The 72,089-nt window shown below is 36.8% G+C and overlaps 1 protein-coding gene across 1 annotated transcript; it reads left to right on the top strand.

Annotated features, from left to right (window-relative positions):
* Positions 1-18,896: 18,896 nt before the first annotated feature.
* On the top strand, positions 18,897-68,654 carry LOC149532368 (uncharacterized). Its single transcript, XM_089805701.1, has 2 exons — positions 18,897-18,946; positions 66,746-68,654. The coding sequence occupies exons 1-2, from the start codon at positions 18,897-18,899 to the stop codon at positions 68,652-68,654; spliced, it is 1,959 nt and encodes a 652-aa protein (XP_089661827.1).
* The last annotated feature ends 3,435 nt before the right edge of the window (positions 68,655-72,089 follow it).

The raw sequence follows: 72,089 nt of genomic DNA, 5'->3' as shown, positions 1-72,089 counted from the left end.
TCAATTTGGTGCAAGAGGTAGAAGCTAAGGATGAGGTGATAACGAAAGATATGGATTTGACAAGATGAATCCAATGATGATGAGAGATTTTGTGACCAAGGATAGCTAGAGGAGCAAGATGAGATGGCTGGATAGGATGGTAGATAACTAGGATTATGATGGATATAAGGAGATAACATTGGTTTTGCATGAGGATAGCCTAGAGCTAGATACCAATGAAAAGGGAGGATGGACAAGACAAGATCTCCAAGGAATATAGTGCCCCCAATTAGAAGATAACATGCGGAAGGAGGTCTTATGATGGATGTGATAGGATTGAAGCTAGGATGGAAAAAGTTGAAGGGGCTAGGGAGATGGATGATAGCATAGATGATTGGCTGAAGCTACATAAGATTAGTGGATGGTGTGAGATGGAAGCTAGAGGATGGAGGATAGGTGGATAGATTGGAAGAAGGAGTTGGATGTCAAGAGATGACCAAAAGCATAAGGGTGATAGGCTAAGCTGGGGATGGCAGGATTACGCATGATGCTTGTTTGCCAAGTTTTCATCATGGTACTTGTCCAAGGCGCTTGAATTGCCAAGTTTTTACCAGTGGACGCTTTATTTTTCTTTTCTTTTTTGACTTTTTGACTTTGGACTTAGCTGGAATGATTTTGGCTTTCTTCAGCTATTTTGGCTTTTTTGGAATTTTTCACTGGCTATTGGAATGTTCAATTTTGTTGCTAGCTATTGGTACACCGGATGTGTGATTTATGCAATAGATCGGATTAGATGGGATTGATGGTAGGAGATGGAGGGATGAAAATGCTGGAAAGGAGCATGAGATGGGGATGCTTGAAAGAGAAACATTAGCACATGTTGGAACGGGTGTGAAAAGAGGATATGGGGGATAGATGGTAGATGCAGGCGTGATGGAGGATTTGTGAAAGCATGCTTGGGGATATAGGCACCCAAGATGGAGTTAGGAGATGGGGGACATGAGTCACTAGATGGGGGATTAGCAATGGTGGATGCCATTATGCATTGGGTTTCAACTTTTTTCTTGGGGATCCACATGGTTTTGGATTTTATTTTCATAGGATTTTGCATTGTTTTGCATTCTTTGATTGGATTTTTCCTTTTTGGAGTATGTCTTTTAGAATAGACATATGATTGCCTAGGATGTGGATTTTTAGCTTTATGCATTTTGAAGTTGGCATTCACATTGCTGTGGTAAGCTTTGGGAAGATGGTTAGGAGAAGCTTTGTGAGATGGAGAGGATATGAAAGAGCATGTAGGGGGATGATGATGGATGATGTGCCTTGATATGTGCCTTTGTTGATCTTGCATAGAAATGGATGGAATAGGATTTTTATGATGGCTGATAGGAGGATGGAGGATGGTAGATTTTGGGACATAGGGACCCAAAATGGATTTAGCGAATGAAGGGGGGATATGGTAGGTTGTTTTGGGTTGCAAAGATGGTGGAGGGGGGATGACATAAGATTTCTTGAAGGAGTGATGGGAGGCTGGCATGGTGGGCTTGGAGATAGGCTTGGTTTGGGGGTGTGGTGTACCAACACCTTTAGATGGTGAGCCTTTGGATACATATCCAAGACCATGAAATCCTAGATTTTTTTGTGCAATAATAGGCTCTCTGATTCCTTGCTCTTGTGGTCCTAAACCTTGACCTTGATAATGCCATTGATTGAGCATTTGAACAAGCTGAGGAAACTTTTTGCTTGCAAAAAATGGTAGAAGTGATTTATTACGTGTATTGCAATGGGGAGATACTATTCTTAATTCTTCTGCTGAGAGAGGGCCACTATGGATGAATGTAAGTGAACCAAGAGGGTAGATTATAGATGGTGGAATAGCTTGGATAGGTGGTAAGATGGAAGCATGGAGTGGGGGAGATGGAAGGATAGGATCTTGATGTAGCTAGTGGGATGACAAGATATCTTGTAGTGGAGGAGATATGGCTTGAGGTTTTGGAGATGGAGGAGATGGTGACTGCACTATGGATGGAAGACATGGTATGATGATATCTTCCTTTATGCTTTGGGGGATGTCAACATGCTTTTGGGCAGGATCTTGATAGGATTGGTTTGGAGTGGATGGTGCAATAGGAGGTGAAGGGATGGATTCTTCAAAGGCAGTGGATGGATAGATGGGGGATTTAGTAGTGGAGATGGGTGAGTAGAAGATGGATGCATAAGGGTCATTACGAGAGATTTGGGAAATGCTTGGAGGCGATGTGGATATGATTTGGAGGGATTTGATAGGTGGTGGGATTTTGATGCTTGTGGGAAGTGGAAGGATTTTAAGAAATTTGATGGATGGTATGGGGATGATAGCTATGGGAGATGGAGGTGATATTATAGATGGGGAAGCTTCATTACTGACTACTTCACATGGTTGGATTAGATGACATGGCTTATCGACTATTGGAGGCAACTTTTCTTGTATTTCCTCTAGGAGATTCCTTGGAGACTCGTGTGTCAAAGGTGGAGGTGGATTGACAGGAATAGCTAGTGTGATGGGGGTGGAAGATTGGAAGCTTGGTTGATGGGGTGATGGAGGGGAAGCTGGAATATCAGATGGCATGACTAGATAGTTTGGAATAACTCTTGGATTTTGGGGGATGCTTGGGGGAATGTTTCTAAGGCTTTCGATATACCCGTCATAGTCAACAAGATTTTCATCATCATTGGAATAGGAGATGGCGGGAGCAAGGACAATGCGACCAAACACATCATGATAGGATTGGCACTTCATGCTTTGATGGTGAGTTTGATGGGGATGGGGTCTTGCATATGGATGAACACGAAAGCTCATGGTTGGATTTGGGTTAAGCACAGATTTTGGATTGGCTGATGAAAGATTTCCTAGGGAGAGTCAAAGCTGCATGATAGACCTAAGGAGGATTGGCTGGAGATTTTTGGCTTTCCTGTGGATGGAAGACTTCAAGGGCATGCTGTCAAAAAGTGAGAGTTTTTCTTTCCTATGCGCTGGATTTGGTGGTGGCTGTGTGAACTTGAGGATAGACTAATGATCCTATGGGCATGACACGAGATTGACCACTTGTGGATCCCAACCTTTAGCTCAAGGTGATGAGGGATACAAGTGACAAAGCTGGATTACCCTAGCTAATGCTCTGTCAAAGGGATAACCTTGGTGAGATTGGTTGATGGGTAGGATTGATTGGATAGCAAAATCTAGCAAAGTGATAACAACTCTTTAAAGGCTTGGGTGATTTTGGATTGGGTTGCTAGCTGGCTAGGGGGATGATTTGGAGAGACTTTGGATTTGGGATTTTTCTAAAGCAAGGAACTAGATAGATTTGGTTGCACCGGGGGAGCTTGGATGATTTTTTGATAAGGCAGTGACTACGCTAAGTATGCCTTGAGTTGGGAGATTTTTTCTTTTCTGGGATTTTGACCAAAATTGGCAAACATTCATTCAAAAGCTATGAACAAACAAGCAAACAAAATTTTTGAGCAAGCACGCCAAACACACCAACATCTGAGGAAGCTTTCTACAAGGATGAAATTTGGTTTAGCTAGGGAGTCCTCGATATACACAAGGTACGTGAGGCCCAAATCTATAGATGAAACCAAAAATATGTCACACAACCGAGAGGAGCGGTAACCCACTTCTCCTCTTTCACTTCTCAAGGGTATAAAGTTCCTTGAGGCTTAGCCCGAGTGACAAAATTTTGATCCCAAGAGAGGTGTCTTTGGATTCACCTCCCGATCTTTATACTCCACCAGAACGCTGGAGTTGAGGTCATCCCAAGGGGTGATGAAATCTCCAAGCAGGCCTCCTAAAAAGCTAAGATAAGATTTTGGATCCTAATCTTATGCACCCAAGATGGCCTCAAAAGACGACAAGGGGAGAGAAGACTTGGATGATCTTGGGCTAAAAAACACGCTTGTTCTTTTACCAACTGATGCTTAAGTTTTTTGATCTAGACTTTGCAAGCACTCATGTTTAAGATACAATGTTTATTCCAACTTTGAAGCATCGACAAAAATAAAATTGATCGAAGAATGCGAACAAGAAGAAGAGTTAGGGTCAACAAGAAGGTAAACCCGTGCGCCCAGAGGCCCTCCATGTCAAGTATCGATTGATTTTTCTTTAAGGCATTCAAGATTGAGTGTGAGTTTATTTTAAGCCCAAAACAAAGGTGTGTGAGATTCGATTTCAAGCGCATGCTCGGACGCCCTCCACATCAAGATTTGTCCAATTTTTATGCACAAATGAAGTGTGAGCGAGATTAATGCGCATTCAAGGAATTTTCTAACTTAGAAAACCCACTAAAAACCCAAGTGAGTGGAGTTTGATTTGCGTGGAGCACTTAACACCCTCTTAGGTGGACCCATCCCCATAGATGGCACTAAGATTGCAACCAATGGTTAAATTTATGGGTGATTAAAGAGGGTGAGTCCAACGACAAACTCACTCAAAGCATTTTTATTTGTTTTTATAACTTAAAAGATTACAAAAATGTAGATTCTTTTTATGCTCCAAAAGATGATTATTTGATCTATGGAATTCAAGATTGGATTTTTTGTTTTAATCATGCATTCATTAAAAAAAAAAACTTTGATTTTAATCCATGGCACTCAAGAGTGATTTTAGCAACATGCATTCAAAGACAAGTGATTAAACATTCAAGTTTTTTCCTTTGAGCATTCAAGATTGAGATTTTGTGTGTTGTTTTAAGAACTTTGAAGTGCTTTGTTTTAACCTTAGATCATTCAAGATTGTTTTTGGACTCAAAAGTGAAAATGACTCTTTGGACTTTGCTTTTCATTCAAGATTTTGTGTTCTAGTTTGCATGTTTTAAGCCCAAAAATGATATTCCTAGATTGTTTTGATGCATGAAAAACCTAAGAAACATTCAAGATTTTGCAACAAGACATTTGTTTGGAACAAATAACAAAGCTTTTTAGGACAATTTTGGCAACCATTTAGGACTCTTAGTTTTCATGAGATTTTTAAAAGAACTTTAACATATTTTCAAATGAGGTTCATTTTATCCTTGATTGATGCTTTGAGTTTGATTTAGATTTTAGTGTGCACTTAGTGTTGATTCTGAACTTTTTGAAATGGAAACTTGAAGTTCTTTTTAAATTCTAAAAAATGAAGTGTTCCTAACTTTGCATGAATGCATCTAAAACCTTGATGTTGCAAGGATGCAAATGATTAGATTGGTTTAGTTTCACTTGTTAAAATATTTTTTCTTTTTTGCAAATTTTTAATTTTTTAATGGATTTAAGTATGATTTGGGGGTTCATTTTAAACACTAAAAAGAAGTGTGTATGATTTTTCTTCCTTAAAAAAAAAAATGGCCAAGATCTCCCACAAGAAGAAGAAGAAGAAGTAGATGGAATAAGAAGAATATAGACAAGAAGAGGAAGAAGAATTCCAAGTGCTTTGTCCACCTATAAGCTTGAAAAATCTGCAAAAACTATGAGATAGACTATGAGTTCCTTTGTATTCTTCATGCTCATGTGGACCTACAAAACCAATTTATACAATCCTACCAATCACAAAAATAAGCAAAATTAGCAAATGACATACAAAACTTGACTAAAAAAGCTAATGAAGATGACCCATGCGATGTCCCACTGGGCGTGCCAAAATGTATATGAGCAATGTTAGTATGCTAATAGAAACTAAATTTAAATAAAGATTCTACAAACTAAACAAAATTCATAAACTTCAAGATAGACTAAGATGAACTCTCAATTGAGAATATGAGCCATTAATGGACTCTCTCAATGAGAAGCTCTCTTGTTGAGTAGCTTTGTCTAAATAGATAGGATGTATGCTCAAGCTTTATGCTTCAAAAAGTGCTTCAAATGGAGTTGGAATTTGGGTGTGAGTGTATGGTTTTGATGTAAAATGGCTTCTCAAAATGGCATTATGACTTTACTTCATGGATTGTGTTATTTTGCAAAGGGGAAGGATCCAATTTATAGGCAAGAGGCTTGAGGGATTGAGGGCTAAGATGCAAGGATGGGAAAAAGCTCACAGAGGGCTCAGATTGCATGAGAAGAGAGCACATGGATTGTGATTTCTTATAGCCAATCAAAGAGTGACACAAGTCACATGGTGAGAGGATGGAGGAAAGGGGAAGGATGAGTCAACAAAGGAGGCTCAAGGGATAAAATCTTCATAAAGACCCTCATAATGACTTGTAAGAGCAATACAAGGGCTTGTAAGAGTCATTTATGACCTAGTGGACTTCATAAAGTTTTATGGTTGAGATATTTTGAGGGTGATGAGAGCAATTTCGACTTGGGCTTGATTAGGAGGGTTTTAAGCTTGCTTAGGATTGTGAAAATGACTAGAGGATGGATTAGGATGGTTTAGGATTAGCTTAGGGATAGGCAAGTGGATGGCATTTAATGAGGGTGGGTGAAGGAGGAGATATTTGTTAACTTTGGCTTGGGTTAGTAATTCTTAACTCATGTTTAGGGAATGTGACAAGGTTAGGAGGGGATTAGGATTAGGTTTAAAGACATCTTCTAGAAGAGTCTAGACTTTGGATGAGGATAAAGACTTTCTAGAATAGTCTAGAATTTCCTAGGATGAGGATGAAGACTTTCTAGAAGAGTCTAGAACTTCTTAGGATGAGGATAAATTAGATTTTTAGGAAATAAATAAAGTTTTATTTATTTCAAGGGTTTGGGTTGAGGAGATATTTATTAAAACTTTTTTAATAAACATGAGGATTAATATTTAATCTTAATTAAATATTTTGAGTTGGGATTAGGGGTAGGAAATGATGGGATTAGCCTTTAATTAAAATTAAAGAAGGATTAGAAGATTTTGGAAGAGGTTAGTGGTCTTAAAGAAATTGGCTAAGTTTTGGGCAAAAAATAATTTTTTTATTTATTTTATGATTTTTGGTCAATTTATTAATTAAATAATTAATAAATAAGGAAATAATGTTTAAATAAGATTTAAACATTTTTGGGAGGGATTTCTTAATTAAATATTTTTAATTAAGATAAAGGGATTTAATGGCATAAAAATTAATTAATTAATTAAATAATTAATTAATTAATAAATGATGATGTCATCAGGACTTTTTTAGAAAATAAAAATACTTTATTTTCTAATGGTTTTTTAGGTGTCTAGCACCCACTAGTCTACCATGAAAGCCAAACTAATCAAAAGAAAGAAAACATAATAAAAAACTCCCTTTTCTATTTGTAGCTCCCATGTCCTTCTTTCTTCTCCAAATGATTCTAGCTCCAATTTTCCTATAGTGCACACAAGATTGAAGCAAAAGTGTATAATAGGGATAAAGCCATGAGAATACTTTAAGTGTGATTTTATTATGAGAGCGAGAATACAAAATGAAAATTAGTAGAGACTCAAAAACTCAAAGATTCAAGGACTCAAGACTTAAGCATTCTAGCTTCAAAAATGAGAGGAAGGGTGTCCATTTTATAATTTTCATGTAGGGTGAGAGCATTGGATTTTTCACCCACAGACATGCGATGTGGCAAGAGATTCCTATGATGCATATGACAGAATATGCCAAAAGTAGGATTCTATGACACATGAGAGTCAAATTTGGAAGAGAATCTATGAAGTGTCATAAGATTCCTCAACCCACTTAAAGCCAAGAATCTATGACGAATAAGCCAAATAGGGACATGCGTAAGAGGTAATGATATTTGATTATGACAAGTCTCAGCCAAGTGTCAAAGGAGGATCCACAAGGTGTCACATCCAACTGTCATGATGATGCAATATTTTATGGAATATTTGAATTAAAAATCCTCTTATTCCACAAAATAAGAATTAGTAGAAAATGGATTTAATGATGAAAAACGGAACTTAGGAAATTAAGAATTTCTATGGTTTGAAGATAATGAATCAATTAATTAATAAAATTAATTAATTGAGGATGATAATTGGGAAGAATAATTAGAAATAATAGGATTAAATTATGGGTTATTTAATCCTATAGAGAAAATTAGCAGATGATTGGCCAAATTGATTAAATGAATGCGACTGTATCCTTTGATGAAAATGTGATGATGATGGATATCGAATAAGATGATGAAAAGGTAGACCAAAACCATGGTCAAATTAATTGATAGATCAAAATTGATAACATGCCAAGGAAACATGACATGAATAAATTGATATGTAACATTTAACCGACATTGTAAATGCTACAGGATTGAAATTGATTGATAAGGTTCGATCATAATAACACTGACGAACATTGTCAATATTATTAAAATGTTTGATGATGCCATGATCTGACATTGAAAGCCTTAACAACATCAAAGATTGAATGACATGAATGATATTTTGACATAGCACTGAGAGCCATGACAGTACTAAGGTCAGACTGATAAGATTGATAAGTTGATAGGTTTCCAAGGCACTGAAAGCCACAACAATACCTAAGATAAGATAAATGATGATTGATTTGGGATGTTTGATATGTTTCAGGTTGATTAGGACTGATTTCAAGTGATTTTGAGTTGATTTGGGGTGATTTCAAGTTGATTTGATATGATTCTGAGTTGATATGAAATTGATACGAAAGGGGATACAAATGACAAAATATGGTCAATCTGGCCAAAATATTGAAGTTAGTAGAATGAGAAAATGGGACAAATTAGTATGAAGAAGTGATGAGGTTGTAGATGCGAACCATTTTTTAGCATCTACATTTTGCCCTTGTTTGATACAATGTGATTTAGAGCGTTGTATCAAAGAATAAGTGATGAGAAAGCCACAACATGCCCCAGTAGGGATGATATATATGGGTGCCCCCCTCAAGAAATTGACTAAGATAAGCATATGATAATTCAATTTATTGAAAACAAGAAGAAAAAACCATAGCAACTGACGGAATGAAAATCAGAGCTAAGATGTGAAAGTTATGAGGTCTAGAGTGTAAAACAGGGTCTCTCTAGAGCCCGAGAATGATTGCATGAGTTACCACTCAAGAAAGACACAAAATAATGAAAATGATATTTCATTTTTTCCACAACAAAGATACAAATCCAACACAACTGATGGATTACAATTTTGAGTTAAAATGCAAAAGTTATGGGCTCTAGAGTGCAACATAGGGGCTTCGAGAGTAGTTCTGGGTATCCTAGGTCCCCAACTATGCCCAAAACTCAACCAAGTGTGTCATTGACACACTTGGTAAGCCCAAGTGTACCCTAAAAGTGCAGATTGTGCCCTAAAAGGCTCTAGGGCCTAAAATCAGCCCGATTAGACTCAAAATGACTCAAAACTGTGCGTGCATGTCCAAAATGATGGAAAGATGTCATAACATGAGGGAAATCATCAAAAATGGTCATATTTGGTCAAATATGATGAGACAAATGTCAAACTGAGGTTAAACCAGGTGGAAAGCCATAGAAAGTTGATTGACAGTGTAGGATGATGGAAGAATGCATGAATGCAAGATGAAGATGATTTGGTGAATCGGAAGACATGTTTATGGTGATGGAGAATGAGATGAAGAAGAAAGATGAGATGAGGCGATGTTAGTATGATGGAAAGAATTTTTCTTGTAGAAAGTGCACTATATGTCAAATGGAGCTTTATTTTGATATGGCAAAGGGAATGCAACACATCATGGCAACAAGGGCCAAAGCGCAAATGCAAGTCTTTTGTGTAAACAAGCATGATGTAGACAAAAAATGACCTTGTCCTACCTAAGGCATATGTACATGCCCCAGACTCTCAAAGGTACATTGTAATAGATAGAAATGGAAAAAGATGACCATGAACCATCCCAAGCAGTCTCATAGATTAGTTTTATATCATCGAGTGGCATAGGAACATGATCAAAGAAAAAAAAAGCAAAAAATAAATCACTCACTAAATAGCATGAGCCAACAGCTATCCTTGTCCATTATTACTTGCTTTTTAGTGTTTTAGGTTTTGAGATGGTATTTGACAAGTTGATGATGTGATAATTCTGGTTGTGGATTCAGTTGATAAGTTCATAGTGACTGGTTGGATTGATTGTTGGTTCACATTGCTCAAATATTGTGATTGGCATTGAAGTGTAGTGCTTTGAGTTTCAATCTGCAAAGTGCAAGTGTGAATGCAAAAGGGATGGTTATCCACAGTGAATATGTAAAAGGTTTATTGCAAATTTTTGATGGGTTTTGTGATTTTTAGGGTTTTTTTAGATATTTGATGTTTTTGCGTGACTAGTTTCTTTAGGACATTTTATGATTTTTAGGGTTTGTTTCAGGACATTTTATGATTTTTAGTGACTTTTTCAGGACATTATGTGATTTTTAGTGATTTTTTTCAAGATCATTTTATGATTTTTAGAGATATTTTCAGGATCGTATAAGCATATACAAGTGTTAGCTCCAATCTATTATGCGATAGATCCAATGGATAAAAAGCACTTAGGGGTATGCCCCTAGTTCAAATTCAAACTTATGCACCATGTAGGCAATATGCCCCCAAACAAGATGCAAACTATGTACAAAGTCCAATGACAAAGTGTGTGTGCAGACTGGTGATGCTTAGGCAAGGTAACAAAGGACATTAACCAATTCATGAGCCATGATAAGGGACCAAGGATGTCTTGCAATATGAAGGATATGATCAAGGAATGACAGAGGGGGAAAAGACAAAATGGAATCCTAATAGATGGAGGAGCAATAACTGATTACACCCAGGTTTTCACCATGGTACTTGCCTAAAGTGCCTATTTGCCAGGTTTTCATCAAGGCATCTTTTTTTTTTCATGAAATTTTTCAATTTTTTTGGTATTTTTTTAGGACTTTTAGATAGAATCAAGAATGTCACTGACAAATGCTAAGAAGATATCTATTGTTGGTGCTGCTAGCTGATAAGCTCTAGATCCATGACTGACCATAACTATGGAGGATTTGTTCCAAGTCTGTAGCTAAAATCAAACCACTAGAAAGGCCTTAAGAGATACCATCATGTAACATATGTAAGACAATGTCTATCTCTTGTGAATGAAGGCATTTGAGGATAATTGGGTCAATAGATGTATCATGTGGGATGTCACTAATGATGACATATGCAAAGGCTTGTTGGATAAAGGATTGATTTTGGTTATTGGACAAAGTAGGTAGCTGGATTGGGGGATAAACAAAGGGATATACGGGAGGGTTGGGAGGGTTGAGACCAATGACCTTCTGCATGAATGCTGATTGAGAGAGCTCCAAAAGACTTTGTGGCATGTTGAACACTAGAACACTAATATTGATGGTATCATATTTTTCATTTTGTATCAATGGGAGCTACTTAGCTTTTGATTTTGTATAGTCTAATGGCATCTTTTGATTTTCACAAAGAGACCTATGCTTTCTCTCTTTTTCTCTTTTTGCTTTGTAACTAGAAAGTGGAGTTGGCTCCCCAAAATATGCCAATGTTTTCTCTTTAGGAGAAACTACTTCTTTATGATCTTTAGTCATAATGCCTTCAAAGTCTATTATGAGAGTGTCATCATCGTTGAATTGATCAAAAATTGGTGGTCCACGTTTGTCCCAATCCAAGGGTTTAGGATAACTTGAGGGGATTTCATCATCATTGTTGAATGGGCTTTGGTTGAAGGTAGATATATGGGTAACTGATTCAACTAGGTCATTGGGGTTATTCTTAGAGGCTAGCGGATTGTTGGTTTCAAGTGGGCTATCCTTAGATGCCTTTTCATCATTCAAAACATCCATAGTCTTAAACATAGGTACCATAGTACTAGGAGAACCTATTCGTAATGGTTTAAATCCAAGCCCCAAACTAGGAGGTTGTCCTTCTGTAGTGATAGGTTCAATGATTCCTTGTTTCTAAGATCCAAGACCACTATAGCCATCATAACCTTGTTTCTACATGATGGTAAACCCAAGTCCATACTTTCTAGGAGATATCAAAGTGGGTTCTCATTCTACTTTTGCTTTTTCAATACATACGGATGTATTCTAATTGATAGAAGTATCATTCTTTGTACTGATGGGAGAAAGTGGTGACTCCCTAATGTTAGAGACATGAGACATTAAGTACTCTCCACACCCATTGTCTTCAATCTTCATCTTTTCCTTGGCTTTACTGAGCATTATATCAGCATCCACATACTTAGAGGGATTTGTGGGTTGTGCTTCATTGTTTGTTGGGATTTGGAATGTAGTAGCATCTCTTAGATTAGCACAAAATTGGAAAGGATCTGGATCACCAGGGATGGTAACCTCTATGTTGTGATAGGAAAACTTGAAACATTGATGATATGTAGAAGGAACTACTTTCATAGCATGAAGCCAAGGGTGTCCTAGTATCATGTTGCAATTCATTTCAATGTCTAGGACATGGAACAATGTGTCTTCAGTAGCTAGACCAACTCTAACAGGTAATGTGATGATGCCCCTAGAGAAGCATTCACTGTCATGATAATCTTTTATTGTGATTCTTTGAGATGGATCCACATGATCTTCAAAATAACCCAAATTTTTGACAACCTTAAGAGTACAAATGTTTAGTCCTGCTCCTCCATCTATTAAGACATGTTTGACTTTGGCATTATGGATGAAGACTTTGAGATAAAGGGGATCATTATGATTAGGTTTGTCCTTAGGGATATCTCAGGGTGAAAAAGTAATATGTTGTGATGTAGATAGGTTCCCAACCATGGCTTTGAACTGGGCAACATCAATGTTATTTGGGATGACTGACTCTTTGAGGGCTTGCTTCAAGATCTTCTGGTGTTGGGGGGATGCACGCAGTAGGTCCAAAATGGATATTTGTGCAGGGGTTTTTCTGAGTTGTTCAATAAGGCTATAATCAGATGAAGTAGGAACAATAGGTCTACTTGGGGGTACAAGTCTAGTAGAAGTAGTAGGTCTAGATGCGGCTCTAGGTAGGGTGATCTTGCTACAGTGTGTAGTGATAGCACAATGAGGGTCTTCAACCTTTAATGTGAATGTGGATATGCGAAAGTCAAACTCATTAAAGAAATTGATGGTGTAGTCATAGCCAGTACATGTGTAGTTCACATTACCTTGAGAGTTTGAGTTTGAATTTGAGGGTTTCTCTTTTTCATGATTACCCAAAGGATCTTTGAAAATAGTATGATCAGAGTTGGATGCTAATAGTGATGGATCAACTATGATTACACCATCATCAATAAGGTCTTGTATTGCATGTTTCAATTGGAAGCATGATGAAATCTTGTGTCCTTTGGTGCAATGGTAATCACAATACTTTTTGTCATCCCACCAATCTGCTTTAGTTAATGGTTCATCTTTGATTGGGGGTAGCTGCAGGAAGTTATTACTCAGTAACTGTTGTAATGCAGTCTCAAGTGGTATTCCCAATGGTCTGAATTTTCTATCCTTGATTCTAGGATGTCTTTTGTCTTGCGTGGAAGTATCAGTTTTCTATTGTTGAGGTGTTGTTTGATTAGGAGTTTGTGAATTTGTATGGTTTACACCTTTCAAAATCAATTGAGGTTGTGTCATGCTAATTGTTCAAGCATCCACAATGCCATCATTAGTCACGTTCTTGTTTTTGGAGAAAAATTTTGGCTTGTCATTAGATGAGTTGGTATTGGTATTGTCCTTGTTTGTCTTGAGGATTCCCTTACGGATAAGAGCATCTTCAATACTAGCACCTTTTTTCATCAGTTTAGAAATGGTGCTTGGGCTCTTGATTTTAAGTTCATACATTAACTCGGGGACTAATTTTTCAATGCACAAGTTTACTTGTTGTCCTTCAGGAATGTCTAGTGAGCATTGACTAATTAGGCTTCTCCAACATAGTAAGAATGTGACGAATGATTCTCCCATCTTTTTTTTAGTTGAGCACAAATCAAAAAGTGTCACCTCATTTGTGATGTTAAAGGCAAAGTGGGAGATAAATTTTTTTGCTAGCTTTGACCAAGATTTGATATTACTAGGAAGTTTGGAGTACCATTCAAGTGTAGGCCCACCTAGAGAACAAGGGAACAATCTCATAAGGTAAGTGGGTTCATCACTGAGTTCAATACATGAAGCACAAAATTCTTGGATGTGATCAACAGGGTTTACTTTTCCTCAGTATTTTTCAAACCTTGGAGCCTCAAAGTGTCTTGGGAATGGAGGCATATACAAACTTTTATTGAATGGGTTAGGACGTAGGTCCCTTTCTGTATATAGATCTTGTTTCTTTTGGACTCCCAATGCCTCAACTTGTTTGGAATGTTGTTTGAATTGTTGTAATAATTCTTCATTGGGGTTTTGCATGATGGTCTTTCCTTCAAGTCTTTTGTGTCTATGAGTAGACTGTTTGTTGTGGTGAGAACTATGTCTACTTGATTCTGACATTTTTGTGTCTGATGAATCTGATGAAGTGTTGCTAGGTGGTGGAGGTATGTTGGCACCTTGAAGACAAAAAGGTCCCTATTGTTGGGGAACTTGTTGTGGTATTTGATGTGGCACTTGTTGTGGGATTGACTGTGATTGTTGTTCCATGTGTTGTTGTTGTGCCATGTGTTGTGGTTGTTGTTGGGATAACTCTATTGGTTTTATGTGAGACCATGTGTTTTCTTGTTGTTCTAGAGGTATTTGTTGAGGTTGTTGTGGCACATGTTGTTGTTGTAACAAATGTTGCTGGTATGCGATTTGTTGCTCAAGGCACCTTTGGTATTCCAACTGTTGCTTGAGTTTCTCTTGTTGTTTAGCAAACATCATTTGTTGTTGTTGGAATTTCTGCTGAAATATTTGTTGATAAATTGTGTGTAAGTCAAGTGGGTCCACATGGGATTGCGTGTTAGGAATGTTGGATGTTTGCCCCACTTGTGGTTGTTGTTGTTTTGTTTGATGTTGTTGTTGATATGTGGGATGTATGTCTGATAGAGGGCCACACCACCCTTACTCACTCACAATCAAGAAAGCAACAATATGGAGACCAAAAAAATGCTTCACAAGAAATTTTATTATACTTGAAGATCCTTACAACACCCACAAGATGATATCAAGCTTCTCCTTGAGCTTCTCCTTCCACAACTTCTACTTCTCAAGTTTCTACTCCTTGAGCTTGATTACAAATGATAATAAGCCTTGCTTAAATAGGCACTTCTAACCCAAGACATTACAAAGACAACCAATGTGAGATAAAAGGTAAATACAACTATCTTTAAATAAATATTAAATTCCCACCCAAATACAACTAAGCACCCAACAAATATTAAATACATGATTTATCCAAAACCTTCTAGAATTTCCACCTACATCAACAACTAGTGAATCCACACCAGCAGCAACAAACCCCGCATCAGCAACAAAAAACTTCATATCAGCACCAACATGTAGATCTCCATCAATACATGCCAAACTCTCAACACCAACAACCTCATTGCTCACAACAAGATGCTCTGCAATACATAACTCACCCCCAACAACTTTATCATCCACCTCCAAGTGCTTCATAATCTCCATGTCAGATTCAACCAATTGATCATGAAAACCAACCTCCATCCCAACATTAGCAAGGTTAGGAATATCCTCAGCAACAACCTCTATTTGCTCTAAAGGTTCTGCATTAGACTCCACAGACTGATCAGCAAAACCAACCTCTTCCACCTCAACCTTGTGATGCCATCTTCTCTCACGAACCTCCTTAACTTGATCAGCCAATCTATCATCCAACCGAGAAATCATCTTAGAAAAATTCCTCTCCACTATATCATGGATTTTGGCAATCATCTTAGGGTCCAATCCTCTTGGAGCCATCTTCCAAGATCTTCGTAAACCCTCTGCAACAAATCCTTCCCATGCTCCTTATGACAACCAAATTGTTTTTAAGTCAGATCGCAACCTACCACCTCGCACGAACAATCAGGAACCACATCACAAGTCTAGGACAATAGATTTGCAATCCACCAGCTCTGATAAACTTCACCCAACCAGGGTCCTGGTACAAACTGCCTCACACTTCGGCAATCTGCTTGTACACTCAGGATAACCTCGCTCTGATACCACTGATAGAGGGCCACACCACCCTTACTCACTCACAATCAAGAAAGCAACAATATGAAGGCCAAAAAAATGCTTCACAAGAAATTTTATTATACTTGAAGATCCTTACAACACCCACAAGATGATATCAAGCTTCTCCTTGAGCTTCTCCTTCCACAACTTCTACTTCTCAAGTTTCTACTCCTTGAGCTTGATTACAAATGATAATAAGCCTTGCTTAAATTGGCACTTCTAACCCAAGACATTACAAACACAACCAATGTGGGATAAAAGGTAAATACAACTATCTTTAAATAAATATTAAATTCCCACCCAAATACAACTAAGCACCCAACAAATATTAAATACATGATTTATCCAAAACCTTCTAGAATTTCCACCTACACACCTCGATTAATGGAATGACAACTATTTTTCTTATTTTTCTATTTTATGCCACCTATGCACCTCGAAAATAGAAATTCCTCTTTTTTTTATTTTTCTCCTTTTTATTTTTTTATTATTTCTCCTCTAATTTTCGTCACTTTCTCTCTCCTCCAATTTTTTTTTTTTTTTTTTCCAATAATTTTCCAATGCAAGATGCTCCTGCATCAATGTCAAGTAGATGTAGACTTGGTTGTGCCTTGGAAGTGTTGAGTCCTTGTACCATTGTAGGTTGTTGTTGTCATGGGGGTTGACTAAGTCCTTGAGGATTGAATGTCATGTTTGTATTGTTTTTTTGGTACCTTTGTGTTTTAGATGCTCCTGCTTGTGACATCATATTGACTTAACTATGAGATGTGTCCCTGTTGGGAATGGGCGTAATGTCAATAAGAATTTTCCTTTGTGAATCCATAGGGATGGTTGTACTTAGCATTTCACATGTTGTATTAATGATAGGCTCCATAACATTTGATGCCATAACACTTGGTAAAGTTAGGAGCAAAGGTGTACTTTGTTGATTTGCCTCCAAAGAAGGTATGTCTGGCATCCCTAGAGCATGGGTCCCTTTAGGTGTATCTTTTTGTTGCATCATGTGACTAAAATCAAGTCTTAATGTCCTTTTGGGGTGTTTAGGGATTGGTGGTATTTCATCAAACAAGGGGTTGAAATTGATGTGTTCAAATGTACTTCGGAGGATTTCAATGGTTGACTCTTGATGGGACCTTATAGGTGCCATTATCATTTTTGAAAACTCCAAAGGTTGTTTTCCCTTTTCTAAGTCCAAATTGATCATGGGTTGTATTTTTTCAATAGTTGTGTTGGTTTGATTTTTGGACTTAGGACCTTCCAAGTTTGGGTTAAATTTAACAATTTCTTGGGCTGCCAAACGTTTGAAGTTCTTGCAAAAACTTTTTTCTATACATGCCCTAGCCATTTCTTCATCAGTGATGCCATAATCAATGTCAAAGTCATCACTTAGGTGTACATTACCTTGTTGTATGTTTGATGTGTTAGGTTGGCTGAATTCAAAGGAATGTGATTGTTCATCTTCAGGTGAGGTTGGTACACTTCCTCCTCCTGGTGGCATTAGCACGAATATAGGTTCAAAGTTAGGACTCCATTAAACCATCCCATATGTGGGGGAAGTGTTTGGAGGAAATCTCATGGTAGGTGCATTGTTCAAGGTTTGTTGTGCCATAGCTTGATTATGAGGATCTTGCGGATACATGTTCAAGGGGTCTACTAGTAATGGTTGTGATGCCTCAATTTGGTCTTCGTCAAAGGTTTGCTTATTTTTCTTTCTCTTTCTTTGTCTCGGATGAGGTTTTGGTTGTGTTTGTGCCTCAAAAAACAAAGGTTGATAAAGTTCCTCAGGTCTCTGAGCTGATTGTGTCCTAGTAAGTGTTGGCATGATACCTAAGAGTGCAAATACAATGGAATTTTTGAGTGTTTTGGGTGATTTAGAGTGCTGGGTATGCAAGATATGAGTGTTTTTGGGATTTTTAAGTGTTGAGAAATGTTATGAAATGTGAGGAAATGCTAGATGAATTATGCTTTTGATGTGCAAAGTGAAAATGTCCTAGGGATTTTATGCAAATGCAAATGCAAGGTGATGTTTTGAAGTTTTACTAGGATGAAAATGACTCTAAGGTATGCAAAATGACAACTAGGGTTATGTTATAGACTTGTTAAGGATAATAAATGTTGATGTACACAAGGTATATCATGAAAAGGATGATGTTATAGGGTTTTTAATGACATTTGGGACATGCAAAATGAGGGTAAATGCTCAAGAAGGTCATTTGGTTGATGGACAATTTGATAGGGTTTCGTAGTGAAAATGATGCTATGGATTTTGATCAATGCAATATGAAGGGGATATACCACTAGGGTAAGTCAAAATGAAATTTGGGGATGCTAGGGATATGATTATGCTATGAAAAATGTATATGAAAAGTTTTGAACTTAGATAAAACCTTTTGAAAGTATTTTGCCTAAGAGTTTAACCTTGTGATAAAGGACTTTGGATCTTGACCAAAAACTGATAAAAGACAAAAAGATCAAATTGATAAAAGATGAAAAGGTCAAATATATCAAGACATAGATAAATTTTGACCAAAGAAAATGATAAGAAAAGATAAAAGGACTAGTCAAGATCCATTATCCGTCAACACTAGGAGATACTCTAAGACTTATACTTTGTCTAGATTTTTGACTAAATCCAAAGGTTTTGGGGGTTCAAAATGACATTTTGAGGACTCAAAATGATGGTGATGCTAAGAGGATATGTGATACAGACAATTCCTATGATGCAAAAGGAGATTTTGGGTGTAGGATACAGTTTTGGGTCAAGTGCAGAATGGGTAGGTCTAGAGGCTCCTAGATGCAGTTTTGGGGTCCTAAAGTGCAGTTCAGAGGCCCAAAATGGTCATGCAGGTAGACAAGTGCACCCTAATAGTTCCAAGTGCACCATAACAGTACCAACTAAATCATTGATGCACTTGGAGCCAGTTTGGGCGCAGTTTGTAGTTTCTGGGCGCAGTTGGTAAGCTAGGAAGAATGTTTGCTGATTTCGAGGGGTATGGTTACCAAACTGACATGCCAGGAAGCCAGGATTCTAGGGTTGATGTTAGGATGGGTTGGGAGATGAAAAATGAAGGTTATTATGTATATAATGATTTCTTAAGTGAAGATGATGATGATTAGGTGCTGTAGAATGTAGATCTAGGCAAGCTAGTGCAAGGGGAGCTAACGAGGTACCTAAGGACACTGTTGAAGCCCCAAAATGTTATTTGGAACCCAAAACTAGATCTCAGGACCACCAAGTGCACCCAAATAGTGAAAATTTCATCAATGATGTAGTTGGGGCCCAGTTGGGTGCTGTTGGTAGTTTTTGGGCACAGTTGGTAAGCTGGGTTGAAACTAAGGCAATTCTGGAAGCTATGGTTTCAAGATTGATGTCACAGAGAGGTAAATGGTAGAGGATAGTGTTAGGGCCAGTATGGATGCTCAAAATGATGGTTAGGACACCAAAAATGATGGATAAAGTGGTCAAGATGATGAATAGGTATGCAAAGATGCAAGGTGGTGAATGCAAAGTGTTGATTCTGAGATGGGAATGCAAAACCTAAGGAAAGTAAAATTGAACCTAAATGAATGCAATATGAAAAGTAATAGATAATAAATGAGGACTAAAAGGTACAATATGAAGTCTATATGATTTAAGGATGAAGCTTGGACTAGGGTGAATGCAAGTGAAATCTATGCAAGTGTGAGATCTACGTTTTGCCAAGCACATTTAAGAGCACAAGTCGCCATGTTTTCCAAGGTTCGAGTGTGTTGAATCAATGTTTGTAAAGTTTGATAAAGGTTGAAATTTTTTGGCAATGTGTGAGGTTTTGACAAGTTCAAATGATATCCAAGGTGTAAATTTAACAATTTGGCTTTTACCTTGATTATGTTTTACACACATGCAAGACACATTAAGACAAGAATAGCTATTGTAAAAAGTTAACAAACACACCACAACCTAGGCTTTTAGGACTATATCCACTGAATTCCTACTTGAACCAAAGTTTAGCTACACTTATCCAGAGTAGAAAACCTAGGACTTGGCACCACAGGCTCCCCCTTACAATGCACTCACTTCTAGGGGCTACCAAGATCCGCTTCCCAAGGGGCATGACTTCCCAAGGGATTGTTACCTCTACTAAGGACCATGAGAATGTAGGATGTCTTCACGGGCATGGTTGACCCCTTGAGCTAGTGGATAGAAAGGATTTTGGCCACTAAAACATAGTTTTTGGTAAGGGCATTCCGTTTGGCAAGTGAATGATAAACTTTCATAGAAGGTCTCCCAACCTCAATAGCCAGGGTTTGACGCACCACAAGGGTACTAGAGGAGAGCTATCACACAACAATACCACCAACATAGCTTTCACTATAATCAAATTTTATATAGCGGCTAGAACATTGACCTAGCTTTGGACCGTTACCACTCTGAGGTCATCCCCTGGCATACCCAATATTGAGTATCTTGGTCCAAGGTAGGCCTCCTATAGAAGTTACATGGATTTCTCTTACACCCAAGATCCATGAATGGCGAGGGGAGAGGATACATCCAATGAAACTCCTAGGGATCTAACACCATAGACACACCAGACAGAAATGAAAAAGGTTCTTTTTAAGCAGCAAACGAAATGTTATCTAATCTAGGAAATCCACACACATAGTTTTGGAAGACACACAAAGTCTTCGACAACGTCCTGCAAAGCACACACATCAGTAGTTTGTTATGATGATATCTTCATCCAATGATCACCACATGCTGCAAATAGATCATCAGTAACACAAAATCACCTAATCTATGTCCTAGAGAGTGATAGGAGCTTGAAATATAGATTTTGATTGGTGCATGTGCTTATTATGAACCTAGGTGTTCTCCGACAGTGCAAATTGCTCCCTAGAAGGCCAAAATGGCTCTGAACATCCCCAAGTGTGCCTAAATAGTGCAAACTACATCAATGATGTAGTTGGGGCCCAGTTGGGTGTAGTTGGTAGTTTTAGCACGCAGTTGGGAAGTCAGGTGTAGGGTGTGGGGAAATGGGTGCCTAGTCAAGACCCAGAAACTAAAATTTTCAAAGCTACACTCCCAAGTGCGCCCAAATAGTACAGACTACATCAATGATGTAGTTGGGACCCAGATGGGTGCAATTGGTAAGTTGGAAACAATAAAAAGAGGCTTTGGTGTCTTTTGGGCTCCTAAAACTGCTCCTAGGGGTCCCAAGTGCACCTTGACAGAGCAGAGTGCACCCTAGGACAGCAAGCTAACCGAATGTATGAAACAATAGCATATAAGCATTTTACTGGACCCCCTAATTAATCTAGGTGTGGAAAGGAAGAGCAGATAGTTGTTATACCCTTCCAAGTGAGCTCCTTCCTTGCACTTGCACAAAACAAGAAAACCCAAGTTAGATATGCATGTTTATGTCGGGTTCACCAAATGTAGGACCAAAAAAATGGGTTAGTAGCATAACACACTATGAGAAAATCACAAACTCAATCAACAAGTATTAGCACCCACTAGTCTACCATGAAAGCCAAACTAATCAAAAGAAAGCAAACATAATCAAAAACTCCCTTTTTCGTTTGTAGCTCCCATGTCCTTCTTTCTTCTCCAAATGATTGTAGCTCCAATTTTCCTATAGTGCACACAAGATTGAAGCAAAAGAATATGATAGGGATAAAGCCATGAGAATACTTGAAGTGTGATTTTATTGTGAGAGCGAGAATGCAAAATGCAAATTAGTAGAGACTCAAAAACTCAAAGATTCAAGGACTCAAGACTTAAGCATTCTAGCTCCAAAAATGAGAGGAAGGGTGTCCATTTTATAATTTTCATGTAGGGTGAGAGCATTGGATTTTTCACCCATAGACATGCGATGTGGCAAGAGATTCCTATGATGCATATGAAAAAATATGCCAAAAGTAGGATTCTATGACACATGAGAGTCAAATTTGGAAGAGAATCTATGACGTGTCATAAGATTTCTCAACCCACTTAAAGCCAAGAATCTATGATGAATAAGCCAAATAGGGACATGCGTAAGAGGTAATAATATTTGATTATGACAAGTCTCAACCAAGTGTCAAAGGAGGATCCACGAGGTGTCACATCCAAGTGTCATGATGATGCAATATTTTATGGAATATTTGAATTAAAAATCCTCTTATTCCACAAAATAAGAATTAGTAGAAAATGGATTTAATGATGAAAAATAGAACTTAGGAAATTAAGAATTTCCATGGTTTGTAGATAATGAATCAATTAATTAATAAAATTAATTAATTGAGGATGATAATTGGGAAGAATAATTAGAAATAATAGGATTAAATTATGGGTTATTTAATCCTATAGAGAAAATTAGCAGATGATTGGCCAAATTGATTAAATGAATGCGACCGTATCCTTGGATGAAAATGTGATGATGATGGATATCAAATAAGAGGATGAAATGGTAGACCAAAACCATGGTCAAATTAATTGATAGATCAAAATTGATAACATGCCAAGGAAACATGACATGAATAAATTGATATGTAACTTTTAACTGACATTGTAAATGCTACAGGATTGAAATTGATTGATAAGGTTCGATCATAATAACATTGACAAACATTATCAATATTATTAAAATAGTTGATGATGCCATGATCTAACATTGAAACCCTCAATGACATCAAATATTGAATGTCATGAATGATATTTTGACCTAGCACTGAGAGCCATGACAGTACTAAGGTCAAACTGATAAGATTGATAAGTTGATAGGTTTCCAAGGCACTGAAAGCCACAACAATACCTAGGATAAGATAAATGATGATTGATTTGGGATGTTTGATACATTTTGGGTTGATTAGGACTGATTTCAAGTGATTTTGAGTTGATTTGGGGTGATTCCAAGTTGATTTGATATGATTCTGAGTTGATATGAAATTGATACGAAAGGGGATACGAATGACAAAATATGGTCAATCTGGCCAAAAGATTGAAGTTAGTAAAATGAGAAAATGGGAAAAATTAGTATGAAGAAGTGATGAGGTTGTAGATGGGAACCATTTTTGAGCATCTACAATACCAAAAACACAGGCACCCTCTAGGGGGTGACACAACTATGTGAGGTACACACATGCACATAAGATGTGGGACAAAGGTTTTTCCTTGTCTACGAATTTTTGTTTTTAGGGATAAAAGTGTATTTGTTCTTGAGTCATAAAAACATCCAAAACTATCTACAACAAAAAAAGGTCAAGACTCCCCTATCCTATAGAGTTGGTTTGCCCTCGGTAGGACTATTTTTGACTACTACTTGCTTCCCACTATCTTGTTCAGACACATTGCCTTGATTGAATCTTGAAACATTGTCCAAATGTCTTCCTAAGTTAACCCCATTGTTTGTCCAATCAAATTTTTCTGATCAATCTGTCCAATCTGTCTAAATAGTCTAAAAATCTTGTTGAAATCAAATGTTTTTGTTAAACTGGTCTGCCTTCTCACATGAAAACTTTTCAAGTCTCGTGCGAGATCATTTTTTCTTGCAACTTTTTCGCACAGTTCATCCCAAGTCCTTATGTAGTCTGTAAAATTTTCTCATGTGAAATTAAAACATTGTCATTGGTTTTCATGCGGTCTAGAGTATTTTCTTGTGTGACACTAAATATTTCCTTGCGTGGCCTATTAAGGTTTCTCAGGCAAGATCTTGTGTCAGCATTACTACTTTTGGATTGATTTAGCTATTTGCCTCCTGCACACTATAGACGCTCAAAAATAGTTCGCATCTATGAATTCATCACTTCTTCATACTAATTTGTCCCATTTTCTCATTCTACTAACTTCGATCTTTTGGCCAGATTGACCATATTTTGTCATTTGTATCCCCTTTTGCATCAATTTCATATCACTCAAAATCAGTCCTAATCAACTCGAAGCATATCAAACATCCCAAATCAATCATCATTTATCTGTTCCTAGGCATTGTTGTGGCTTTCAGTGCCTTGGAAACCTATCAACCTATCAATCTTATCAATTCAACCTTAGTACCGTCATGGCTCTCAGTGCTAGGTCGAACTATCATTCATGTCATCCAATCTTTGACATTGTTGAGGCTTTCAATGTCAGATCATGGCATCATCAACCATTTTAATAATATTGACAATGTCTATCAGTGTTATTATGATCAAAACTTATCAATCAATTTCAATCCTGTAGCATTTACAATGTCGGTTAAATGTTACATATCAATTACTTCATGTCATGTGTCCTTGGCATGTTATCAATTTCGATCTATCAATTAATTTGACCATGGCTTTGGTCTACCTTTTCATCATCTTATTCGATATCCATCGTTGTCACATTTTCATCAAAGGATACAGTCGCATTCATTTAATCAATTTGGCCAATCATCTACTAATTTTCTCTATAGGATTAAATAACCCATAATTTAATTCTATTAGTCTCACTAATTATTCTTCTTGATTATCATCCTCAATTAATTAATTTTATTAATTAATTGATTCATCATTTGCAAACCATGGAAATTTACAATTTCCTAAGTTCTATTTTCCATCATTAATTCCATTTTCTACTAATTCTTATTTTGTGGAATAAAAGGATTTTTAATTCAAATATTCCATAAAATATTGCGTCATCATGACACTTGGATGTGACACCTTGTGGAATCTCCTTTGACACTTGGCTGAGATTTTTCATAATCAAATATGCTTATCTCTTATGCATGTCCCTATTTGGCTTATTCGTCATAGATTCTTGGCTTTAAGTGGGTTAAGGAATCTTATGACGCATCATAGATTCTCTTCCAAATTTGGCTCTCATGTGTCATAGAATCTTACTTTTGGCATATTCTATCATATGCATCATAGGAATTATTATTACCTCTTACGCATGTCCCTATTTGGCTTATTCGTCATAGATTCTTGGCTTTAAGTGGGTTGAGGAATCTTATGACGCGTCATAGATTCTCTTCCACATTTAGCTAAGTTTGACTTGCATGTGTCATAGAATCTCACAATTGGCATATTTTGTCATATGTGTCATGGATTCTCAAAGGAATCTCTTGCCACATTGCATATCTATGGGTGAAAAATCCAATGCTCTCATCCTCCATGTCAATTATAAATTGGACACTCTTCCTCTCATTTTTGGATCCCGGAGTCTCTTGGAGGAGAATACTTAAGTCTTGAGTCCTTGAATCTTTGAGTTTTGGAGTCTCTACTTCTTTGCATGTTGCATCCTTGCTATCACATAAAATCACACTTCAAGTATTCTCATGGCATTATCTACATCATAGACTTTTCTTCAATCTTGTGTGCACTATAGGCAAATTGGAGCTACAATCATTGGAGAAGAAAGAAGAACATGGGAGCTACAAATGAAAAAGGGGGTTTCTATTACTTTCTTAATTAGTTTGGCTTTCATGGTAGACTAGTGGGTGCTAACGCATGATTATTGAGTTTTGTGATTTTCTCATAGTGTGTTATGCATTTTAGCCCATTTTTTTGGTCTTACATTTGGTGAACCTGACGTGAACATGCATATCTAACTTGGGTTTTCTTGTTTGTGCTTGTAGGTGCAAGGAAGGAGCTCACTTGGAAGGGTATAATGACTATCTACTCTTCCTTTTCACACCTAGATCTGTACTATCAGAGCACACCTAGGTTCATAGTAAGCACATGCACCAATCAAAATCTGCATTTCAAGATCCTATTACTCTCTAGGACATAGATTAGGTGATTTTGTGTTACTGATGGTCTATTTGCAGCATGTGGCAATCGTGGGATGAAGACATGATCATAAACTACTAATGCTTTGTTTGCAAGATGTTGTCGAAGACTTTGTGTGTCTTTCAAAACTATGTGTGTGAATTTCCTAGATTAGATAACATTTCGTTTGGTGCTTAAAAAGAACCTTTTTCTTTTCTGTCTGGCGTGTCTACGGTGTTAGATCCCTAGGAGTTGCATTGGATGTATCCTCTCCCCTCACCATTCATGGATCTTGGGTGTAAGAGAAATCCATGTAACTTCTATAGGAGGCCTACCTTGGACCAAGATACTTGATATTGGGTATGCCAGGGGACGACCTTAGAGCGGTAACAGGCCAAAGCCAGGTCAACATTCCAGCCGCTATATAAAACTCTATTATAGTGAAAGCTGTGTCGATAGTATTGCTGCGTGATAGCTCTCCTCTAGTACCCTTGTGGTGCATCAAACCTTGGTTCTCGAGGCTAGGAGACCTTCTGCGGAAGTTTATCATTCACTTTCCGAACATAATGCCCTTACTAAAAACCATGTTTTAGTGGCCAAAATCCTTTCTATCCACTGGCTCAAGGGGTCACCCATGCCCGTGAAGACATCCTACATTCTCGTGGTCCTTAGTATAGGCAACAGTCCCTTGGGAAGTCATGCCCCTTGGGAAGCGGATCTTGGTAGCCCTGAGAAGTGAGTGCGCTGTAAGGGGGAGCCTGTGGTGCCAAGATCCTAGGTTGTCTGCTCTGGATAAGCACAACTGAACTTTGGTTCAAGTAGGAATTCAGTGGATACAGTCCTAAAGCCTAGGTTGTGGTGTGTTTGTTAACTTTTACAACAGCTATTCTTGTCTTAATGTGTCTTGCGTGTGTGTAAAACATAATCAAGATAAAAGCCAAACTTTTAAATTTACACCTTGGATATCATTTGAACTTGTCAAAACCTCACACATTTCCAAAACATTTCAACCTTTATCAAACTTTTCAAACATTGATTCAACACACTCAAACCTTGGAAAACATGGCGACTTGTACTCTTAAATGTGCTTGGAAAAATGTAGATCTCACACTTGCATAGATTTCACTTGCATTCACCCTAGTCTATGCTTCATTCTTACATCATATAGACTTCATATTGCACCTTTTAGTCCTCATTACTTTTCATATTGCATCCATTTAGGTTCAATTTTACTTTCCTTAGTTTTTGCATTCCCATCTCAGAATCAAAACTTTGCATTCACCACCTTGCATCTTTACATACCTATTCATCATCTTGACCACTTTATCCATCATTCTGGGTGTCCTAATCATCATTTTGAGCATCCAAACTAGCCCTAACACTATCGTCTACCATTTACCTCTCTGTGACATCCCGCTTAGCATCACCATCATTTTGAGTCCTCAAAACGTCATTTTGAACCCCCATAACCTTTGAATTTAGTCAAAAATCTAAAAAAAGTATGAGTCTTAGAGTATCTCCTAGTGTTGACGGATAATGGATCTTGACTAGTCTTTTTATCTTTTCTTATCATTTTCTTTGGTCAAAATTTCTCTATGTCTTGATAGATTTGACCTTGTCATCTTTTATCAATTTGATCTTTTCGTCTTTTATCAGTTTTTTGGTCAAGATCCAAGGTCCTTTATCACAAGGTTAAACTCTTAGGAAAAATACTTTCAAAAGGTTTTACCTAAGTTCAAAAATTTCCATATACCCTTGTCATAGCATAATCATATCCATAGCATCCCCAAATGTCATTTTGACTTACCCTAGTGGTATATACCCTTCATATTGTATTGATCAAATTCCTTAGCATCATTTTCACCACCAAACCCTATCAAATTGTCCATCAACCAAATTAACTTCTTAAGCATTTACCCTCATTTTGCATGTTCCAAACGTCATTACGAACCATAGAACACCATCCTTTGCATAGCCTACCTTGCATACACCTACCTTTAGTATCATTACCAAGTCCAAAACATAACCCAAATTGTCATTTTGCATACCTTAGAGTCATTTTCATCCCCTCTAGTCAAACTTCAAAACATCATCTTGCATTTTGCATTTGCATAATATCCCTAGGACATTTTCACTTTGCACATCAAAACTATAATTCATCTAGCATTTGCTCACATTTCATAATATTCCTAAACAATTAAAAATCCCAAAAAACACTCATATCTTGCATACCCACCACTCTTTGCACTCTTAGGTATCATGCCAGCACTTACTAGGAGACAAGCAGCTCAGAGACTAGAGGAACTCTATCAACCTTTATATTCTGAGGCACAAGAACAACCAAAAACTCATCCAAGACAAAGAAAGAGCAAGAAAATCCAACAAACCTTTGACGAAGACAAAATCAAGACATCGCAACCATTACTATCAGACCCTTTGAATATGTATCTGCAAGATCCTCATAATCAAGCTATGGCACAAAAAACCTTGAAAAATACACCTATCATGAGATTTCCTCCAAACACTTCCCCCACACATGAGATGGTTCAATGGAGTCCTAACTTTGAACCTATATTCGTGCCAATGCCACCAGGAGAAGGAAGTGTACCAACCTCACGTGAAGATGAACAATCACATTCATTTGAATTCAGCCAACCTAACACATCAAACATACAACAAGGTATTGTACACCTAAGTGATGACTCTGACACTGATTATGACATCACTGATGAGGAAATGGCTAGGGCATGTCAAGACAAAAGTTTTCGCAAGAACTTCAAACGTTTGGTAGCTCAAGAAATTGTTAGATTTAACCCAAACTTGGAAGGTCCTAAGTCCAAAAATCAAACTAACACAACAATTGAAAACATCCAACCCATGATAAATTTGGACTTATACAAGGGAAAACAACCTTTGGAGTTTTCAAACACAATAATGGCACCTATAAGATCCCATCAAGAATCAACAATTGAAATCCTCCAAAGTACATTTGAACACATCAATGTTAACCCCTTGTTTGATGAAATACCACCAATCCCTAAACACCCCAAAAGGACATTAAGACTTGATTTTAGTCACATGATGCAACAACAAGATGCACCTAAAGGGACCCGTGCTCTAGGGATGCCAAACATACCTCCTTTGGAGGCAAATCAACAAAGTACACCTTTGCTTCTAACTTTACCTCGTGCTACAACATCAAACACTATGGAGCCTCTCATAAATACAACATGTGAAACATCAAGTACCACCATCCCTATAGATGCACAAAGGAAAAGTATTATTGACATTACACCCATTCCTAATAGGGACACATCTCATAGTCAAGTCAATATGATGTCACAAGAAGGAACATCTAAAACACAAAGGTACCAAATCAAAAATACAAACATGACGTTTAATTCTCAAGGACTTAGTCAACCCCCACCACAACAACAACCTACAATGGTACAAGGACTCAACACTTCCAAGGCATAACCAAGTCTACATCCGCTTGACACACATCCCACATATCAACAACAACAACCACAAGTGGGGCAAACATCCAACATTCCTAACACGCAATCCCATGTGGACTCACTTGACTTACACACAATTTATCAAAAACAATTCCAACAACAACAAATGGTGTTTGCTAAACAACAAGAGCAACTCAAGCAACAATTGAAATACCAAAGATGCCTTAAACAAAAAATTGCATACCAGAAACATTTGTTACAACAACAACATGTGCCACAACAACCCCAAAAAATACCTCTAGAACAAAAAAGAATGCACATGGTCTCACATACAACCAATAGAGGTATCCCAACAACAACCACAATACACGACACAACAAAAACACATGGTACAACAATCACAGTCAATCCCAAAACAAGTGCCACATCAAATACCACAACAAGTACCCCAACAACAAGGACCTTTCTGTCTTCGAGGTGCCAACTTACCTCCACCACCCAGTGATACTTCATCAGACTCATCAGACATAGAAATGTCAGAACCAAGTAGACATAGTTCTCACCATAGCAAACAGTCTACTCATAGACAAAAAAGACTTGAAGGAAAGACCATCATGCAAAACCCCAATGAAGAACTATTACAACAATTTAAACAACTTTCCAAACAAGTTGAGGCATTGCGAGTCCAAAAGAAACAGGCTCTATATACGGAAAGGGACCTACGTCCTAACCCATTCGATAAAAGTCTATATATGCCTCCATTCCCAAAACACTTTGAAGCTCAAAGGTTTGAAAAATACCGAGGAAAAGGAAACCCTATTGACCACATTCGAGAATTTTTTGCTTCATGTACTAAACTTAGTGATGAGCCCACTTACCTTATGAGATTGTTCCCTCGTTCTTTAGGTGGGCCTGCACTTGAATGGTACTCCAAACTTCCTGGTAATATCAAATCTTGGTCAGAACTAACAGACAAGTTTATCTCCCACTTCACCTTTAACATCGCAAATGAGGTGACACTTTCTAATTTGTGTTCAACTAAACAGAAGGCAGGAGAATCATTCATCACATTCTTACTGCATTGGAGAAGCTTAGTTAGTCAATGCTCACTAGACATTCTTGAAGAACAACAAGTAAACTTGTGCATTGAAAACTTAGTCCCTGACTTAATGTATGAACTCAAAATCAAGAGTCCAAGCACCATTTCTAAACTAATGAAAAAAGGGGCTAGTATTGAAGATGCTCTTATCCGTAAGGGAGTCCTTAAGATAAACAAAGAAAACACAAACACAAACTCATCTAATGACAAGGCAAATTTTTTCTCCAAAAACAAGAATGTGACTAATGATTGTATTGTGGATGCTTGCACAATTAGCACATCACAACCTCAATTGACTTTGAAAGGTGTAAACCCTACAAATTCACAAACCTATAATCAAACATCAGCTCCACAACAAAAAATTGAGACTCCCATGCAAGATAAACCTCGAAGACATCCTAGAACCAAAGATAGGAAATTCACACCATTGGGGATACCACTTGAGACTGCATTACAATAGTTACTGAGTAATAACATCCTGCAATTACCCCCAATCAAAGATGAACCATTGACTAAAGCTGATTGGTGGGATGACAAAAAGTATTGTGATTACCATTGCACCAAAGGACACAAAACTTCATCATGCTTCCAATTGAAACATGCAATACAAGACCTTATTGATGATGGTGTCATCACAGTTGATCCATCATTGTTAGCATCCAACTCTGATCACACTATTTTCAAAGATCCTTTTTGTAATCATGACAAAGAGAAACCCCCTAGTTCAAACTCAAACTCATAAGGTAATGTGAATTACACACGCACCGGCTATGACTACACCATCAATTGCTTTAATGAGTCTAACTTCTGCATATCCACATTCACATTGAAGGCTAAAGACCATCGTTGTGCTGTCACTACATGCCGTAGCAAGATCACCCTACCTGGAGCCCTAGCTAGACCTACTGCTTCTACTAGACCTGTACCCCCATCTAGACCTATTGCTCCTACTTCAGCTGATTATAGCCTTGTTGAACAACTCGAAAAAACCCCTGCACAAATATCCATTTTGGACCTACTACGTGCATCCCCCCAACACCAAAAGATCTTGGAGCAAGCCCTTAAAGAGTCAATAGTCCCAGATAACATGGATGTTCTCCAGTTCCAAGCCATGGTTGGGAACCTATCCGTGTCACAGCATATCACCTTTTCCCCTCGAGATATTCCTAAGGACAAACCTAACCATAATGATCCCCTTTATCTCGAAGTCTTTATCCATAATGCCAAAGTCAGATGTGTCTTAATAGATGGAGGACCAAGACTGAACATCTGTACTCTTAAGGTTGTCAAAAATTTGGGTTATTCTGAAGATGATGTAGATCCCTCTCGAAGAATCACAATAAAAGCTTATGATGATGATGAACGCTTCTCTAGGGGCATCATCACATTACCTGTCAGAGTTGGTCCAGCTACTGAAGACACATTGTTCCATGTCCTAGACATTGAAATGAATTGCAACATGATACTAGGACGCCCTTGGCTTCATGCTATTAAAGTAGTTCCTTCTACATATCATCAATGTTTGAAGTTTTCTTATAATAACATGGAGGTTACCATCCCTGGTGATCCATATCCTTTCCAATTATGTGCTAATCTAAGAGATGCTACTGCATACCAAATCCCAACAAACAATGAAGCACAACTCACAAATTCCTCTAAGTATGTGGATGTTGATATACTGCTCAGTAAAGCCAGGGAAAAGATGAAGATTGAAGACAATGGGTATGGAGAGTACTTTATGTCTCAAGTCTCTCACATTAGGGAGTCACCACTTTCTCCCATCAATACAAAGAATGATACTTCTATCAATGAGAATACATCTGTATGTATTGAGAAAAGAAAAAGCAGAATGATAACCCACTTTGATATCTCCTAGCAAGTATGGACTTGGGTTTACCATCATACAGAAACAAGGCTATGATGGCTATAGTGGTCTTGTATCTCAAAAACAAGGAATCATTGAACCTATCACTATAGAAGGACAACCTCCTAGTTTGGGGCTTGGATTTAAACCATTACGAATAGGTCCTCCTAGTACCATGGTACCTACATGTAAGACTATGGATGTTTTGAACAATGAAAAGGCATCTGAGGATATCCCACTTGAAACCAACAATCCCCTAGCCTCTGAGCATAACCCCAATGACCTAGTTGAATCAATTACCTTCAACCAAAGCCCATTCAACACTGATGATGACATCTCCTCAAGTTATCCTGAACCTTTGGATTGGGACCAACGTGGACCACCAATTTTTGATCAATTTGACGATGATGACACTCTCATAATAGACTTTGAAGGCATTATGATTGAAGATCATAAAGAAGCAGTTTCTCCTAAAGAGGACACATTGGCATACTTTGGGGAGCCTACTCCACCTTCTAGTTACAAAGCAAAAAGAGAAAGAAATAACAAGCATAGGTCTCTTGGTAAAAACCAAAAGGCACTATTAGACCATAAAAAATCAAAAGCTAAGCAGCTCCCAATGATACAAAATGAAAAATATGATGCCATGAATATCACTGTTCTAGTATTCAACATGCCACAAAGTCTTTTGGAGCTCTCTCAATCAGCATTCATGCAGAAGGTCATTGGTCTCAACCCTCCCAACCCTCCTTTATATCCCTTTGTTTATCCCCCAATCCAGCTACCTAATTTGTCCTATAACCAAAATCAGTCCTTTATCCAACAAGCCTTTGCCTATGTCATCATCAGTGACATCCCACATGACATTTCTATTGACCCAATTATCCTTAGATGCCTTGATTCGCAAGAGATAGACATTGTCTTACATATGGTACACAATGGCATCTCTCGAGGCCTTTCTAGTGGTTTGATTCTAGCTACAGACTCGAAACAAATCCTATGTAATTATGGTCAGTCATGGATCTAGAGCTTATTAGCTAGTAGCACCAACAACAGATATCTTCTCAGCATTTGGCAGTGACATTCTTGATTTCATCTAAAAGTCCTGAAAAAAAAAATATAAAAAAAAATAGCAAAAAGTTATGAAAATATCAAAAAAAAGAAAAGGAGATGCGTTGATGAAAACCTGGCAAACACGCATCTTGGCACGAAAATTTGAGTCAAGAGAAAAATTTTGTCCAAAAGTGAAAACCTGGCAAACAGGCACTTTGGGAAAGTACCATGGTGAAAACCTGGCAAACAGGCACCATGTGTAATCAGTTATTGCTCCTCCATCTATCAAGATTCCATCTGGTCTTTCCCCCTCCATCATTCCTTGATCATATCCTTCATATTACAAGACATCCTTGGTCCCTTATCATGGCTCATGAACTGGTTAATGTCCTTTGTTACCTTGCCTAAGCATCACCAGTCTGCACAAACACTCTGTCATTGGCCTTCGTACATAGTTTGCGTCTTGTCTGTGGGCATATTACCTACATGGTGCATGAGTTTGAATTTGAACTGGGGGCATATCCCTAAGTGCTTTTTATCCATTAGACCTATCGCATAACAGATTGGAGCTAACACTTTTTTATGCTTATACGATCCTAAAAAAATCCCTAAAAATCATAAAATGTCCTGAAAAAATCCCTAAAAATTATAAAATGTCCTGAAAAATCCCTAAAAATCATAAAATGTCCTGAGAAAATCTGTAAAAATCACATAATGTCCTGAAAAAATCCTAAAAATTCAAATATGATCTTGAAAACATCACTAAAAATCATAAAATGTCCTGGAAAAATCACTAAAAATCATAAAATGTCCTGAAAAAAACCTAAAAATTGTAAAATGACCTGAAGAAATCAGTCACACAAAAAAATCAAATATTCCCAAAAACCCTAAAAATCAAAACTTTTCAAAAATTTGCAATAAACCTTTTACATATTCACTGTGGATAACCACCCCTTTTGCGTTCACACTTACACTTTGCAGACTGAAAATCAAAGCACTACGCTTCAATGCCAATCCCAATATCTGAGCAACAGGAACCAACAATCAATCCAACGTGTCATTATGAACTTATCAACTCAATCCACAACTAGAACTATCACATTATCAACATGTCGAACACTATCTACACACCTAAAACATTAACAAGAATGTAATAATGGACAAGAATAGCTGCTGGCTCACACTATTTAGTCAGTGATTTATTTTTTCTTTGTTTTTTCTTTGATCATGTCTCTATGCTACTTGATGATATAAATTAATCTATGAGAGTGGCCAGGATGGTTCATGGTCATCTTTTTTCCATTTCTGTCTATTACAATGTACCTTTTGAGAGTCTGGGGCATGTACATATGCCTTAGGAAGGACAAGGTCATTCTCTATTTGCATCGTGCTTGTTTACGCAAAAGGCTTGCATTTGCACTCTGGCCCTTTATGCCATGATGTGTTGCATTCCATTTGCCATCTCAAAATAAAGCTCCATTTGACATATAGTGCACTTTCTAGAAGCAAAAGTCTTTCCATCCTACTAACATCTCCTCATCTCATCTTTCTTCATCATCTCATTCTCCATCACCATGATCATGTCTTCTGATTCACCAACTCATCTTCCTCTTGCATTCATGCATTCTTGCATCATCCTGCACTGTCAATCAACTTTCTATGGCTTTCCACCTGGTTCAACCTTAGTCTGACATTTGTCTCATCATCTTCAACCAAATACGACCATTTTTGATGATTTCCCTCATGTTATGACATCTTTCCATCATTTTGGGCATGCACATAAAGTTTTGGGTCATTCTGTTAGTTGCTATGGTTTTGTCTTCTTGTTGTCGATAAATTGACTTATCATATGCTTATCTTAGTCAATTTCTCGAGGGGTCACCCATATATATCATCCCTACTGGGGCATGTTGTAGCTTTCTCATCAGTTATTCTTTGATACAATGCTCTAAATCACATTGTATCAAAGAGGGGAAAAATGTAGACGCTCAAAAATGGTTCGCATCTATGAATTCATCACTTCTTCATACTAATTTGTCCCATTTTCTCATTCTACTAACTTCGATCTTTTGGCCTGATTGACCATATTTTGTCATTTGTATCCCCTTTTGCATCAATTTCATATCACTCAAAATCAGTCCTAATCAACTCGAAGCATATCAAACATCCCAAATCAATCATTATTTATCCGTTCCTAGGCATTGTTGTGGCTTTCAGTGCCTTGGAAACCTATCAACCTATCAATCTTATCAATTCAACCTTAGTACTGTCATGGCTCTCAGTGCTAGGTCAAACTATCATTCATGTCATCCAATCTTTGACATTGTTGAGGCTTTCAATGTCAGATCATGGCATCATCAACCATTTTAATAATATTGACAGTGCCTATCAGTGTTATTATGATCAAAACTTATCAATCAATTTCAATCCTGTAGCATTTACAATGTCGGTTAAATGTTACATATCAATTAATTCATGTCATGTGTCCTTGGCATGTTATCAATTTCGATCTATCAATTAATTTGACCATGGCTTTGGTCTACCTTTTCATCATCTTATTCGATATCCATCGTCGTCACATTTTCATCAAAGGATACGGTCGCATTCATCTAATCAATTTGGCCAATCATCTACTAATTTTCTCTAAAGGATTAAATAACCCATAATTTAATTCTATTAGTCTCACTAATTATTCTTCTTGATTATCATCCTCAATTAATTAATTTTATTAATTAATTGATTCATCATTTGCAAACCATGGAAATTTACAATTTCCTAAGTTCTATTTTCCATCATTAATTCCATTTTCTACTAATTCTTATTTTGTGGAATAAAAGGATTTTTAATTCAAATATTCCATAAAATATTGCGTCATCATGACACTTGTATGTGACACCTCGTGGATTCTCCTTTGACACTTGGCTGAGATTTGTCATAATCAAATATGCTTATCTCTTATTCATGTCCCTATTTGGCTTATTCATCATAGATTCTTGGCTTTAAGTGGGTTAAGTAATCTTATGACGCGCCATAGATTCTCTTCCGAATTTGACTCTCATGTGTCGTAGAATCTTACTTTTGGCATATTCTATCATATGCATCATAGGAATTATTATTACCTCTTACGCATGTCCCTATTTGGCTTATTCGTCATAGATTCTTGGCTTTAAGTGGGTTGAGGAATCTTATGACGCGTCATAGATTCTCTTCCACATTTAGCTAAGTTTGACTTGCATGTGTCATAGAATCTCACAATTGGCATATTTTTTCATATGTGTCATGGATTCTTAAAGGAATCTCTTGCCACATCACATATCTATGGGTGAAAAATCCAATGCTCTCATCCTCCATGTCAATTATAAATTGGACACTCTTCCTCTCATTTTTGGATCCCGGAGTCTCTTGGAGGAGAATGCTTAAGTCTTGAGTCCCTGAATCTTTGAGTTTTGGAGTCTCTACTTCTTTGCATGTTGCATCCTTGCTATCACATAAAATCACACTTCAAGTATTCTCATGGCATTATCTACATCATAGACTTTGCTTCAATCTTGTGTGCACTATAGGCAAATTGGAGCTACAATCATTGGAGAAGAAAGAAGAACATGGGAGCTACAAATGAAAAAAGGGGGTTTCTATTAATTTCTTAATTAGTTTGGCTTTCATGGTAGACTAGTGGGTGCTAACGCATGATTATTGAGTTTTGTGATTTTCTCATAGTGTGTTATGCATTTTAGCCCATTTTTTTGGTCTTACACACACTATCTTTTTCTGCATTTGTTTATTGCTCTCTATCTGAAAACAATCCTGAATAGTGGCACTTTGCTTAGCTAAAGACTTGTGTCCCACACTTTGACTGGTCTTATCTCTTTAGTTATCTTTTGTCTTCGTCTCTTAATGTTTTTCATGCTTTGTGTCACATTGGTCATAATCTCTAGCTATTCTAGCCTTTAAATTAGACCACTTGTGCCTTGGTGAACAACATTCTTACTATTATTTTGTCCTTTTTGAGACTCAGTCTTAATGCAGTCCTTATCCAGGTTCTTGCTTCTTGTCCTTGTTTATGACTGATGCAACTAGGAGTGACAACGTGTTTTATCCTCTTAGACTTAGGCAAGGTTGTGCTAGGGGTCATAATCATGACAGAGGTCACTTACCTTTCGTTACACGACCTATCTCAGTGTCCTCTTGGTATAAAGGATTCCTAATTTTTTGTAAGTTTATGGAAAATATTTGCTAAATTCAAGGTGGCTTGGTAGGTGAGGGAGACTGTGAAGATGCCTCACTAGCCAAACTAGATATAGATTGTGTAACAAAACTCTTTACACACATACACTTCATCCTAGAATGAACATGAGATTGTTCACCCAAGATTTACCCCATAAGCTGACCTGTTGCCTTCCATCTAAACGGATTTTTCTTGTTAATATCCTCAAAATTGAGGTGCAGGCAACCAGACCCTCTAAGAATGAAGGATTTGGGATGCAACTAATTTATATGAAAATGCAAAGTAATCTAGAATGAGATATGCATTTTAATCTAAGAACATGTAAAGCAAATTACGCTAAATGTATGCATTTCTAAAACTATATGGAATTAAGCAAAGAAATGTATGAAAGATAGCAATGAGCTATGTGAGTGCAAAATGCAACAGCAATTTCAGATCTATTCAAATTCCCCCTCCCAAAATGAAAAAATGAGGGCCTCTTAAATAGATTTTCCTGAAGTGAATCAATGGTTGAGATCGATTTTAATCAACGATCAAGATTGAAGATGAGGTTCAGTTAAGGTGGAAGATTCTCAAATTAGAGGGAGTTAACTGATTTCTTTTGAGTGGAATAAGAAGTTAACTCTTTTAATTCCTTTTATAATTTCAGTCAACTCAGAGTTTCCATTTTTGAACCAAAGAGAGAATTAGGAGAGATATTTAATCTAATAAAATGAGATATGCTCTCATAAATATATTTTCTATTTAATTAAATAATTTGATTTAATTAATTAGAGACACTTTTCTGTTTAATCAAATAACTTTATTTAATTAAGTAGGAATAACTTCCTATTTAATTAAATAACTTTGCATAACTAATTAGAAGTAGCTTCTTCATTTAATTTTATAATTTCATTTAATTAATCAGAAATACCTTCCCCATTTAATTAAATAATTCTTTTTAATTAATTGAGATAGGTGTATTTATTAAATTAAATAAATTTAATCCCATAGTACATTAGCCTTAGGAGATAATTTAATTTAATAAATTATGAATACTTTACATTAAATTAAATTGAAATAAAATAGGTTTAATGTGGCTAATATGAGTGTGTACTATAAGGATTAAATAATGAGTATGATGAATGTAGATTAGGGTTTTATGCATCTACCAATTAAGTCAAGTAGCGAGTAGCAGAATGAGAATTATCTATTAGAATAGTTCATAGAATTGATCCAAATAGACCAGAATTGGTATAATGGCAATGGGCCAATTTTGGGGTATTACATTTTGCCCCTCTTTGAATGAATGTGGGAGCAACACATTCGATTCAAATAGAATAAAAAAGCATGATGTGAAGACCAAAAGATAAGATTGGTTCCAAAGTTGATGATATGGAGACCAATTGATAAGTTTTTAAGGACCATCTCTAGAATAGAGCTTAATCCCAAGGAATCCAAGCAGAATACCTAGATATGCAAAATTGATAAGCATTATAAAGGTTTCCTTCAGAACAAAGTTTAACCTTTAAGGATCCAAATAGAATGTCTAGATACCTAAAAATGATAAGCATTTAAAAGATCATCTCCAGAATAGAGCTTAACCTTTAAGGATCTAGATAGAACACCTAGATACTTGAGAGTGGTAAGAATTTAAAAGATTATCTCCTGAATCGAGCTTAACCTTTAAGGATCCAAATAGAATGCCTAGATACCTGTGATCAATAGCATTTAAAAGATTATCTCTAGAATGGAGCTTAATCTTTAAGGATCCAAATAGAATGTCTAGATACCTAAATTGATAAGAATTTAAAAGATTATCTCTAGAATAGAGCTTAATCTTTAAGGATCCAGATAGAACACCTAGATACCTAAATTAAGAAGCTTTTAAAAGATTATCTCTAGAACGAAGATTAACCTTATTGTCTATAGATAATAAAGTGGCTAATGCCATGGTCACTTTGGTTGCCCTACTACAAATGCTTAAAAATGATCTCTAACATGAGTTCTTGGTGGAAGTGTTACACTACCCAGCCTATGACACCCCTGATTCTAAGATGATCTATTCTATTATAGGACAAGAATCATCTTGCTACCATCACATTTATTCCTACCTTCATAATCAAACCATTACAAAAGGTCTGACCCAGAATGATAAATGTTACCTAATCCGTAATGCTTCACACTATGTCATTATTACTGATGATTTGTATAGGAGAGGTCTCGACAGAACACTCCTTAGGTGTTTAGAACCTGAAGAGTCTAAACACACACTAATTGACGTTCATGGGGGCATTTGTGGAGCTCATTCCAATGGCCTGATACTAGCTCAAAAAATCCTTAGAGCTAGTTATTATTGGCCCAAAATGGAGCAAGAAACTATCAAGTATGCTAGGTCCTACAAGCAGTGTCATCTACATGGGAATCTCATCCATGCTCCAGCCAGAGAACTGATTCCCTCTACTACAACATGGGCATTCCAACAATGGGCCTTCAACTTGGTGGGATAGATCCACCCAACCTCTTCTAATGGGAATAAGTTCATCATCATGGCTACATATTACTTTGTGAAGTGGGTAGATGTAGTACCTCTCGCAGTTGCCAATGGAAAAACTATAGCACTTTTTATCACAAACTACAACATTCGCAATTATGGTGTACTATCCTCAATCATTATTGATAATGGAGGGAAATTCAAGAACAAAGACCTCAAGGAATTATGCAAGAAATTCAAAATCACACAACATTGGTCTTCCATTTATTACCCCTAGGGTAATGGCCAAGCTAAGGCATCCAATAAGGTGATCCTCAAAATTCTTCATTGCACAATCAACAAATTAAGGAGAGATTGGAATCTCTAGATCAATCTAGCCTTGTGGGCATATAGGACAAGCATCAGAACTCCAATGGGGACAACTCCCTTTGCATTGGTGTATGGGGTGAATGTTGTGCTTCCAATAGAGGTCAAGTTTCCTACCTTGAGAATCTTTATGAAGGGCCTTATCACTGATGATGACTACAAGATAGCTCAGCTTCAAGATCTTGTGCTATTGGATGAATGTCAACAAGTGGCATGTGATCATCTACGAGCATATCAACATTGAATGGCATGAAACTACAATCAGAGGGTCAAGCCACATGACTTCCAACTAAGTGACCTCGTCTTGAGAGAGAACACTAAGAATCAATAATAGCGAGTCCAAAAAGGAAAGTTTGAACTAAATTGGCTTGGTCCTTACATCATTACTATAGTATATGGATCTAGTGCCTATTAGCTTTCCACAATTGAAGGAGAAGTGCTTAAAGAACCTATCAACACTCTCCACCTGAAGCAGTTTTACAATTGATTTGATATCGATAAGCTCTTTGTACATATCTATATGTCTTGAAAAAAATCATAAAAATTAGAGAAAGTCCTAAAAAAATTGTTACCCTAGTGAAAACCTAGCAATAGGCACCTTGTTAACACTAAAAAAAGTGAAAAAAATAAAAAAACAATTTTTTTTTTTGAAAATTCCAAAAAATGCAAAGAAAAATACAAAAAAATTGAAAACTAAGAAAAGTGTCATTGGTGAAAACTTGGAAACAGGCATAATGGTAGCAAAAAAAAGATAAATTTCTGCCAAGAAGGTGAAAACTTGGTAAATAGGTGCCCCTTGTTCCCAATGCTCCATTTTGTAGCACATCTTTTGGCTATTCTATATAGTGGCTTTCATGCTTCTGCTTTCCTACTTTGGTTTCCTACTTTGGCTATTGTATCCATGGATTGAGTCTTCTCATAGCTCGAGGGCATTCCCTTTAAGTGTCACTCCTTTTGAGATTGTCCTCATAGAATCTCTTTTGTGATAGTCATCAGTCATTCTGGCTATGTCTACCTACTGTCTCTAGTGTCACTCCTTTTGTGATTCTCCTCATAGAATCTCTTTCACAATAGTCACCATTCGTTCTAGCTGTGTCTCCCTACTATTTTCAGTATCACTCTTTTCAAGATTCTCCTCATAGAATGTCTTTCGCAATAGTCACCAGTTGTTTCAACTATGTCTGCCTATTGTTGCTCATGTCATGTCTCCAGATTCCTTTATGGAAGATCTTTTTTGTGTCAATCACCAATCATCCTGGTTGTGTCTGTCTACTGTCGCTCAGTCCTCCTAGGTTCTTCACCTTGAAGTTTCCTCTTTGACCTCAATCACTAGTCATTCTAACTGTGTTTGCCTACTGTTGTCACCATATTGAAGAGATTTCTTTTAAACATGTTATGGACACTGAAACTTGACATCAATCCCAAAAACATTGAACTTAAAAATGATATACTTGTTTGGATATGTTGAGCATTTTCTTTGTTTTCTTTGTTTTGATTTATCATATCTCCTCGAGCAACTTGATGATGTCATCTTCAACTAGAGAAGTAATGACTGGGGGCATGATCTTTTCTTTGCTTTCTGTCTGTGGTTTAGTTCCAATAAGTTGATCTATTCCTATAAAAGGGGTGTCCACTATAAGAGCCTCCATCTCAGATTGGATGGTTGTGTGTACCTCGACTCCTTTTATATAGATACGTCAATAATGTTGGTTCTTCTGCTTGTTTGTTGGAACGAACTCTTCATGCTATGGTAAATATTGATACTCGTCCTGCTAAGTGAATGTAAGGGTTATTGTGAGTATACCTAGTACACTTATGTCTCAAGTTACGAACACAAGGCTTGTTGCGGATAGAATAAATACTAAATACTTAGCATAAGATGGATCTCTCATGTGTTTGGTGTGTCTGTCATGCAAGCAACATTCTGGTCATCTTAGTGTTTATGCTTTGATGCTTATGTTAACTTTCTATATTAAAAGGGACAAATGTTCTGTCATTTTGGCTACTTGTGCCTCGAATGCTTACATTTAACTCCGGAAAACCTGTGACATATGTCCTATTAATATTTCCATGATTGCAAAGTCAGTGGTAATTGTAGGACCTATAAGCTTTCTTTAAGTCCAATGATGATAAATTGTTGAGGCTCAGTAACAAGACCTAGGGTTATGTTTAATATAGTCTTGCATTACATAATTCACTTGCATAAGCATGCTATTCAATTGCATCTATGTTTCATCCTTTGTGATGGAGGACTACAGATCTCTTCAAAGCATCATGTTCTTCACGACTGCACAAATGATTGATTAATCACTCTCTTGGCTACTTTAGCTACTTTGAACCCATTTTCGGGATCAAATTCAAAATTTGACACACTTAAGTCACTCAAAAATGTGTTTTAAAATTTTGGGACCTACGTGATCGAATGCTTGTACAGTCTAAATTTTTCTAATACTTTGCAATTCTTGGAATATTTTCAATTCAAAAATTTTCAAATTTTTGAAATAAATTTTGGAAAAAATCCACTTAAGTCAACTGTGCTCAATTTTTGTTTTGGTCAAACTTGGTCTTCTAGACCTCAAAACCATGCCAAATTAACTCTGAATCTTCTTTTGATTTCTTCTACATTCTGTTGAATCTCATATTTTTCTACTGGTTTACATCATATTTCTGGTGTGTCATCTTTTGATTTTTCTCTTGAGGGGGCAGGATGATTACATCATTGAACTTGAATTTTGAATCAATTTGAATCTTCATCACTTGGGGCATCTTATTCCCATCTTATGTCCTCATCATTCGAGGCATCTCACCACTAGGGGTATCTTGTTTCCCTCTTTTTGGCATCTTTTTATCTTGTCATCATTTGATTATAGGTATCAAGACAATCTAAACCTCGACTCCTAAGGATCAAGCCTCATTCTGGGGATGATTCTATGACTCATAATTTGATCTTGCTATCTTTTATCAATTTTAGGTATCTAGGTGTTCTATTTGGATCCTTAAAGATTAAGCTCTATTCTAGAGATAATCTTTTAAATGCTTATCAATTTCAGGTATCTAGATGTTCTATCTAGATCCTTAAAGGTTAAGCTTCATTTTGGAGACAATCTTTTAAAAGCTTATCAATTTCAAGTATCTAGGTGTTCTATCTGGATCCTTAAAGATTAAGCTCTGTTCTAGAGATAATCTTTTAAATGTTATTAATCTCAGGTATCTAGATGTTCTATTTGGATCCTTAAAGATTAAGCTCTATTATGGAGATAATCTTTTAAATGCTATTGATCTTAGGTATCTAGACATTCTATTTGGATCCTTAAAGGTTAAGCTCTGTTTAGGAGATAATCTTTTAAATGCTTATCACTCTCAGGTATCTAGGTGTTCTATCTAGATCCTTAAAGGTTAAGCTCCATTCTGGAGATGATCTTTTAAATGCTATCAATCTCGGGTATCTAAATGTTATGTTTGGATCCTTAAAGGTTAAACTTTGTTCTAAAGGAAACCTTTAAAATGCTTATCAATTTTGGGTATCTAGGTATTCTACTTGGATTCCTTGGGATTAAGCTCTGTTCTATAGATATTTCTTAAAAAGCTTATCAATTGGTCTTCATATCATCAATTTTAGAACCAATCTCATTTCTTGATCTTCGCATCATGCTTTCTAATTTTCTTTGAATTGAATGTGCTACTCACACATTCATTCAAAGAGGGGCAAAATGTAATACCCCAAAATTGGCTCATTGCCATTATACCAATTCTTCTCTATTTGGATCAATTCTAAGACCTATTCTAATAGGAAATTCTCATTCTACTACTCACTATTTGAGTTAATTGGTAGATGTAGAAAACCCTAATCTGCATTCATCATACTCATTATTTAATCCATATAGTACGCACTGATATTAGCCACATTAAACCTATTTGATTTCAATTTAATTTAATCTAAAGTATTCATCCTTTATTAAATTAAATTATCTCCTAAGGCTAATGTACTAGGGGATTAAATTTATTCAATTTAATAAATACGCCTATCTCAATTAATTAAAAAGTATTATTTAATTAAATGGGGAAGGTATTTCTAATTAATTAAATGAAATTATTTAATTAAATGGAGAAGCTACTTCTAATCAATTAAGCAATGTTATTTAATTAAATACGAAGTTATTCCTAATTAGTTAAATAAAGTTATTTTAGTAAATAGAAAAGTGTCTCTAATTAATTAAATCAAATTATTTAATTAAATAGAAAATATATTTATGAGAGCATATCTCATTTTATTAAATTAAATATCTCTCCTAATTCTCTCTTTAGTTCAAAAATGGAAACTCTCAGTTGACTGAAATCATAAAAGGACTTAAAGCAATTAAATTCTTATTCCACTCAAAAGAAATTAGTTAACTCCCTCTAGTTTGGGAATCTTCTACCCTAACTGAAACCTCATCTTCAATCCTGACCATTGATTGAAATCGATCTCAACCATTGATTCATTTCAGGAAAATCTATTTAAGAGACCCTCATTTCTTCATTTTGGGAGGGAGAATTTGAATAGATGTCGAATTGCTACTACATTTTGCACTCACATAGCTCGTTGCTATCTTTCATACATTTCTTAGCTTAATTCCATATAGTTTTAGAAATGCATACATTTAGCATAATTTTCTTTACATGTTCTTAGATTAAATGCATATCTCATTCTAGATTACTTTGTATTTTCATATAAATTAGTTGCATCTCAAATCCTTCATTCTTAGAGGGTCTGGTTGCCTACACCTTGATTCTAAGGATATTAACAAGAAAAATTCCTTTAGATAGAAGGCAACAGGTCAACTTGTAGGGAAAATCTTGGGTGAACAAACTCATGTTCATTCTAGGATGAATCTGCAAATAATGACTGTGTTGAAGTGTGTGTGTTAGTATAGGCCACAATTCATGCATACATGGTGTAGGTTTTATTCTTCTCAATCTGATCTATCTCCTCTTCCATAGCTTTATACTAGTAATCATCTTGTAGTGCATCTTTTACTATTTTGGGTTCAACCTTGCTCAGCAGACATGATTCATTCCTTAGTCTGTTCCTTCTCATTGGTCTTGAATCCTTGTCACCAATAATTTGATCTACAGGGTGAGGTCTTCTCAGATATTTGGCTAGTCTTGGTTCTATCCTTCTTTCCATGTTTGATCCTTCAGCTTTAGAGTTATTTTGCACATGATCATCTAGTATTTCATTGTCTCTTTCATGTGTATTGATTTTAGAGTCAGAATGTGCATTTTGTCCATTCTTCAACTTGGCTTCCAAATGTAGCTCAACATTCATTGGCTATGACTCAGCTGATATTGAAATTTGTTGTCGATTCCCAAGTTTATTGATAGTGTCATCTTCAGTAGGCATTCCTTCATAGAAGTATACAAAAGATCTATAATCTTCTCATTTCTTGGATTCATTAGCTTGGATTTCTACATGTTCATCAAAATTTATATTTTTGCTTTCCACAATCTTGTTAGTGTTAGTGTTCAAACACTTATATGCTTTGGTTTTAGTGGAGTATCCAAAGAATATGCTTTCATCACTCTTTGCATCAAACTTGTCATTTTTAGTATCTTTAAGAATATAGCATTTGCATACTTTGAAATGTTTTACATTGGGTGAGTGACCATACGATAGTTTAAAAGGTGTTGCATTAGTTCCTTTCTTGACTTGTACTTGATTCAGGGTGTAAATAGCAGTACTTATAGCTTCTCTCTAGCACTTTAGAGCAACATTTTTCTCCATCATTAATGTTTTGGCACAGTCTATCACTGATCTATTGCTTCTTTCTACAATGCCATTATTTGGTGAAGTTCTTGGTGCTAATGTTTGCTTCTTAATTCCCTTATCATTGATAAATTTCTCAAATTCTTTTGATGTAAACTCTCCTCCTCTATCTAATCTTAGGCACTTTAGAATCTTTCTTATTTCCTTCTCTACCCTATCCAAATACCACTTAAACATTTGAAATGCATTAGATTTTTTCTTTAAGAACATGCTAGTCATCATCCTAGAGTAGTCATCCACAAACAACATTATGTATCTATCTCCTTAGTAGCTTTGCACTTTTATTGGACCACACAAGTCAGTATGCACTAACTCTAGTACTTCTTTGGAAATGTAGGTTTTTCTCTTGAAACTATACTTAGTCATCTTTCCTAGTTGACATTGTTTGCACATTATGTTTTCAGGCTTCTCTAATTTAGGAAAACCTCTGACTTTCCTCTTTTTGCTAATGCTAATCAGATTATCAAAGTTAACATGACACAACCTTTAATGCCATAACCAAACATCATCAAGTCTAACAACAAGACAGGTTGCATATTCCATATCTAGGTAAAACAAATTACTCCTAGTTTGTTCACCTTTTCCTATCAGATTTCCATTAGTGTCATAGATTTTAGCAGTTTTATTTCCAAATTCTACTCTACAACCTACATTGTCTAACTATGATACACTTAGCAAATTGTAGTTCATTTCTTCAACATAGTATGTATTATCACATGAAATTTTCTCTATACGTTTAATTGAACCTTTTCCTTTGATTTGACATGGAGCATCATACTAAGTGAAGGTAATAAACTTACTTCTATCTCCTATCATGTGATGTGAGCATCCATTGTCTATGATCCACTTTCCATTCTTGTCCACATAGGTTACTAGTGTTGTTTTCTCATCATCATCTAATTCATCCTTCATGGCTACATATACTACCTCATCATCATTCTCATCAGAATCCTCTTCAATGATGTAACATCTTTTGTTTTTCTCCTTGTAATCTCTGTTATCATCTTTTGTTTTGTTCTTGTACTTGTTTTCTTCTTTGTAGTTCTTTTATGTACACCTTGCAGCAATATGTCCTACTTCATTGCAATTAAAACAAATGATAGGTAGCTTACCTTTTAATTTACCTTTTCCTCTATGGAATCTTCTTGCCAGTAGTGCTTCCAATTGTTCTACATCCTCTTCATCTGTGTTGTTGTCACTGGATGCATGCTTTCCTTTTCTACTCTTTCTTTTTGATTTCACCTCCTTAGTGTCTTTCAATATCAACTTGGCCTTGAAAGTAGATTCAAGGTTCTCAGGTCTATAGTTCTTGAAATTGGACAATTCAAATGTAGTGAGTCTGCCTATTATACCTTCAAAGATTAGTGTGTCTCCTTGTACACACCTCAGTTCTTGGATGGCTAAAACTCTAATAGCATAGATGGGGAGAAAAGTTCTTAAATACTTACTATTGACAGTATCATCTTCCAAATGACCACCTAGATTCCTTATTGCACTTACTACTTCTTTCATTCTAATAGCATATTGAGAAACATTCTCACCTTCCTCCATTTTCATGTCATCAAAATTTCCTTTGAGGCTTTCTCTCTTTGCCCTTTGAAAATTCTAATCTCCTCCATAGATATCTGATAGGGCTTTCCACATCTTAAATGTAGTATCACATCCTTTGATGTCATCAAATTCAACATAGCTGAATGTAAAGGTAATCTCTAGCATTGCCTGATTATGCTCCTTCCTTTTGCTCAAATTATCTACAGTAAGGGGTCCAGCTAGATCTACATGTTCCACTCAAATTGAGGGTTTTGCACAGTCACCTATTGATCCAAGGTGTAGTTTCATTAGACTTTTCTATGCAGTGGAGTTATCTCTGTTAAGCTTGGGAACTTCTCTTTTGGACATCTTGATCTTCCTACTTCTAGTACCTTGAAACTAAATCGTGGGAACTTCTCTTTTGGACATCTTGATCTTCCTACTTCTAGTACCTTGAAACTAAATCAACAGATGACTTTGATACCAATTTTTAGAAATGCTTTTAGAATAATTAAGGGGGGGGGGGGAGGGGGGGGTGGTGGGGGGGTGGGGTGAATTAGTTATTTAGGGTTCAAATGTCCAATTCAAACTTTTTCATCAAATAAGATGAGCCTTCAAAACTATTCATTCATCCAAGCTTAAATTTTCCTACTTAGCAAGTTACCGTAAATCAACATGCAAGCATAACACATGAAAAATCAACACATAACACAATGATTTACATGGAAAACCAATTTGGAAAAAACCACCAGTAACATGCTACTCAATTCTCACTCTTTTGAAGTGATACCCTATGAAAGGCCTTCCCTATTAAAGGCTACAAAACACTGTTAAATGTGACCTAGTTAAAGGATTTAATGACCTTGCTAAAAATAGGCCTAGTTAAAGGACTTTAGAATATTCACTTAGAATGCCACCCTATTAAAGGATTTATGAATGGCTGTTAAACTAGCCTAAGTCTATAGGATTTTCATATCTAAAATAATTGCTAGAAAGTATTAGAAAGACTTTGACCTGATTACAATTCATAACTTATCTTGTAAATTTCATATCACTATTCAACTCATATCATTACGTGGCTTTTAGTCTCTACAGCTCAAACAACTTGTTCTCCTTTCAAGCTTTGTCTCCTTGAGTCTCCATTCTTGATATACTAGTGCAATCCTCTCTTTCTGATCACTTATGGAAGCAGAGTCTATGTGCTTTATTCTTCCTTCTCCTAGATGCCTTCTCCTTGACACCCTTCAACAACTTCATAATTTGGCACACCAATAGCTCTTGCTTCTTGGCTTGTGAATTCTTAAATAGAAGTTTGGAGCCCTCTTTTCATTCTCAATTCTTCCCTCCTATATTTTTAATTCAAATGGATTAGGTAGGATTCATTGAATCTAACCCATATTTTGTTTCTTCTAGAAGCATCATGAAGAATCCTCTTGAAGTCACTCAAAAATGCTTTACATAGAATTTTGTGCCACTAGCTCATCATTCTCACCCTTCAACTAGTACACAAAATTCAAGGTAACAACTTTTTTGACTCAAATTTGGCAAATCTTTGACTTTTCAAATAATGTAGTAACTCGGCACTATTAAAATTCTGGTGCTTGGTACATATTGTGTTACTTGGCATAAACTATGTTTTAGTAATGCTTGGCACATTATATGGATTCACTTAACATCCACTATGTTTTACTAATGCTCAACACCTACTATGAATTCACTCAGCATCCATTAAAAATTTTTGATGCTTGACACTTGAACATGCTTGGCTCCTTTTGTATTACTCAGCACATACTAAAAATTTTATTTGCTCAGCTCCCAATGAAAATATGCTCAACTTGAACTAGCTTGCTTGACACTCACTAATGAACTTAGTTAAGCTTTGCAGTCAACCTTGTTTCAACATATTCATCCAATGTTTCTAAGTGTGGCCAACCTTTGTATCTTCAAGTATGTTATCAATACATCATTTCACCAGTGTCCTAACTGATCCTTACACTTCATTACAAAATCATAACTCAACCTTTCCCTTAGTTTCTTTTGTTAAATCTTGTTGATTAAATTCTCTTCATTAATAAACTAAGTGATAGTACTTGGATCTTATAAGAAATTATCATTCCAACAATTAGCAGGTTTGACAAAAATGACAAAACAATTATTGAAAACAATAATCTCCCTCTTTGCAATCAATCTTCTTAAATGATCTTTTCAATCAAATTTCCAACACATAAAAAATTTATACTCATCCATGCATCCATAAGATTATGCAATCAATTAAAAAATTGTAGGTTACTATCAAATCAACTTGTAGAAATGTACACATTAAATATAACAAAATCATCAACACACTTGATACAATGATTTACATGGAAACTCAATTTTGGAAAAATCACTAGTAACGTGCTACTCTTTTCACTCTTCTGAAGTGATGCCTTGTGAAAGGCCAACCTATTAAAGTTTATAATACACACCATTAAATGTGATAGTGTTAAATAATTTCAATCACCCTATTAGGAGTGAGCCTTGTTAGAGGACTTTAGACCATTCACTTGGAATGTCACCTAGTTAAAGGATTTACAAATGATTGTTAGGTCAACCTTAATCCAAATGATTTACCCTAGACTAATACAATTGTTAGAGAGTAATAGTAAGAATTTGATCTGGTACAACTTACAGCTTCTCCTATAGATTCTAGATCTCTATTCAGTCCTTAATTCTACTTGGCCTTCACACTTTGCATCTCTGATAGCTTATTCCCCCTTCAAGAATTCATCTCCTTAAGCCTTCCTTCTTAACATGCCATTTTAGACTCTTCTCTTAGGTCACTTGATGAAGAAAAACCCTTAACTCCTTCTCTTCCTTAGGTTCTCACACATGACAACCTTGCTTCATAATCATCCATTGTTATAAATAGGCAATTAAGATCTTTTCCCGGTCATTCTCCATTGTCCAATTTAAGGTTCAAATGGATTGCATAGGATACAATGTATCTACCTATTATTCCATATGTCTTCTAAAAAATTCTCCTAGAATCCACTTTGAAGTCACCTAAAAATGGTTTACCTTGAATTCTATGCCACGAGCTCATCATCCTTAGCTTATATCTGGTTTACACAATCCAAGAAAACAAACTTGTTGGCTCAGATTCATCGAATCCATGATCTTTTAAATAATGTAGTAGCTCAACATTATCAACCTTCTGATGCTCAACACATACTATGTTACTTGGCATCATCTATAAAATCACTCAACATCAACTAAAGTTTACTAGCAGTCAACATCAGCTAAACTTTACTCAATATCAATTGTCTTGCTTGACATCTACTAGAATTTTCTTTTAGTCGGCTCCAACTAACTTTTTGCTTGGCTTTCAAAAAATTTTCTTAGCACCTACTATCCACTTAGTCAAGCTTTCCAAACAAACTCTATGGAACTTGTTCTTCTAAACTTTCTTAGTGTAGCCAAAATTTGTAACCTTAAGTATATTATCAATAGATCATGTTATGACTATCTTAACTGATTCTTGTACTTCATTACATAATCATAATTTCAACCTTTCCTCTAGGTGCTATTGTTACATCTTTTGATCAAATCTTTTTCATCAATCAAATAAGTGATAGCACTTAAATCTTATAAGAAGTTGTCTTACCAAAAAATATTAGTTTTCACATTAGTAACAAAAAAATGATTGAAAAAAATAGTCTTCTTCAATAATTTCTCTCTTTCAGTCTAGTTTCAACAATCTCCCTCAACAATGATCTATTCAATTAGATCTCAACAACTTCCTGCTAAGAGAAAATAGAAACTATCTTTGAATGCAACACTTGGAAAAAAAAACAATGACTATGGTGCCCACCAAATAACCTTTAAACAAATCATAATCTTGCTTCTTATCTATGTCATACTTAAGCTCCACATCTTGAAGGGATTTGCTAAAAAATGCTATGGGTTGTTCAAAACCCTCTTCACTTTTTTGGAGTAATAGTACTACAATAGTATGGAATAAAGCAAAAGAGAAAATGTCCATGGGATTTCCATAATATGGGGTTCTCAGCATTGGTGCATCCTTAATTGATTATTTGATACTTTGGAATGTAATTGAAGATTCCCCATTCCACTTCATCTCTTCTCCTTTCTTGAGCATTTTGGAAATTGGTCTATTGATTTCAACAAAAAAAATTATGAATCTCCTCAAAAATTTGACCTGACCAAATAATGACTTAATTCCCTTTACATTCTTAGGCTTAGGAATTTTTTCTAATGTAGAAACCCTTTCTAGATCTATTCTTACTCCTTCCTTAGATACTATGTGACCTAGAAGTTTTATCCTATATTACCCCAAATGCACATTTTCTTGGGTTATGGGTGTAGACACCTAAATTTGATTACACTGCTTTGGTAATCTAATTTAGCCATCTCTAAATGCATCATTAATTAAATTCTTATTTAATTAATCCTTTGCCATCCCTAGTTGATTAATTTAATTAATCATCTATAGTCCTAATTGATAAATCAAATAATCTATTATTTATCAATTAAATCCTTTTCTCCTATCTAATTCCAAAAATCCCCATTTATTAAATAAATCTATTTGATAAATGAAATCCTCAAATTCAAAAACCCCTAACCTATCTCTAATCCTCCATTTAGCCTAATCCACCCCATCCACCCATACTAACCAAGCTTAGCCACTAACTCACCCACCCTCATTAATGCCATCCACTTGCACATCTCTAACATCCCTAAGCTAATCCTAAACCCAAGCCTAATCCACCCCCTAATGTTGTCACATTCCTTAAACAAGTTTAAGACTTTCCTAATCCAAACCAAAGTCTCCCCTCAAAAAACCCAACCACTAAGTCATGAGTCCTCTTACAAAACATAAAGACTCTTACAAGCCCACTCATGACTCTTACACCCATCTTCCACACTCTTCCCTCTTCCACACTCATTCCTCTTACATCCCTCTTACATACTCAACCCCACTCATCATGCCTTTAACCAACCCTTTACCCTACCCTCTCACACTCATCCTCCTTGTGACAAGTGTCACCTTCCCATTGGTGCTAAACAAGCACAATCCATGTGCTCTCCTTTGAGTGCATCCTAGCCCTCTTTAAGCCTTCATCCATCCTTGCATCTAAGCCCTCCATCCCTCTACCCCTTAGCCTATAAATTGAATCCCATCCCAAGCCATTTCATCAACAATCTTTGAGCTAAAGTTACCATGCTATTTTGAGAACCAAATCCATCAACCATACCCTTATAATGCCAAATTGAGAGCTCACAAAGCTACCAATTTGCCATTACCCATCTCCATTGAAGCAGCTTTTGAGCATCTTGAGCATACATCCACAGCAAAAGGACACATCTACAGAATCAAGAAAGCGTGGAGTGTTTTCTCTTGTGAGGTTTGCACTTCTTGTTTTCTTTCTTTGTCTAAGCATATATGTGAATTTAGTTTTTGGTTTCTGAATGTTTACTTTATTTGTTAATGTTCTTTGCATACTAATTCTTGTTCTACAATGGGAAACTTTGTACTCTAGATATTTCATAAAAATATTCTCTAAGCTTTTACAGTGATCCTTTGCATTACTAGACTAAGTAGTCAAGTCATCATGGTACAACACCATAAATTTATCTATAAAATCAGTGAAGGAAACATCCATAGCTCTTTGGAAAGTTTCCTTAGCATTGGTCAAGCCAAAAGGTAATCTAACATATACATAAGTACCCCAAGGTCTTGTAAACATAGTTTTATATTTCTCAACTTTGTCCATTAATACTTGGTTATAGCCTGAAAGCCCATCCATCATTGACATCAATTTTGAACTAGTCACTTGCTACAAAATAGCTTCCATATTTTGTAAACCATAATTATCCTCTCTTTTTTATGGATAGTCCTTTTATATTAATAAATAATATACTGAGATCATAATTGACAAAAAATGGTTGAGGGATACAAGATCACCTCACAAGAGTTCACATGACCGAAGTTGAAAACATTAACTATTCATTAAAAAAAACATATAAAGCAACCCTTAGGTAGCTAAAGAAGTGCCTACCAAGGGAGGTGGTACATCTCTATCATGAAATCCTCAATCATCCTTGGGATTCTGGGGTAGGCTAGGAATAGTCTAGCCATTAGCAACAACACTAGTAGTCTTAGTGGCTTGGTCAACATCCTTCATGTCAGGTCGAGGAGGAGAAATAGCCAATTCTAAGTGAAAAGGCCATTTCCTAGAAACCCTTTGCCGAGTGCCAAGAGGAGGAGCTAGGGACCAACCAGTCCCACCACAATCTAGGGAAACTACATGACACCTCCATCCATCCTCGCCACCACTAGGAGAGCGGTGGCAAAAAGCCTGGGAATGTAGAGTGTGTGAGCAATGGCCTAGATAGTTGCACCTCTGGTAGTGGCCTCTAGGTATCAAGGTAGCAATTGAGGCATCTGTAGGTACCCTGGAAACCATACAAGGAGCTCTTGAAGGTGGGCCACCTTGTTAGCTTGCACTTGAATCTGCATCATTACATTATTACAAATGCATGCCTTAGTGTACATAGCAATATTAATATCAAGAAAACTATGATTGAAAAGAATAGCATTTCTATCTTTCCATAGAGTGAACAAAATCTCCATCCTAAAGGTATGCCAAATCTAGGTAAATTTTCTAGGGATCTTGGGGGAATCACCCAAAATAACCATGTGCCAAGAAAAGGGTTTAGGTGGAAAAGGCTTTAAAAAGTCATGAATCCAGTGTCAATAATTTGAGCACGTCTAAAAAACTAGAAAATACACAAGACTTTGGTTGGCCACAAAAATAACACCTAGGATCCAAAAACCCCAATTGCTTGAGCTGAGGCCCAAGGGGAAGACCTTGGAAAGCTAGGCACCAAGAAAAGTGGGCAAGCTTGGGTTCTGTAATAACACTCCAAATAGTGTCAAAGTGTTTTCTCCATTAAGAAAGAGAAGATTGCAAATTCCATCTCTAATTGAGCATATCCACCATTGAAAGATGTGGAAAAAACACATCTCTAATCTAGATTGGGTTTGTGATTGATGAAAGGAGTCGTAGGGTACCACTTCCAATTAGTCTACCAAGGTCTAATAGACTTAATACCCGCTTTTTGAATTAAGTGCACTGGAATTTCTGAAAGTAATAAATCAAAAGTCTATCAATCTAAATGGGCAAGATGATACTAGACTTATATATAATCCCAAGATCTAAAACTCATGGAAACCCTAGAGAAGAGATCTTTGGGAGTCTAGATACCTCATTTGAAAAAATGTGAAGCACTAGCACCTTGAGTCTTGGCAAGCGGAATACCCTGGATGGAAAATAGGGGAGACCACCAAATGTTCTATTGGTTCAAAGAGAGCCCATTACGAAAATCATCACTAGACCAACAAAGCCAAGGCTTGATAGCTTCCCAAGCTTTCCATATGCTCTTGATAATAAAAGAGCCCTATATGCACATGGGTTCTTGCATTATAAGAAGGGAGTGAAAGCCAATCCCCTTCCATGTAGGCATGTTGATAGGAAATCTAGAAGAAATACAATGCCAAACCAAAATCTTCTAAGCTACATCGCTAGTGATGGCATGAATAATCCATTTGGCACATATAGAAAGGCCATGATTCTACATGGAAAGAAACCCAAGGCCTCCAAACTCCTTTGGGAGACAACAAAAATCCTAAGCCACTCAATGAAAGCCATAGTGATTAGAACTAGAGGCCCGAAGAAAATCATGGAGAAAATGCTCTAATTTTTTATATCAAGGAGCCCAACAAGAAGAACAATAAACATGCATTGTTGTAAGAACTTTTGAGAAAATTTGGAATTTTCTTACAAGGGAAAGTATATTTGTAAGCCAATAATCCAATTTCTTAGAAATCTTGGCAAGTATAGAATTCCATAGATCCATTAGCGACACTTGAAAAAAAAAGGAATGCAAAGAAAGAAAAATATTTCCCTATGAGTGATCCATTTCCATTCAAACTAGTTAATACAAGGTGGCACAGGCAAAAAGGACTAGCAATAACAGGGCATTTTATGCCTTTGAATAGCAAAGCCTGAGACTTGAAAAAATGTGTCAAGGCAATTTAAGGCATTATTGATGTTTTCTTCATCCTCCAAAAGAGTGAGAAAGGAATCATTAGCAAAATGACCATTGACTAACTGGAAAGAGGATTCTAGCAAACAAATACCATGAACCAACCCTGAAGAGACATAGTGGGCTAGCAAATAGCCAAATCCTTCAGTAGCAAGAACATAAAGCCCCGAAGCTAGAGGGAAACCTTTCCTAATGGAATGAAAAATCCCAAAGGCATCAGATTGGGAGTTACTAATGGTAATACAAGCATTAGCATCTCCAAAGAGCATCTCCATAGATTGTTAAAAATTAGGACCAAAATCAAGAGCTCGAAGCATAGCCAAAATGAAAGGCCATTTAATCCAGTCATAGGCTTTTACAAAGTCCATTTTTAAAAAAATAGCTAGCTGCTTGGACTTGCAAGACCACTCCATACCTTCCAAGGTAGCAATAATGTTGTCAAGAATATATCTGGACTTGATAAAGCTAGTTTTCTCAAGCCACATAATTAAAGGCAAGAGGTGGAAAATTTTGAGAGAAATTTCCTTAGCAATAATCTTATAAGACACATTTAGAAGGGTAATGGGCCACCAATTACAAATATCCTCTAAACCTCCAACTTTAGGTATGAATTTAATAATTCCTTTATTGATAATAGCTCCTAGGCTTTTAGAATGATAGGCTTCAAGATAAACTTTCAGCAGATCAGGACCAATATGCTCCCAAAGGTGTTTGTAGAATTCATAGGGAAACCCATCACACCTGGGGGACTTATTTTCTTACATGGATAAACTACCTCTTTAAGATCTCAGAGGGTAAGAAGTTGTTCATAAAAGGCACATTGGTCAGTCACCAAGTAGTTTGAAGTAACAAAAATGCACTTGCTGTGAGCTTCCACCTGAGCAACCAAATTTCCCTATGAATCAAAAACATTCTCATAGTGATGAAAAAAAATTTGTAGGATGTTAGGAAGACTGGAGAGAATAGAAGTGCCATGTTTGATTTTTTTAATGCCAAAATTCATATGACTAGCTCAAAGAGCTTGGAAAAAATCATTTGAAGCTTTATCGCCAACCTCCAACCAATGGAGATGAGCTTTGATTTGGGCCCCTCAAGCGGCATAATTATCCACAACCTATCTTTCATGGAAATGTTTGGAAAGTTGAATTTATAATTCAACATCAAAAAGATTAAGGGTGAGAGCCTTAGAGGCTTTTTAAAGTGCAGAAATAGTGGATTCATACAACCACTTTCTGCAAACTACCAAGTGCCGACCATCGTTGTGTAGAACATGAGTGGTTTTGGTAATGCCATCATTTCGCCACTAAATCCACTCTATCTAGAAATGTAGAAATGGCTCTAGATTCTAGACACGTAGGATGTGGGTAATTGTGGATGCATGCATAAACACAAACGTGTTGAGAAAAAATTGTGACTTGACAACTTTCTGGAAAGTTGTTTGCCATGAAATAGAAAAATAAATGGGATAATGGTCAAATAATGTCACATCTAGCAAGGGAATGACAAGTAAATCTTGATCCTCATAAAAGGAGAAAAAAGATTGTGTAGTAATCATGGAATGATTGAGACACTTTATAATGTAGTTAGAGCTAGCTTGAAAATTGGACTAAGTTTTCCAAACCCCACTATGTTGGTGGCAGTTAGTATTGGGATAAAAAAGGCCCAATTTATTGTGCATGTAGTACTAGGTTTCCCTTTCCCTAGCTTTCCATCAAAAAGGAAAAATGTCATCTTTGTCAAAAGCCAACTCTACCATATTGAAGTCACCACACATAACCAAAGTAGTTGGAGGAAATTTTTTAACTAGCCAGCCCCACAATTGTGATCTTTCCATAGCATCATTGGGAGCATAAACATTAAAGAATAAAAAAGAATGATTTTTAATGGAAAGCAATAGCTAAATAGTTCTATAAATGGGGTTAGAACCATGTGAAATAATAGTAGAATGCAAATGAGGTGACAAGAAAGTAACTACACCACCTTTGCCTACATCATGTTGAGAGGAAAATATAAATCCATCTGGCTAAATGATGTGACATGCAAATGAAAGCATGAAACCAAAGATCTTAACTTCTTGCATATTGAGAAAATCTAAATTTCCAAGTCTATGATGGGTATCCCTAACATAGTACTTTCTGGAGAGGTCTATGAGACCTCATACATTCCATGATAAAAATTCATGAAAATTCCTCCATATATTCCTCATCCTTGAGAGAGGAGCAACTATTCTACAAGAAAGTAGAAACCAAGTTAAATATAGAAGGAAAATCCTTTGGACTGATGGCCCATCATTTCTCCTCTAGTTTCTCAGCATGTCCAAGAGGATTGTGAGAACACCACACATTCTAAGTCACTATGGAGGAAGCAACAAGAGGGGTGAGAATCACAATCAAGGCTTGAGTATTGATGGCTGCGATAATCCCATGTGAAACACTAGGGTTTGCACTCCTATTGAGATAGGAGGAACTAAAACAATTACCACATATGACTATTTAGGAGCCAAGGAAGCCTTGTGCATGTACCCAACAATAGTCCATTCTTACTTTTTCCCTTCTACTATTTTGATAGGAACCTCTTTAGGTGGGGGTTTAACCCTAGGCATAGCCAAAGGACAATCCCTAATCTTGTGCTTTGTGGACTAGCACCAATAGCAGGTGTTAGGTAGGTTCAAATAAGAACCTTCTAAGAGAAGGTTTGAGCCCCAATTTTTATTTCCACAGAATCCTTGAGATCCTTGGAAAGATCTACCTCAATGCAAATGCATTTCTGAGGGTGAGCATTGAAAAATTTCTCATGTTCCTTTGTGATAACTTTTTCGAGAGTATTGGAAATGGACTCAATAAAAGGCAACATGGAAAGGGTAAACCTGGCAACTCTACCGACATAGGAACCTTAAGATTTTTATCATCAAAGATAGTAAAGTCTCCTAACCATCTTTGAAAAACAAGCAGGGAGGAATGTACAAACCAAGGACCATTGCTAAAAACTATTTCTACCTATGACGGGTTACCGAAGTGAAATAAAAAAAACCTTTGGTAAGGTTTTGCATAGTGTCAAGGTGGACTCCATGTAGAGTCTAGCTCTTGTTAATCAATTCTTGGAGCATAGCTTTAGGAGGAGTCCTACCCACAAAATACCCTATTAAGGTATGTTTTTCTAACCAATCACAAGCACCATAAAATTCTTACAAAGGAAGGATAATATCAGGATTACCTCATGAAAAATCTTCGGGATAAATTTGCAAGGATATTTGTTCAGATAAGACACCATGGCTTTCTGAAGTAGTGGCATGAACACCAGTATCAACAACTGGGTTACCACTAGTTGGGGCCATTATAAGCTAGCCTAAAAACTCCCACAATAAATGTGGTTTTACAAGTGGAGACAACAAAAGGAAATAAACTATCTTATATGGAAATGCACTAATGGTACTTATCATAGGGACCTATCTAGAATCTAAAGCACAACATATTCCCTTCTTATTATCTACTTTCAAATCAAGAGACTCCATGATCTTGAAAGGGATAACAATATTTGTAACACCAGATTCAATCATGCAATTTTTTCATAGGTTTACCATTTATAATCAGGCTCATAAATAAAGGGTCAATGTTTTCAATATAAGATACATTAGAATTATCTAGATATATAGGTGGAATATGGGACACTACCCCTTGTTCATCCTCCTTCATTTTGGGTAAATTTTGGGCCTTATCTTCTAATGGTGAATTATTCCTAGGATTATTATGCTCTTCAATTGCCCCTAACCATGCTAGAACCTTATTTCTATGTTCTTATATTCTAAACATTTCAAACAAAGGAACCTTTGTTGACAATAACTATTCAATTATGTATTTTCATGGATGTTACAAAAAATTGACACTCTAACCAAGCACTGCCAGTAGTAACCGAGCTTAGAAGACTCTAGTATCTATTGAACACAAGTATAGTGATCCAATGTAAATTGAGTTAGGTTAGTCCTTGAAGGATTCCTATATAAACTGAGTCATGTTGGTTACAAAAGGAATTCAGTATAAACTGAGTCAGGTTGGTTACCAAGGAACTCAGTGTTAATCGAGTGACTCATTTTCACTATCAAACAACCTTCAACATAATAGTTTTGTTTATTATTTGGTTAATGCAATCCAACTTAGTGGATGTTATTTTTTTATTTGTAAGGGTATTCATGTCAACTTGACATTGGATTTCATATGTATGAAAGGTCAAGTTGTGGATTGAAACATGGAAATTGTGGAAGAAGATAAGATGCAAATAAAGAAGGATATCTAATAAAGAGTAGAACATCCAAGGATCTACAAAGAATATTCTAATCAGGAAGGATCTAGAGGATAAACCACACTAGTGATTTAAATTTGTTCCTTCATTGATCTAGTCAATCATTGTTACTCTCTAACAATTGTAGCAGTGAAGAAATCTCTTAACAGAGTTGACTTAATAGTCATTTTTGTAAATCCTCTAACAAGGTATCATTTCAAGATTGAAGTTTCTTAAGACCGCTAACAAGACCACTCCTAACAAGGTGATTCAAATCCTTTAATAGGGTCACACCTATTAGTGTGTTTTGTAACATTTAACAAGGTTAACTCCTAATAGGGCTCACTTTAGAAGAGTGAAAAGTTGTAACTAGTTGCATTAGTGTTTTTTCCAAATTGGGTTTCCATGTTAAATCTTGTTGTCTCTTATGTTCATGTTATTTTCTTACTACTTTATCTTTCTACAACTAAGTTACTAAAGGTTAATACACATTAATATCTCAACATTTCTTTGTTAATTGAGCTATAGTGAATATCTACTTCTAATTGAGCTTTGCAAGGATTTGAGTTAATAAGAAGTTTGTATTAACATCTAAGGGATTTGAATTTTTTTAGTGGTAACTAATTCATCTCTCCCCTCTTAGTTACTCCTCTTAGATTTCCAACAATTGGTATCAGAGTTGTTGGTGCTTATATAAAAGGTTTCAAGGACCTAAGCTAATGATAAAGATGTCTTATGGAAGAGAGATTCCTAAGTTGAATAGAGAAAAATTCAAAGAATGGAAGGAACTCATGAAGCTACATTTGGGGAAAATTGGAGATATAAGCCTAGACTTCCTAGAGAACTAGTATGTGGCACCTCCTAATCCTTTGACTATGGATTAGATGCTAGATAAAAATATTCACAATAAAATGATGATTGACATTGGTTCCTCTCTCAACTATTCTAAATTTGATGAAGTCAAAGACTTCCCTACTACCTCTGATATGTGGAAAAAGTTGGAGAATGTCTATGGAGGAGATGACAATGTGAAAAGAGCCAAAGTAGGAAGTGTAATAGACTAATTTGATTAGATGAGAATGAGAGAAGATGAAAACATTGCTAAATATAGTGAAAGAATAAAAGCAAGTTTTAGTGCAATCAAAGTTGTAGGAGGAACAATAGATGATGTGATAGTAGTAATAAAGGTATTAATAAATCTCCTTCCTATTTATGTAATTAGATTTTCAACTATTCAATAGATTACATAACATCCCAGAAATGATGTAACTTTGGATGCACTAGTTGGAAGGTTAAAAGTTGTTGAGTTGGATAATTTTGATAACTATCTTCTTGGATCTCACAACATAGAGTCAAAATTCAAATAAAAATGAAATCTTGGTAAAAAGGGAGGAAACTCAAAAAGCAAACAATCTAACAGTGAAGAAGAAGAAGAATCAAATGATGACCTTGAAGCTATTGAAGTCCTACTTGAAAGAAGGTTACCAAAAGGAAAAGGTAAATATAAAGGAAAAATTACATTGAATTTTTTCTCTTGTGAATAAATTGGTCACATTGTTGCAAGGTGTCCAAATAAGGAAAGCAAAGATGAGAGAAAAATCAACAAGCTCAAAGGAAAGAAAGATTTCAAGAGCTACAAAGATTACAAAGACAAAGATAAGAAATCTTGTTTTATTGATAAAGATTCTGATAGTGATGATGAAGATTAAATGGTATATATTTCCATTAAAGATTAATCAAATGATGGGGATAATGAAAAGGTTGCACTTATTTCTCATGTTAGCAAGAATGACACATGTATAATAGATAGGGTTGTTTTGATCGCATGGCTGGTGATAAAACTAAGTTTGAACACTCAGAGCACTATGATGGTGGAAGTGTAAAATTTCAAAATAATGAACCATGTTATGTGAAGGGAAAAGGATGCATTGAATTGAATGGTGAAGTCAAATGTGACAATGCTTAATGGGTAGATTGACTTAGACATAATCTTCTAAGTATGGAACAATTGAACAATATTGGATACAAGGTAGGATTCATAAGTGGGAAGGTCAAGCTTCTGGATGGTAAAGGAAACCTAGTTGGAATTGGAAATCAGAAAAAGGGCAATCTATTCTATCTAGATCTTACTGTAAGTTCATTCTTTTTGGCACAAGTAGAGGAAAGTTGGCTATGGCATAAAAATGTGTCATGTAAACTTTGACAATATGGTTACAATAAGTAAGAACATAAGAGTTAGAGGTATTTCAAATATTGAGAAACCTGAAATGGCTATATTCAAACAATGTCAGGTTGGAAATATGGGTAAAACTAGCCTCAAAAGTAAGAATTAAAATACTAAAGAAGTCTTGGAAATAGTTCATACAGATCTCTATGGACCAATAGGTATAGAAATCTATAGTCAAGACAAATGTTTCATTTTGTTTGTTGGTGATTATTCTAGGATGATGACAATAATGTACTTGAAAGATGAATATAAATATTTTCAAAAGTTCAAGTGGTATCTAACTAGAATTGAAAAAGAAATTGAAAAGAATTTAAAATGCCTAAGATTCTACAAAGGAGGGGAATTCATCTCTAATGAATTCATTGAATTCTGCAATTAAAGAGGAATCAAAAGGTAGGTATCTACACTAAGTGCACATCAGAAAAATGGCATAGTAGAAACAAGGAATGGATCCATCATGGATTGTACAAGAACATTAATGATAGAGAAAAATTTTGCATTCAAATATTGGAAAGAAGCAATTGACACAATAGTTCATACCTTGAATTTAGTTAAACTGAAGAAAGGTATAGATTAAACACCTTATGAATTATGGTATGGCTACAAACCTAATGTCTATTATATTAAATTATTTGGAAGAAAATTGTATATCTTAAAAGAGTCAAGGAAACGAAAGTTTGATGTAAAATGTAATGATGACATATTCTTTGGATACTCCAATAAGAGCAAAGCATATAAATGTTTAAATATTTCTACTCACAAGGTTATAGAAAGTGTACATGTTAAAATTGATGAGTTTGTAGAAAAGAGAAAAGAAGAAAGAAGAAAGGAACCTGAAGACTACAAAAATCTTGTTTACTTTGAGTCTGATACTTTATCAAAGGTGCAAGAAAATGTAATTAGGAAACTGTAGATTGCTCCACCTGAATAGATTATATTACCCTAGTCACCTAAGTTTGTAGTACAACATGAGTTGTACCTAGAGCAACCTGAGTTGGAGATAGTTCTAACTGAGTCTTAGATAAGGAACTCAAGTTATAGACTGTGCTAACTAAGTCTAAGATAGTGGCAACAAAGAAGAGTTTAGAAATTCATAGAACCTTTGAGCATGGTAAATCAAGTGAATCAAATCTAGAATCTAGAATGAAGGTACTCATACTTGCTAGATATGTTTGAATGCGACATGCACCTAAGAAAATAAAAGGTACATATTTGATTACTAAATTTGAACCTAGAACTATTAAAGATGCATTGAATAATGAAAGTTTGATAGAGGCAATGAATGAAGAGATTGAACAAATTGAAATGAACAATACTTGGAATCTTGTTCTTAGACCCAAGGATAAAAAAATAATCGGTACAAAGTGGGTATTCATAAACAAATTGAATGAAAATGGAGAAGTATCAAGGAATAAGGAAAGGCTAGTGTGGAAAGGATATGCTCAAGAAGAAGGTATAGACTATGGAGAAACATTTTCTCCTCTTGCTAGACTTGAAGGAGTTAGAAAAATGTTTTCATATGTTACATTTAAAGGATTCAAAGTGTACCAAATGGATGTAAAATAATCTTTCATAAATGAGATTCTGTAGGAAGAATTTTACATTAATCAACATTAAGGTCTCATTGATCAAAATAAAAGGGACATGGTTTGTAAGCTACACAAAACTTTATATGGTTTGAAACAAGCTCCTAAAGCATGGTATGAGAGGCTAGATGGATATCTAGTAAAGATTGGTTTTCAAAGAACAAATGATAATAATAGTATGTATATTAAAGAAGGACCACAAAATAAGATATTATTAACAAACATATTTGTGGATGATATATTATTCATAGGTCATGATGACTTATGTAAATTATTCTTTGAAGAAATGAGGAAAGAATTTGAAATATCAATATTTGGAGAGATAAAATTCATTGTTGGTTTACAAGTTCATCAAATGAAGGATGGAATTTACCTTAATCAAAATATATCAAGGAGATATTGAAGACCTTTGAATGGAAGGTTTCGAATGAGTTAGAAAACCTATGTCCACTAGACATAAACTATCCAAGGATGATGATTAAAAGGAGGTAAGTCAGACTACCTACAAATCCATGATAAGACTTGATACTGCATTAGTAGCTGGTATAGTTGCAAGGTTTTCTACAAATCCTAGAGGAAATTATATGATGGAAATCAAAAGAGTTATGAGATATCTTAAAGGTACTCAAGACTATGGTCTATGGTACAAGAAAGGAGGAAACTTTGACTTGAACTCATTTACTAGTGCAGATTGTGTTGGAATACTTTAGGATAATTGGGGGGGTGAATCAGTTTTCCAAGGTCCAGATGTATAAATAAAACTTTTCACAATGTAGTGAACCCATAAAACATTATTCATTATGCATGCATCACAAGATTATGGAATCACTTAAAACTTTTAGGTTATTGTCAAATCAACTTGTAGAAATGTAAACATGAAACATAATAGATTCATCAACACACTTGGCACAATGATTTATTTTGAGACCCAATTTGGAAAAAACCACTAGTAATATCTTACTCTTTTCACTCTTCAGAATTGATGCCTTGTGAAAGGCTAACCTTGTTAAAGGTTACAATACACACTATTAAATGTGACCTTGTTAAAGGATTTCAATCACCCTATTAGAAGTGAGCCTTGTTAGAGGACTTTAGACCATTCACTCAGAATGTCACCCAGTTAAAGGATTTACAAATGACTATTAGGTCAACCTTAATCCAAAAGATTTACCCTAGACTAATACAATTGTTAGAGAGTAACAGTAAGGCTTTGATCTAATACAACTTACAACTTCATTTTCAAATTACATATCATTGTTCAATCCTCCATTCTACTTGGCCTTCATTCAATGTAGTTCTAATAGCTTGTTCACCCTTCAAGCATTAATCCCCTTAAGCCTTCTTGCTTAACATGCCATTATAGACTCATCTCTTAGGTCGCTTGATGAAGAAAAAACCTTGACTCTCTGTCTTCCTTATGTTCTTGCACATGACAACTATACTTCATGATCAACCATTCCTAAAAATAGGAAATTAAGATCTTTTGCCACTCATTCTCCATCATCCAATTCAGAGTTAGGATGGATTAGGTAGGATACAATATATATATCCCATATTCCATATCTCTTTTACAAACTTCTCCTAGAATCTACTTTGAATTTTCCTAAAAATGGTTCACCTTGAATTATATGCCACTAGCTCATCAACCTTATCATCCATCTAGCTCACACAATCCAAGAAAACAAACTTGTTGGCTTAGATCCATCAAATTCACAATCTTTTAAATAATGCAATAGGTTGGCATTATCTGGCATTTGATGGTCGACACATACTACGTTGCTCAACATCTATTATGAAATTACATGGCATGAACTAAAGTTTACTGGTGCTTGACATCAACTAAACTTTACTCGACATCCACTGGTCTACTCGGCATACACTAGAATAAGCATTTATTTGGCTCCAACTAATTTTCTACTTGGCCTGCACTGACTTTACTTGGCACCTACTATCCACTCAGTCAAGCTTGGCAAACAAACTTTGTATAACTTGTTCTTCTAAACTTTCTTAGTATAACCAACCTTTGCAATGCTAAGTGGATTATCAATACAACATTTCATTGATGTCTTAATTGATCCTTTTGCTTCATTACATAATCATAACTCAACCTTTCATCTAGGTGCTATTGTTACATCTTTTAATCAGATCCTCTTCATCAATCAAATAAGTGATAGTACTTAAATCTTATAAGTAGTTGTCTCACTAGAAAATAGTAAGTTTGACATTAGTGAAAAAAAAATGATTGAAGCATACAACCTCCCTCTTTCAACAATATCCTTCTTTGATTAGCTTCTTCAATCCATTCTCAACAATCTCCCTCTTTGGCATTGATGGCAAACCAAACTAATCAACCAAAGCAACCAGATGGTAAACACCTTGTTGAACCAAATTGAGTAAGAAAATACCAAAAAGAAAAGAATTCCTTGTATTGAAATATCTCCCTCTATTAGCAACATCCATCTTCTGAATAGGTTAAAAAACTCTTTCTTATAACTCCCTCTGAGTTTCTTCTTACTACTCCCTCTTAATTGTATTTCTCTATCTCTTGATCTATCTCCCTCACTCTAATCAGAAATATCAACAATTATCTCGCTTGATCAATAATCATACTATCAATCAACAAATATTATCTCCCTCTTTGACAAAAATGCCAAAGACTTGTGATCTTAACATGACAGATATAGGATTTTTAGTTTCTTTAGTTCTCTCCCTCTATCACTGTGCTTGTGACTGATTTGAAGTTCCAACTCTTTGATTACTTTAGATAGCTCCTAAAGTAAGATCCACTACACCAATTTGTAACATATGAAATTCAGCTTGTTTGATGCAAGACACTCCTCTTGTTACTTAGATATCCTTTGATAGGGGTATCACCCCTAATTTACCTCTTAGATACTCATGAACATCCTTAGGTAATGTTTTTGTGAAGATATTAGCAATTTTCTCCTTTGTGTTAACATATTCAATCTTATCGAGTGTCAATTGGGACAGCAAACTCGTCGTCAACTTATCGAGTGTCACCCTCGACCCCCATTCTTTTAACCTCTTGAAACGGGGTCTCAATTTCGGGGTGGCACCTCGTACCATTCCGCATGTCGACTTTCTTGTTGAAATTGAGAATGCTATCCGTGCTCTCCCTAATGATGTCGCCGAAGAAATTAGACAGGATTGCGCAGTTGCCTTAAGGCACGCCAAGCCTCCTAAGCGCAACATCCCCAAAGCGGAGTTCATTTCTTTCAAAAGTTTGTTGCGTCACAATGACTTAGTCATTACCAAAGCTGACAAAGGTAATGCTACTGTCATCATGAACAGACAAGATTATGTTGCTAAGATGCTTAACCTTTTGGAGGACTCTCGGAACTACAAGACCTTGGCTCGTAATCCTTGTGCTAAAATTTTGAAAAAAGTCAAAGCTAGTGTCTTGGCCTCATCCCTTGATGCTAACATCAAGAAGAGGTTAATCCCCTCTAGGGAAGTCACCCCTCGCATCTATGGTGTCCCAAAAATTCACAAGGAGGGTATCCCCTTGAGACCGATTGTTGACACCATAGGATCACCCACATACCCTCTTGCGGCCCATCTTGCCAAATTAATCTCTCCCTTGGTCGAAAAATCGGATTCCTTTGTCAGAGACTCGACACACTTTATCGAATTCATCAAGGATGCTCGTCTTGATAGTAATGATGTCTTGGTGAGTTTCGATGTCGTCTCTCTCTTCACTAAGGTCCCAATTCTCGATGCCATCGAAATCGTGAAGTGTAAGACCAACGCAGAGATTGCAAGTTTGGTTGAGGTGTGCCTTCGATCCACTTTCTTCTCCTTCCAAGGGGTCATATATGAGCAAGTTGATGGCGTGGCCATGGGTTCCCCTCTCTCTCCGATCATTGCCAACCTTTATATGGAACATTTTGAAGAGTTGGCCCTCCGATCCTTCCCTCTTCAACCTAAGTGGTGGAAGCGCTTTGTTGATGACACTAATGTATGTTGGCCTCATGGGCTTGACAGACTAGAAGAGTTCCAACAACACATCAATAACTTAGCGCCTAGCATTTCCTTCACCAAGGAGCTAGAGTCTGATAGTCAACTGCCTTTCCTTGATGTTCTCCTCATCAAAAAACCGGATGGCTCTCTGGGTCGTCGTGTATTTAGAAAGGCAACTCACATAGACTTGTACATTCATGCCTCATCCCACCACCATCCCAGCCAAAAATTGGGCATTCTCAAGACCCTTGCTTTGAGAGCTTTTAGAATTTGTGATAATGATCACTTAAGCCTTGAGCTAGACCACCTCCGCAAAGTCTTTAAGCTCAATGGATATTCCCCTAAACAAATTTCTAGGGCTCTCAACCAAGCGAAGTCCGTCCACCATTCCCTCCCTGCTCCCACCCCCTCCTGTCCCCCCTTAGTGCTCAATGCCTCTCTCCCCTTCGTTGAAGGCCTTTCCCACAAAATCTCCAAAATCCTTGCCAAGAAAGGCCTACGTGTAGCCTTCAAACCCCTCGCCAAACTTAGAGACCTTGTTCCCCCCATCAAGGACTCTAGAGACACTTTTTACAACTCTGGGGTCTACAAAGTGGTCTGCTCCTATGGCACACCTTATATTGGCAAAACGGGCCGCTCATTCCACACTCGGATCAAAGAGCATGTCGCTGACATTAGACACGATAGAGTGTGCAAATCTGCCTTAGCCGAGCACTCCTTCATGACCAAGCATCACATCTGCTTGGAAGACACTCAGGTGCTTGCCAAGGAAGATAACTTCTTCAAAAGAAAACTCAAAGAAGTAGTCGAGATCCACAAACACCCCATTAACCTTAATCGTGACGATGGTTGGAACCTTAACCCCTCCTGGCAGCCAATGCTGGCGGCAAGAGACAGAGACTTTCTTCGCGCGGGTTGACCTTCCTCTTTCTCAACCCCCCCCCCCCCCCCCCCCCCCCTTCTCCCCAGGTGGTCTCCCACTCCCTCTTTGTTCTTCTCACCTTGTGCTCCAATTGGGTTTCTCCTCTCCATCTGCCTTGTTGATGGTGGTTGTACCTTTGGGTCTCTTCTTTTCTCGTTGGCTCTTGCTTTTAGCTTGGCTCTCTTTGACCATGTGGGGTAGTCTTTTTGAGGCATCCTGGTCCTAATGGGCGTAGAGCAGCAGCCTTAGATCCTAGGGGTACACTTCTCATTCACCACCTTTCGGTGGGCTTGGGGCAGGGGTGTTCTACTGGGGTCTTAGTCTCTTTTGTTGGTGTTCCCTTCTGGCTTGTTTCATTCTTTTCTTGTCCTCCTCGTCTCTCCTTTCCTCATCCTTGTCCCTTTGTGGTGGTCCCTTTTTCAGCTTGGGTTTTCTTGTCTTTAGTGGCGTTCACTTGCATATTAGCAGTCTTATATATATATCCACGTCTGCACATTTATTTCCTATTTCTTACCTAATTTATTTAGCTGATTCTTTTACTTTCGTAGATACCATATATATATATATATATATCCACTCCCGCACATATTTATTCCTCATTTATATTTTTTAGTTGGTTTATTTATAATTTTTGCTTTATATTGATTCTTGTATATGTATATATATTCACATACTCTTTCGCACACACTCATAGTTATATAATAATGCATTGTTTATATATATATATAGTCGACCCTTTCAATATTCAAACACACACATTGGCACAATAAATCTTACACACTCCTATTGGTTTGGCCTCTTTTCTATACATTTTGTCACATAGTTATCAGCTAGAGCGTATTTCTTCCTCGACCATTACTTGTCTCTTACTTATGTTATTCTGATTGTTCTCTTTTTTATTCCCGTCATATTGAGTCCTAATTTTGAGGCGCGCTCTTAGTCTTTTCATATTTGGGGGTTCCCTCTATTTCCTTTCTTTTCTCTTCCCGTGTCTTTTCTCACCATTCTTTCCTTTATTCCTTTGTCGCCTTTATTTATCTTCTAATCTATCCTCGGGAGTCTTCCCTTATTGACCCCCTTGTCCTTCGGTCCTTCCCCCCCCCCCCCCCTTTTTTAATGTTTCTTTTATTTTATTTATATTTATATTTTATTTATTTTCTTTCTGCAACCTCGGAGAGTGTGCTATCTTTCTTGGCCTATTCCCTTTATATCTTTCTTGAGTCATCCATTATCTGTAATATACTTTTGTGCTTCTCTTGCTCTTCATCCTGATGATGGATCACGTAGTGTGATTCGAAACGTTGATGGTAAAAATCTTAACACAATCGAATCCAGAAACATACTAGTACAATATAATGGATTGTGGAAATTTGTTCTCTTTAATTGATACCCTTCATGGGAGGGAAATTTGTTTCAAATCCAAGAAGCTTGAGTTGCTACGAATTAAACTTATGAAAAAGATTGCAGATTTGGCTTTTCTCAAAAGATGTCGGGACTTCCAGTTGATCCCCTCCTTTGTCAGGATTAAACACCACCTTTGGGGTGTGTACACCAAGCAAATTTTCTTGCGTGCAGGTCTCTCCCTTCTCAGATGTGTCATTCAGTCAACGAGAAGATCCATCAATCATCTCAACACCATATTGCTCCCCCTGCATCTTGAGCTCGCTTGCTCCTTGCGACCGGATCTTTGGAATCGCCTTGACACTTCATCACACGCCAAAGCGTTGGGGCGACAAAAGGGATGTATCAATAGGCAAAAAAGTAAGTTTGAACTATTGGCGCGCAAGGCGCATCGCTTCCAACGGATTTCCAGCTCGGGGCAGTCTCCTTCACCCTCCCGCCGCTCATGGACTCACCCCCTCGCGCGCACTGAGCCCGCACCGAACCAGGAGACCATTAGTCTTAGCAGGGCCTCCACGTCGCATGACATTCAGACTCAGGCGCTTATTGCAGATGGCGTAACAGAGGTGCCAGATTCTTCTAGCGGGCAGCTTGCTCGTCCAGCGCCTCAAGTACGCGGAAAATGGCCTTCCTCCTCTCTTCCTCCCGGGCCCAAGACTGTTCCTCGGTTCAACTCTTCTCTGCGGAATGACCATCGAGGCCCCTCTCTGCTGTCGGGTGTAACGTAACGGTCCATTCCCTTCAACGGCTCTTCTCTGGCCAGTCCAGGTACGTCTCCTTCTGCCTGTTGTCCTTCTTCGCCTCCTTCTGATGCATTGTTTGGCACGTCTTGCATTAATGACAGCGCTGCTGTCTCCCAGTTTAATTATGAACCTCGAGCCCCTCCTAGCGTGGCGCCTCCCAATGGTGTGACCCTTATGCAAGGTACACCCGCCACCCTTGACCGGTCTGCTACGGTAGGTGATTTTAGCCTCCGTAGTAGGTGTCTACCTACCCTCTCTTGCCCCTTCCCTGCACCCACCTCAGGCCCCTCTCGCAACCACCCATTGGATGAAATTGGTGGGAAGGAGCTGACTTCTCCTCCTCCGTCCCTATCCCTAACCTCGGTCTCTCTTGGTGGTGTCCCCCCCAACCCTTTATCCCGCGCTTCCAACCTGGTGCACAATTGGGACAGCAAACTCGTCGTCAACTTATTGAGTGTCACCCTCGACCCCCATTCTTTTAACCTCTTGAAACGGGGTCTCAGTTTCGGGGTGGCACCTCGTACCATTCTGCATGTCGACTTTCTTGTTGAGATTGAGAATGCTATCCGTGCTCTCCCTAATGATGCCGCCGAAGAAATTAGACAGGATTGCGCAGTTGCCTTAAGGCACGCCAAGCCTCCTAAGCGCAACATCCCCAAAGCGGAGTTCATTTCTTTCAAAAGTTTGTTGCGTCACAATGACTTAGTCATTACCAAAGCTGACAAAGGTAATGCTACTGTCATCATGAACAGACAAGATTATGTTGCTAAGATGCTTAACCTTTTGGAGGACTCTCGGAACTACAAGACCTTGGCTCGTAATCCTTGTGCTAAAATTTTGAAAAAAGTCAAAGCTAGTGTCTTGGCCTCATCCCTTGATGCTAACATCAAGAAGAGGTTAATCCCCTCTAGGGAAGTCACCCCTCGCATCTATGGTGTCCCAAAAATTCACAAGGAGGGTATCCCCTTGAGACCGATTGTTGACACCATAGGATCACCCACATACCCTCTTGCGGCCCATCTTGCCAAATTAATCTCTCCCTTGGTCGGCAAATCGGATTCCTTTGTCAGAGACTCGACACACTTTATCGAATTCATCAAGGATGCTCGTCTTGATATTAATGATGTCTTGGTGAGTTTTGATGTCGTCTCTCTCTTCACTAAGGTCCCAATTCTCGATGCCATCGAAATCGTGAAGTGTAAGACCAACGCAGAGATTGCAAGTTTGGTTGAGGTGTGCCTTCGATCCACTTTCTTCTCCTTCCAAGGGGTCATATATGAGCAAGTTG

This window comes from Cupressus sempervirens, chromosome 10, assembly GCF_028749045.1.
Source record: "Cupressus sempervirens isolate cs-2001-9-10 chromosome 10, ASM2874904v1, whole genome shotgun sequence".
NCBI lineage: Eukaryota > Viridiplantae > Streptophyta > Pinopsida > Cupressales > Cupressaceae > Cupressus > Cupressus sempervirens.
This window is presented reverse-complemented; position numbering and strand designations above follow the sequence as displayed.

Excerpts from the sequence above, each read along its gene's own strand:
- LOC149532368 (XM_089805701.1), top strand. The coding sequence starts at position 18,897 with ATGCACTTGGAGCCAGTTTGGGCGCAGTTTGTAGTTTCTGGGCGCAGT. Across the intron at positions 18,947-66,745 it reads GTAGTTTCTGGGCGCAGTTG|CAAACTCGTCGTCAACTTAT; the intron begins GTAAGCTAGGAA and ends CAATTGGGACAG.